This window comes from Lactuca serriola, chromosome 4 (assembly GCF_051521515.1).
Source record: "Lactuca serriola cultivar US96UC23 chromosome 4, Lser_US96UC23_V15, whole genome shotgun sequence".
NCBI lineage: Eukaryota > Viridiplantae > Streptophyta > Magnoliopsida > Asterales > Asteraceae > Lactuca > Lactuca serriola.
In genome coordinates, this window is record NC_136411.1 from 221,934,237 (window position 1) to 222,006,325 (window position 72,089).

At 37.1% G+C, this 72,089-nt stretch overlaps 1 non-coding gene and 1 pseudogene across 1 annotated transcript; both read right to left on the minus strand.

The window, feature by feature from the left end:
* Positions 1 to 7,876: 7,876 nt before the first annotated feature.
* Positions 7,877 to 7,983, minus strand: LOC145103574 (small nucleolar RNA R71). The gene has a single exon (XR_013706658.1). It is a non-coding gene; the product is annotated as a small nucleolar RNA R71 (small nucleolar RNA).
* A 19,175-nt stretch (positions 7,984 to 27,158) lies between these two features.
* Positions 27,159 to 30,791, minus strand: LOC145099195 (uncharacterized; annotated as a pseudogene).
* Between the last annotated feature and the right edge of the window lie 41,298 nt (positions 30,792 to 72,089).

Sequence of the window (72,089 nt, forward strand, 5' to 3'; positions counted from 1 at the left end):
AATCAGTAGCTGGATCATGGAAGCAATCCACATTTGATTCAAGAGGGGATTTACATTATTCTGCCCCTCAATCTGAGAAGGTTGAAATGGTTCGGAATCAAATGGAGGGAGGCTTGGAAGAGGATCGGAAGCATTTTGTAAGACTGGGGCTTCGGAAGTAGGGATTTGAATGAGAGATGGTCTTGATCGAGATTCTGAATCAAGAGCGGTTTCGGAAGGACCAAAGAGAGTTTCAAAGTCAACTTCAAGAATTGTCTGATAGTTCGGATATCCTGGCGGAGGAGCATCAGACTCCATGATGTGAGTTGTAATGTGAGTAGGACCAGAATTCCGAACGAAGTTGTCATAGAAAGTAAAATCAAAGATTTCTTCCAGAACACGAGTTCTCTGGTTATGAACTCTGTAAGCTTTCAATTTGAGGAGTACCTAAGGAAAATGGCTTCATCAGGTTTAGGTTGGAACTTTGTAAGCTGATCATGATTGTTCTTGATGAAGCACCTGCATCCAAAGACATGAAGAAACGAGATTGATGGCTTCCGACCATTCATTGCTTCATATGGTGTCATGTTGAGGCGGTGATTGATGATACTTCGATTCTGAGTGAAGCACACAGTGGATACAACTTCAACCCAAAGATAAAGAGGTAGATTTACAAAGTTCAACATGGATCGAGTAGCTTCAACGAGAGTTCTATTACGTCTTTCGAATACAACATTTTGTTGTGGAGTGTAGGGAGCTGAGAAGTTATGGTCGATTCCTTTTTATGAGGAATTTTTCAATGGTCGAATTTGTGAATTCCGAACCATTATCACTTCAGATTCTCCTAACTGGGAGTTTCCTAAGAACTCCTATTCCTTTGATAAAATTTATGAGCTCTAAAGCAGTTTCAGATTTCAACCTTAGGAAGAAAACACAAGTGAACCTTGTAACATCATCAACAATCACAAGAATGTATTTCTTATGAGGAAGACTTTCTACAGTGGAAGGTCTACAAAGATCAATGTGTAAGTTGTAGAGGTTCCGAAATGGATTTCTCAATAATGACAGGATGACCCTTCTTGGACTACTTACCACACTCACAAGCAACACACAAATGATCATTTTCAAACTTTAGAACAGGTAAACCTCTTACCATTTCTCCTGACACAAGATCATTTATGTACCGAAAATTCAGATGAGCGAGCCTTCGGTGCCATAACCAACTGACGTCAGGAAAAACTTTGGATATAAGGCAGAGTTGCGGTTTGCCAATAATCATGTTGATGTCAAGCGGGTACATGTTCTTGTTGCGGAGTGACTTTATCAAACATTCTTTTTGGTCTTCAGTCATCACATAGCTATATTTCTTGCATAATTCCACACGACGACTTGAGTTAGTGAGCTGAGAAACACTTATCAAGTTATGTTTCAAATCAGCTACATAAGCAACATGTGAAATAGAGAAGTTTCCATTGGTGAGAGTTCCATAACCATGAATTTGTGAATTGGAGTTATTTCCATATGTTACATAATCAACATTTGGAGAGAGCTTTAAGTCTCGCAGAAATTCCTTATGCACCATCATGTGCATGAAGCAAGCACTATCAATATACCATATTGTTTCTTGCTCCGAAGCACAAGGTGCCTGCAAAAATTAGTGAGAAATGGAGTTTTTAGACTCCAAATTAGATTTTGGGACAAAGGCACAGGCTTTGGACTTAGACAGTGATTTCCAAACAGCTTTGTGTTTTTGAGTGGAATTCTGTGAGTATTTCGGAAATAGGCAAAAAACTAATGTCTTCTCATCTATCCAGTAGTCGTATTCAATGAATTGGTGTTTCGAAATGGTCTGCTTTGGAGACTTGACTTCCGGAGTGTTGATAATATTTGTTACCTCCAGAATTGAGTTTTCATCAATGGGAGTCTTGACTTTCCACACAAAATTTTTCTTCAAGGATTTTGAAGAAGAGGTTTTCTTTTTCATTTGAGAATTTGCTTGATCACACATTTGAATTGGTAGATTTTGGTTTAAAAATTGTGCCATCAGATTTTGCAATGAAAACTAATGAGTTTGTCCGAAGAAGTGTGTTTTGAGATTTAGAGACATTCACATGAGATTTAGGCTGAGTAGAACAATCTGCTTTCTTAAGTTCTACATGACTATGAGACATGGAAGGTCGTTTGAGAATCTTAGTGGGAGAAAAGGAGTTCTGACTATGAATGGAATTGGTAATGAACCTGGAATTTTGTCTAGTCATAACTTCCTTCTTAAGTGCATTTCTAGCTTCTACTTTGGGATCTATCATATCCTTTCTATTCAGCATTGGTTTTCTCTTAGTGTAAGATAAGGACTTTGATGTCTGTCCTGCGGAAGGATTGTTAAACTTAGGAGAAATGGGAACCAACTTTGTTTTTGAGACAACTAAAGAGTCCGAATCACAAGAATCAGAGGAGACACTGCTTGATTTTCAAACCTTATCATCTAAGGATGCCCATAAAACCTTAGAGGTGTCAATTTCGGTTGTCATGGTAGGAATTTTTTCAACAACATAATTGTTAGTGTAATTGCTTCTAGGAACATAGTCTACACAATTTGGGAGACTGTAGTGAACTTAGGAATTAGGGAATCAAAATGATTAGTGGTCTCCGGAAGGGCTGACAAGGGAGAAACAGGGGTGTCCGAATGCTTGAGGTTCAGAACTTCTCCCATAAATGTCAGACTTCGCAATTCCTTTAGGGGACTAATAATTGGTTTCAAAAACTCGCTTCCTAGACCAGGTGCTTTAGACCGTGGATGATGAAAATTTTGAGTCATCCGAATGTCCGCTTCATGCATGTCAACAGAATTATGCAAAACATCTATTTTTGCATTAAGACGTTTATTATCAGAAATCAACACATTATGTTCGGAATAGGTGATTTCACATTTATCTTTCAAAATGATACTTTCATCATTTGACATTACAAGTTCATGCTCTAAAGACTCGATTTTCAATTTTTTATCCTCAAAACGTAACCTAAGACGACTTAGTTCACAATCCTTCTTCTCATTGGCTTCTATGGCAGACTCATAGGCTTTATAAATGGTGTTCACATCTGTTTGGATCTGGGTCAGATAAGGTTCACATAAAGTCAAATCGAAATTATTATCGGAGATAATAGATTTTTCCTACTGAACGATGATTCGACCTGGTGGATCGTTAGTGGCCATGTAGCAGTAGTGAGGTTCAACAACTTCATCTTCATCTTCGGATAGAAGACCAATAACCTTCATCACACTCAACCGTTTGTCTTGCCATCAGACACATATTCCTTCCAGATGTCACATCATCATCATCATCCCCGGAGGACCAATATCCTCCAACATCTCTTGAATTTGTAGCTTTCTCACTTTCAACCATTTCTTGTGCTCTTCGGACATAGTAAGCTGAGTCTTTGATTTTTGATTTTTGTAGAGCATCAGCAAGACAATCTTTGGCAAAATGGTTCGCATGACCACATTTATGACACATGATTTTAGGTTTGTCTGATTTTGTACTCTGAGAGGGTTCGGAAGTAGAACTTGTCTTCAGGAGGTTTGGTTTGTATGCAGGTGGATGCTCAGATGGTTTAGGTTCCAGAGTTGAGAATGTTTGAGGATGGTTCTAGTGAGGAGCATGGAATCGGTTTTTGTATGGTTTGTGGGAAGGATTGAAGGGACTTTTGTACTTCATTGAAAGTAATGCGAAATCTTGTTGGAAAAGGAGTTCAAAGTCCATAGCTTCAGAATCAGTAGTTGGATGGGTTTGTGTTGATAGGGAAGGTGTGGATGTTTGAACAGACAGAATAATGGGTTTGAAGGAATCCGAAGTGGATGAGTACGAAATCTTTGATTCGAAAGAGCTGACAAGAGCAAGAGGACCTCCAGAGATTTCCCTTATTGTTTGAGCAACATTGGACTCATGGCCTAGAAGTTCATCAAAGAGTTGATAAAGCTTCAGTTTTTTTTAAGGAGCCATTACTTTGGAGACAAGATTTTACATTTCCCCATCCTTTGCCCAGACTGTTTATGAATTTGAGATTGTACTCCAAAGGAGTTAGAACAATCCCATGAGCAGTCATGTTGTCAACAATGATTCGGTAACGGTTGGAGGCTGAGGCTACAGATTCACCTGGAGCAGTGGTGAAGGTATCAAAGTCATTGACAACAGAGGTAAGGCGTTTGTCCTTTATATTTTTGGAACCTTCAATCAAGTCCTGAAGAGTGTTCCAGATCTCCTTGGCTGATTTGCATAGTTTGATATGCTTAAAGAGTGTTGGAGGAATACTAAACACCATTTCTGAGAAGGCATCTTGGTCAGCATGCAGCTTTTCAATATCATATGCGGTTAGAGGAGCTGGACAAGCTTCATCTTCTCGCATGAGCTGTGCAACTGCATCTCTTACAACTATTGTTATAGGAACATGAGGTCCTTTTTTGACGGATCTCCAAATTTGTTCACCCTTATCTTTGGCCAGTAAAAATCTTTCCATTCTAACTTTCCAATGATCATATTCTTCCACAACTAGCAATGGGGCATGTGTAGGGCCACCCACGCTATTTGCGATTTGCGTAGAAAGCATTTGCTGAGGATTAGAAACAACCATTTAAGTCACGATGTCTTCAAGCTAAAGTGGTATATAGAAGAACTTTTATCCTTATCACAGAAATTGTTGAAATACCAAGGTAAATTCAAGCCAACTATAATCTGATCTGATGGATTCAAAGGACAACCGGTCAAGCTCTGATACCAATTGTGAGAACAAGATTGATGCGCAAGGACAAGGTTTGAAAACTCAAACCTTTAGTGAATGCTTGAGATCAATGTTTGCTTGCTAATCGAAGTTCAAGTCAAAACTGGAAAGACCAATCAAGTCTTAGATAATAAGATCAACAAATGATCAAGACATTAATTTAAGAATGAGAATAAAAGATTAAGGTAAAGTTAATAAATGAAGAACAAGAAGAATGTTTTAAATATGATAGAGTCAATGCCAAAGGTGATTAAAAGATCCGTACTTAACTTGTATTGAATGCTCCTTTATAGAGGACAATATGATACAGTGAATTAACAAAGTAACTTACATAGGACCGGACAATAGAACTATTTCTAACATTCTGATTGTCTAATATAACAAAAGATTGAATCCAATGAAATGTTACATCAATACAAGGATGATAAATGACAAAAGACAAAATAGCATTCTTCCAGATCAACATGCATTTTGGACATTATGATCACTCCGGAATGCGTTCCTCTTCCTCTTCAAAATACTCTTCAGCTCCGGACAGGTTCCGGACCACTCTTTCCTTTGGAACCAACACCCTTCTGAATATGTACTTAGGATTGCTAGAGGTTCACTTTCAGGTTCCAACAGGTTTAGCTATACAAGACAAGTTTTCTATAAATCTCCGGTAATAGCTAGCCAGTCCCAAAAATTAGTGAACCTCTGTTGGGGTCTTGGGTACCTCCCAAGTATTTACCGCTTCGATCTTGAAAGGGCCGACATGAATACCTCTACTGCTTACAACATGCCCAAGAAAGTGTACTTCCCTTATCCAAAATCCACACTTAGAGAATTTTGTGTACAACTTTTCTTTTCTTAAAAGCTCTAGGATGACTCGAAGATGTTTCCCATTGATATGTGCCTAATTAAATATATATTTAATGCATATTTCTATAACTTTTAGCAATAATTTTGTTTAATATGGAAAAAAGATACTATGTTTTAATTTTGTTTTGTAGCTGCAAAGACCTGCTCAGGATAAAAAGGAAGCATACGAGGAGTTGTAAGAAGGAAACAGGAGCAAAGACAAAAGAAAAGAAGAAAAAGTCTGAAGACCACGTCGTGGCACCTTAACTGCGGTGTGGTGATTGGAAGAATCGTGACCCTGATGCTTACATGGTAATTACGGGATTTACTCAAAAACCACGTCGTTGTGGCGGTGAACCACGACCTGGAGGTCATATTTCCACAAATATAAAGTCTTGGTCATGAGGTCGAATTTGGGGGGATGCATTTGGTTCTTTGAGGTTATTTACGACTAACAAACCATTAGAAACCTAGAGGAAGTCGAAATTCAAGTGAAGCTCAAGGATTAAAGAAGACTTAGAAGATATTCAACATTGATCTAGTTGGTTTCCTTATTGAACTTATGTCTAGGTTATTTTACTTAGATCTAATGTATTTTTCTACTATAATGAGAGGCTAATCACCTTTTACTTCTGTTTGGTGAAGATCAGGTTGAAACTTATGTGTTCATTTCAATTATTGGATGATTATTATTAGTTTTACTTGTTTTTTATATAAATAAACCCTAGCATGCTTTGGTTCTAGTTTATATTGCTTATAAATCAGATTTTGTGTGTTGATTGACCATATTAATTGCATGAATATATCTCCTAATTGTTTATGACCATTAAGTAGTTAGAGCTAGGATTAATCACATCTTAGATAAAAGTAATCAAAGCTAATAACTTCAACTATGTTAGAGAGCATAATTAGTATTAATTTGTGCTTGGTTGCTCAACTTGACCATAGAAGAGTAACTATTATCATTCATAGTTCAATTGTGCTATTATCGATTTAGTGTTTAACTTGAGCATGACCATTGCCTTGTCATGCATAAATTGATAGGCCCAGTAATTTAACCATAAGAGCTAGATAATTGGTAATGAATATAATATATCCACTAGAAATCAACCATAGGAGAAAGTGAAATTGGATCTAGACAAAAGTATTCTCTTAATTCATGAAGTTGCTTTGTTTTTGTTGCTTGCTTTTTCTTAGTTGATAGTAAGTTATTCGGATCTTGCAAAATCATTAAAAACCCCCCCAATCATAGTATGTTTAATAGTATAATTAGAAGTAGTTAATTTTACTAATTAAATTTTATTCCCTGTGATTGACACCCGACTTACCTTAGCTATACTATAATCTGACTAGTTACACTTTTGAGTGGTGCGTAGTTAGTAAAAGTTTGTTAGGTTATAAATTTAAAACTAAATAGGTACTTATGTGCACATCAAAGTTTTTTGCACCATTTCCGGGGAACGACATATTTGATTTATATTTTAATTTTTTTGGTTATTCGATCCTTTTTTGTGGGGTAAAAACCACAAAAAGTTACTTTGGTTCCATTTGTTTATTTTAGTTTTTCACTAAAATCCAACCACATCGTGGTCTCGCTTCTGTTAGATATTTAATTAATGATTTTTATTCCTTTTATGCATTCTTGTTTTGCTTTTGTTTTATTTCATTGATTTATGAACAGAGGATCTAAAACTCCTATTGTTCCTCTAATTCAAGACCCAAAATCCGCTTTCCATAAGCAGAAAGACAAGAAAGCCAACGAGTCAACAAGCAATTCTCAATCGAAGAGAGGATTTGAAAGCTTCGAGAGGACGCTTGATAAAAAGGGAATTGGATACGAGCTAGAATCATCTACCGAAGGAAGTTCAGACGAGGAAGAGATAAAGGTTTAGGTTGAAGAGATGGTGGATATTATGAGAATGGCAATAGGAGACTACAAGAAAAGGATAAGTGAAGAACATGGAACAGGTCTAGTTCCACTTGAGATGCCAACCAAGAGAAGTTTTGAGCTCAACGGACACATTCTATCCATGCTCAAGGACATACCTTTCGCATGGAAAGAGTATGAAGATGCTTTTAAGCACACTGATGAGGTCAAAGACATTGCCAACTACTTTCATGTTCCTAATGTGACAAGGAATCCGTTTTACAAAGGAAACATCCGGTCACATTTACTGGTGAGGCTAAGGTATGGTTGAAATCTCTTGCACCTGGATCCATCACTACATGGGCTAATCTTCATGATGCTTTCATTTAGCAATTTAGTCCACCTTTGAAGATCTTAAAGCTCAAAAAGAAGATTGCTAACTTCTAATAAGGGGTGGCAGAGTCACTGTATGAAGCTTGGGAATGATACAAGGGCTTGTTAACAAGTTGACGTCAACATGACTTGAATGTTCAACAAGAAGTTTCCATCTTCTATGATGGAGTGAATGTAACTACTAGACAACTTCTTGACTCACAAGGGCCTATGAAAAAGAAGGAGTCGGTAACTATTAAAGAATTGATTGAAGAGTTTGAAAAGCACTCCTTAGAGTACCAAAATCCACGAGATGATGTTACAAGAGGAAAAGGAGATGGAGGGAACACGAATATTGGTGTAATTATAGCTACGCTAGACTCTATGGAAAGGTAAATGACAAAGTTATATTAATCAATCCATGCCATAAGAGTTGGTTATGACAATTATAGTGGTCCACACTTAACCAAGGATCGTGATTTGGATGAAATGGGAATAAGAAGGTGCAAGTGTTCTATTTAAGTGGTGACAAGTATGATGAATGTTAGAGAAAGCCTAAGAAGGGGTGGTTACCTTGTGAAGAATACAAGAAATAGAAAGATGAGAAGTATAGACAAACAGGGAGAGGATTCTATGAAAAATAGCAACCACCACCTGAAAAGAAGATAGATTTCGAGTCGGTACTCCATAGATTTATGGAAGCATCTGAAAAGATCCATAATATGTCACACCCCAAAACCAGAACGGCAGAAAGGTTCGGGGGTAGATGATGTCATGCACAGTATCATAACAACGAGTATAATAGTGACCAAAGTAAACATAACCATCATAGATATAATTTAAAAGGTTATATTATTTCAAATGAGTTACATGTTTCCAAATAAATTAGAATATGATGACAAAATGATTTTTTAACCGACGCCTTAGCGTCTCGTCCTCAAAATCTGATGGTTACCTATTTTAGTGATTTCTAGAGAATACAAATAGTTTTGAAAGAGTATCAACAATTAAGTTGGTAAGTTCATAAGAGTTTTGTATGATAAAATATACTGTTTTTCCTTGTAAAATGATAGGGTCTATTTTTACAGAAAATATGATATTTTCCTTTAAAATGAATTGTAGTCTTAGTCACCTCAACACCGATATGTATAAGCTTTCTGTGCTTAAAATCTGTATTACGTAGTTTTGCTTTACATAAAACCATTTAAGTATATGTTTTCCTAAAATGCCCATTGTATTGTAAAAATAGCATACTGTAGTTTTATCTAGATAAAATCAGTTAATTGTTTGTTAGCCCCGTAAACTAAATGTATTGTTAATACCCCATGTGAGTTATTATAACCATGCTAGAAACTAGTTGGCCTATGATGACGTTCTTCAGGCGTCAGAATGTTATGATATTTGTCACCCCAGACCTACCAGTGTAACTGTAGCTAACAGTTTAGGTGCGGGATTGTCAGTCCTGTATAGATCTATACACAAGTATCACACTCTCCCTACAAGAGATTCTGGTTTATAATACAGAACATAAGTTACGTACTTAAAAGTACGGTGAAGCCAAATGTCTCACAACATTTGTATCAATAGGTTTACGTATGAAAAATCCCTTTTTCTTGTAAATGTATGTATTACCCTTTCATAGTGCTTATATAATGTAAAAATGATTCTATTTTTATATAATTATTTTATTGTCCGAAAAGAGTAAAATAGCGTGAATATTCCTCAACGTATACTTACTATAGTTTGTAAATGTATGTTCCTTCGAAATGAAAACCTTTGCGTTTTAACAACTTTGCATGTAAAAGTTTATAATTTTGGTAATAACGTTATTTTATGTATTTATCATTTTCACCTAAATGTATATAGAATATAAGAAAACATAAGTAACTGTTTGTATTTTTACACAAGTTTTCTTGTGTCTCACTTGTATCCCCCCTAAAATATACAAAAAGTCATGAAAAATGTAGGGGAATGAACTCACCTTATATGAATTTGCGGTTTGATAACAAGATGATGGTGATGATCTTTAAGTTAGAACATTTGAAGGTAGTCGTATCCTAATCTTTTTTAACACGTAATAATGTGTAAATCTGATGAGCTAACATGAATTTTTTTGTAAGAACACTAGATTAGATGAGAAATACTTACAAGAATCCTGGAATTAGCTTGGAAGATAGTCTTGTTTTTTAGAGAAATCTAGAGTGGGAAGAATGGGTTTGAAGACTTGAAAGAATATGAGGTGAAGTTGCTTGACTATGAATGAAGAATTGTAAATGAGTTTCGAATTGTGGTTTATATATGGGATAAGAGTGAAATGAAGTGACAGTGAGTTGATGTTTACATTGGTATGTGTACTTATCACGTTAGGAAGGTAATTTCAACCAATCAAGTGACACCATTTGACCACCATTTGGTAATTTCGGCCAAAATAGGGGTGATTTCGGTCAAGGCATGACCGAAATCGCCTTGTACACTCTTCAAAATGATGATTTCGGTAATGGCATCATCCAATAAAGGGTTTTCGGTCCATGTGAAGAGATTTCGGTCCTAGTGGGCCTTAAAATAGGTGCTTTCGGTCTTATGGTGTATCCATGAGGGGTGATTTCGGTCCAAGTCTTGGGGTTTTAATCGATAACAACTGAAATTTCATGCCATATGATTTCCAAAACCGAAATCCCTAAAACAGTGTAATTCATTTGACATTTGTTGACTTGAGTTGTCTTGTGTTGTCTTATATTGTCTTATGTGGTCTAATGTTGACTTATATTGACTTTTAAAGGTTTATTACCAAATGGTTTTCAAAGTATATATTTATATATTAACTTATATAAACATGCCCTTTTGCCTTTCAAAGTTCTATTGCATCAAAGTTACATTGCGAAGTCACTTGTACACGGTTATAGTTTAGACCTTGTTTGTTCTAGAAATTTTCCAGTTGTCACATCATCCCCCCTTTAGAAGGAATTTCGTCCCAAAATTAGTTCTAGAGTGGTTACTCATGAGCTATGGAAGAGATGTGGGTAGTTTTGTTTCATCTGGTCTTCTCGTTCCCATGTGAATTCAAGTCCTCGCTTAGCGTTCCAACGAACCTTTACTATTGGTATGCGGTTTTGTTTCGTCCTTTTGATCTCCTTATCCATGATTTCCACAGGTTCTTCTACGAAGCGTATACTCTCGTTTATCTTGATTTCATCGAGTGGAATTACAAGAGTTTCGTCGGACAGACATTTCTTTAGATTGGACACGTGGAAAGTGGGGTGTACGTTACTAAGTTCTTGTGGTAGTCGAAGTTTATAAGCTACCGGACCAATCCTTGCGAGGATCTTAAATGGTATGATATATCTTGGGTTCAGTTTCCCACACTTTCCAAAATGTATCATTCCCTTCCAGGGTGAGACTTTTAACAGTACGCGGTCACCAAGCTGAAATTCTAAGGGTTTGTGTCGCTTATCTGCGTAACTCTTTTATCGATCTCGAGGTACTTTCAGTCTTTCTCGAATTTGGTCTATCTTCTCTGTTGTCACCCTTATGATCTCAGGGCTGGTGAGAGTGCTGTTAGGAACTTGCCCCTTTGCTAGTTGCGTGTCACCCACTTCAGCACCGCGCAGAGGTGATCTGAACTTGCGGCCATAGAGGGCTTCGAATGGAGTAACTCCGACGCTTGTGTGATAGCTATTGTTGTATGAGAACTCGATGAGTGGTAAATGGGTATCCCAAGCATTACCAAAGTCTATCTTGCAAGCTCTCAACGTATCCTCCAATGTTTGGATAGTTCTTTCGCCCTGTCCGTCGGTCTGTGGGTGGTAGGCCGTACTCATGTTGAGTTTAGTTCCTAGGGATTTTTATTGTGATTGCCAGAACCGTGAGGTGAATCTAGTATCACTGTCAAAAATGATGGATATTGGCAGACCATGCAGTCGTATGATCTCTTTAGTGTATGTTCTGGTCAACTTCTTCCTCTTATCCGTCTTTTTATTGGTTGGAAGTGTGTGGATTTGGTCAACCTGTCTACGATCACCCAGATGGTGCAACTCCACCCATCTTCTTGGTTAACTTGGTTATGAAGTCCATGGTTATCCACTCCCACCTCCATTTGGGTATCTATGGTTGTTGCAGCAAACCCGAGGGCTTCTGATATTCTACCTTGACCTTGGCACAAGTCAGACACTTGCCTACATAGGTAGCGATTTCGGCTTTCATGATCGACCACCAATATAGTTTCTTGAGGTGTAGGTACATCTTGTTTGAATTAGGATGAACGGAGTATCGAGTCTTGTGAGCCTCGTTCATGACAAGGTCTCTGTACCCACCAAACTTCGGTGTCCAGATCCGGTTCATGAGATAACGAGATCCGTTACCCTTGATTTCAAGATTTTTATCCATTCCTCTCAAGGATTCACCCATGACATTTTTAGGTTTCAAAGCTTCCATTTGGGCTTCTTTGATCTGTGTGGACATGTGTGAATGGATAGTTATGGTCAACGACTTTACTCGACGGCCCGAGTATTCCTTTCGGCTGAGGGCATTGACTACTACATTGTCCTTCCCTAGATGATAACGAATCTCACATTCATAATCATTTTGTAGCTCTACCCCATCGTCTTTGGCTCATGTTGAGCCCTTTTTGGTTGAGGATGCGCTGGAGACTTTTATGGTCCGTGAAGATTGTGCACTTCGTACCATAAAAGTAGTGCCTCCAGATCTTCAAAGCAAATACTACTGCTCCCAGTTCAAGGTCATGTGTTGTGTAGTTGACCTCGTGAGTCTTTAGCTGCATTGAGGCATAGGAAATGACCTTTCCTCGTTGCATAAGTACACAACCTAGCCCTTGTTGGGATGCATCGCAGTAGACGACAAAATCTTTTGTCCCTTCTTGAAGAGACGTGATTGGTGCACTGCATAGGGCTTGTTTAGCGTTTGGAAAGTAGATTCTTGCTTCTCCTCCCATTTGAAGGTTAAACATTTCCGAGTCATGTTGGTGAGGGGTTTAACAATCTTGAAGAAGTTTTGTATGAACGTTCGGTAGTAGCTAGTGAGGCCTAAGAATTAACGGATTTTTGTAGGTGTTCTTGGTGCTGCCAAACTTTCAATTGCCTTGATCTTGGAGGGATCGAAATGTATCCCTTCCTTGCTGACCACGTGACCAAGGAAGTCTACTTTCTGTATCCATAAATCACATTTCGAGAACTTAGCATATAACTTCTCCGTCCTTAATGTCTCTAATACTTTTCGTAGGTGTTGACTATGCTCTTTTTTCACTTTGTGAATAGACCAAAATGTCGTCAGTGAATACAATCACAAAATTTTCTAAGTAAGGCTGACATACACGATTCATTAAATCCATGAACACCGCGGGTGCATTTGTTAATCCGAAGGGCATTACTACAAACTCCTAGTGACCATAACGAGTTATGAATGCAGTTTTTGGAACATCTTCCTCATGGACTCGTAGTTGGTGGTACACTGACCTTAGATCGATTTTTGAAAAATAGCTTGCTCCCTAAAGTTGGTAGAACAGGTCGTCAATTCGAGGTAAAGGATATCAATTCTTGATGGTAAGTTTATTCAGTTCTCGGTAATCGATACATGTAGAATGATCCATCCTTCTTTTTCACAAATAGGACTGGTGCTCCCCAAGGCGAGAAGCTTGGTCTAAAGAATCCTTTGGTTAGTAATTCGTTCAATTGGCTAGATAATTCTTGCATTTTGGCTGGTGCTAAAAGATATGGGGATTTGGCTACAGGGGTGGCTCCGGGAATTAGGTCGATTCGAAATTCGACTTGTCGCGCAGGTGGTACTCTTGGAAGGTCTTCTAGGAATACATCAGGAAAGTTATAGACTTCGGATATATCTTTGATGTCTTTCACTTCTTGTTTCTTATCCACCACGTGAGCGAGGAAGGCATGGTATTCCTTGCGTAGATATTTTTGTGCATTGACACAAGAGATGATTTGTAGCTTTGCGCCGGGTTTGTTGCCATAAATGACGAGGGTTTCATTACTTGGAAGATTAAGGAAAACAACCTTTTTGTAACACATGATATCGGCACGGTAAAGACTTAACCAATCCATGCCAATAATGACATCAAAGCTTCTTATAGTGATCAACATTAGATTGATTTGGAAGGAATGTTTGTTTAGGGTTAGAGTGCATCCTATGTACATATCGTTAGTGCTTTCAGTTTTACCATTTTCCATTTCTACTGGAACATTTCATTGAGTGATTGTGGTTTTTGATTGAGTATGTGCTTAAATTTGTGGCTTACGAAACTCCTCTCCGCTCCACTATTGAAAAGTATGCATGCATATGAGTTATTGAGTAGAAATGTACCGGTAACCACCGTAGGGTCTTTGACTGCTTCTTCGTGCCTTATGGATAAAACTCTTCCCACATTGCCAATTTTAGTGTTTCCTGCCTTTGGGCACTCTCTTTTGAAATGTCCGGTCTCCGCACAGCTGTTGCAGGCTCGACTTACCTCGACATTGGCAGTCTGGCTGATTTGTTAGGCTAGCCTCTTAGAGAAACGGGTTGTATGCCCCTTTTTGTTGCAATTGTTGCAGTGCATTTCCCGACAAGCGCCTGTGTGGTGAAAGTTGCACTAGTTGCATTTGGTTAAGTTCCCAACATATTGTCTCAATGGCGTTGGAGTGGCAGGGGTAGTGGCAGCGTGAACAACAACAATTTGTTGTTTCTTGGCGGGGTCGTGTGCCGGTTGGTTCTTCTTTTTATTCCAGAACATTCTTTTATTGTCCCCCCATTTCATTTTCTCGGGGACAGGGGCCATTATGCTTTGGTGGACTCCGTGATCAATGAGTCTCTGGGCAAAGAGTTTGGCACTGTCAAAAGTAATTGGTTTTGAAGCTAACACATTCCATTGAATCTAGGTAGATAGTCCCCAGATGTATCTCTCCACCTTTTTACTCTCCGGGGTGACCATCCCGGGACACAATACTGCTAGATCACTAAATCTGGCAGTATAGGCTGCGATGTTAGAGCTTGTCATTTTGAGGTTCCATAGCTCCTGTTCCAGCTTTTTCACTTCGCCCCTTAGGCAATACTTTCCCAACATTAAAATCTTCAAGTCCTCCTAGCTCATCGAATTAGCCACTAGGAGGATCAATGACTTGACATGGCCATTCCACCAGTTAAGGGCCTTATCAGAGAAAGTGCAAGCTGCAAATTTGACTTTGCTTGTTTTGGGGCATGCACAAATTTTGAAGTCTGATTCAGTTTTCTCGAACCATTGCATTAGAGTGATGACACCTCCGCTTCCATTGAAGGATTTGGGTTTGCCATTAGTGAAGTCTTTGTAGGAACATTCGCTTGAGCATCCCTGACTGTCTCCCTAGTTAGAATTTGTTGTGCCATTTCCTGCCCCACTGGTAGCATTGGTGCTGATTTGTGACATGGCGGCCGGTACAACGGCTCTTACAGCAGCCTGGAAAACGACATGGTCAAATTGTGGAGGTGGTGGTGCTGCTATGGTGTTGTTGAAATGCTTGTTAGATTTTCACGGTGGCATTCTTCTACCATAAGGTTAAAGACAAAATGATGGTAAGTCAGTAGTAGTTATAAGTCGGATGTCATTGAACTATATCGGTTCTATATGTATTGTGTTCCGAGTTTAAACTATTTGTAAGCAATTCATAATAGAAGTCTATGTAAAATAAACTTATGGATTTTAATAATGACGCCTCAAATGAAAATCTATGACTTAATCCATAACAGATCCTTCTAGAATCACTTGGTGTATACAAGTTATATATAATTAAGATTGAATAGACCATCGAATAAGTGGTTCTACCCTAAGCCCACAACCAAACAAGGAACAAGATTTAAACTAGAACCATAAGTCCTAAGTCTATAGGATCTCAATTATATATGACTCTGTAACATCCCATTTAAAATATAATAATTAAATAATAAACCCGAAACCTCGAGAAGTAATTATTATTATTATTTAATATTATTATAATCTAAAACCAAATAATCAAATAATAATTAGCTGGGAGTTGGTTTCGGTAAACCTAATGACAAGATTTGAATCTCCAGGGGTTAAAGTGTAATTTTGGGATCTATTTTGAAAAGGATTTTAGAAGTCGGGGTGTGTTTGGTATCATTTGGACTTCTATTGAATAGATTATTGGGGGTAGGGACTAAATGGTAAATTCTGGACTTAAGTTGAAAAGGGTTTTGTTTAGGAGGAGCTGTTTGGTAAGTTTGAGGGTTGAGAGGAAAAGAATTTATGGGGAGGGACTGAATATGGAAATATGGACCAAAGTTGTATGAGGACACGGGATATACCCGGTGACCCCCTCCCGATCGTTTCCTAGAAACAAACCCTAAGCCTCATAGATCAGCCGCCGCTACCCTTGGTACACCTCCAGCCGTCACTGGTCACTGACGATCTCTGCTATCACAGCTCCGCCATCGGAACCGTCGTGTACAACCGGGATGGCCGCCAAAGATTGACAACTGAGCTAAGATTATTGTTACAGGAGTCATATGCGACCAGAAAACTGCTGGTAAGGGTCATCTGCCACCTCTCCCTATCCTCTCCTTCGCCATTCTCGGTGAGTCAACTTCGTGTACGTCAAATCCTGCCATCGGTGGCTCTATTGTAACGACCCCATTTTACAATTTTTTTTTCCATTTTTCAATAATAAAAACATTTGCATAAACCATAAAATCCCAAAATCATTTGTTTTGAAATTCACATTCATTACATCATTATCATATTTTAAAAACATCAGAGTGTCCCAAAAGACACTAGGAAGGTAGAGATAGAGTACACATTACGCCATTACTCCTTGCCATTTCCTTTGGGCTCAGATGTACCTAAAACAAATCCACAAACGGTAAGCTTGAAAGCATAGTGAGTTCCCCAGAGCACACCTACACAAACACGTATAACATAACATGCTAGCTAAACATCTAATCATAACACATAAACCATACATGCCAATCACATAAGGAAGCCCTGGACACCCTCCAGGGTCTTACTCCGGGTGCCATGGGAACCCCCATATGGTCTTAGCCCAATGCCCCGGGAACCCCCCGAGGTCTTTGACCTAGGATGCCACGGAAACCCTCCAAGGTCTTATACCTAAGTGCCTCAGGAACCCCCCTGAGGTCTTCCATACGGACACCATCACTTAACATATCAAATCACATGATGTCTAACACATGTATCATAATCACATAATGGGCCAGCCGTGGTGCCTTATACACATTGGTATGGTGAGGAGACTCACCTTTTTCTGCTAAATACAATAGTTGCTCTTTTAACAGTCCAAAACCTCCCAAGCTGAATGATAATATTAATCGATGTTAGAACTTTGGTTAATCAAGAGAACCCAGCTCGCCAACCCTTCCATAAGGCCTAATGTGCATCCTTTGCTAATGGGCCCAAAGCCCAAGCCCAAAATCCGTAATGGACTTCTTGGCCCAATAAAGGCCCAACACTAATTCCATCGCTCGCAATAATTATATGACTCATAATTCCCAAATTATACCAAGCCCAATAATCAAATGAGGCCCAATTAACCTAAGGGCCCAAAACAGGTGCGACCCATCTGCATTGCGTACGCTCGACGTACCATCTTGTTACGCGCAACGTATTGGGACATGGGACTACGCCTCGTGTACAATGAGTTACGCCTAGCGTATCCTCAGTTTAAGTACTTTCCCCATTAAGTGCTTAATACTCTAGTCCTTTACGTCCAAAAGCCAGATCTAACTCTGTAAAGATGTCCTAAGGCATAAAGTTGGTACCTTTATGCCTTTACATGACTCATACACCCCCAACTTCTCCTTTAAGACCTTTCCAAGGTCTTTAACCCATGCATGAGGCCAAACCTCTCATCAAGCATCCATTTTATGGTACTAGAGGACCAAAGGACCTCAGATATGTTTACTCCTTCTCCTAGAGTTGCTTAACTCACAAGAAGGTACAAAATCATCCAAAAAAAGGACCAAACAAGAAACCCTAGCTAGATCTAGAGATTAAGATGGAAAGGTGCAAGCTTTATACCTCCAGAAGCTTTGCAAGATGACTAAGATGCAGGATCTTGAAGCACCAACTCGTTCCAAGCTTGTGGAACCACCTCTTTTTCTTGGAATGGACACTAAAAGAGTCACAAAGCACTTCTCTAAGCTCAAAATGGTCTCACACAAGTTCTCTGGAGTATAAGGGCATTCTAAGGCAGTGGAGGCTCTCTAGGGCTAAGTCCAAGGGACTTAAGGTTGCTTAAATAGGTCTCAAGTCCTTCAAATAGGGTTTTGACTCCCTGATGTGTACGCCCGGCGTACCCTCATGTATGCCCAACATACGTGAGACTCCTCCGCGATCAATCATGTAGAGTACGCTAAGAGTACCCAAAGGTACGACCAACGTACTCGAGGGACCAACTATGCTCATAAAAAAATCTTAAGGGTCCAAGACATACCAGATATAGGGTGTTACACCTACGGTCGCCGTTTCTGCTGTTCCAGCCTCCTCAGCCACCTAGTCGGTGGTTGGGAGCTGTTATATCATATCTGCAAGAGATGGAGCTGCTATTAGAACCTGGAAAGGTTGTGGGAGCATGTTTGGCTAGAGAAAACTCAAGAAAAACCCACCATGGATGGAAACCATGGTGGCCGCCACCATGTCGTTCTTTTCTGCCGCCACCAGCCACCATGCGAAGGTGGCTGTGTGCATGATTGGTTGTGTCTATGTCCATTTTCGTAACGTTATTGATGTGTAGGTTTTTATTGGCCAGGAACTGAAAGGAAAACTCATCTCCGCCACTTGTTGCCGCTGTTCCGCCGCTTGCTGCCATTTTACCGTCGCCACCAGTCACCGTGGGAGGTGGTTGTGTGTGTGTTGTACATGTATTTAGGTGTGTGTACTGCTGTTGTATTGCGTGGAGCGTATGTGTGTTTATTTTGGTATAAAGCACTGTAATATGTAATTAGAAAGTAGAAGAATGAAAAGAAACTCAAAAGCCACCACCGTAAGGTGGTGGCTGCCACCTCCTGCCGCCACCAGCCGCCGTGTTGGGTGGCGGTGTGCCTCGTTTGCGTTTTGGACTCGTTTGGGATGTTTGGACAAGGCGAATAAAACCCTAATGGGCCTAAAAAATCCTAATGGGTGCAATGAAGCCCTAATTATTCAAAAGACCTAGCTATTGGGCCTATTGGGCTAAAATGGGGTTGTAAATCCTAATTAGGGTTAGAAAACCCTAATATTAGATTTATGGGCCGTGGACTTATTGGGACCCACTTTTGGGCCATTGGAATGGAGTTATGAATTACACCCAATCACATTGTACGCTTATCTAGTAGATTGGATGTTACTATGTTGTTATGATCTGTTAGATCAGTTTGTTTGTCTATAGAATGTTATTAGCTGATATATGTGCACATGTTTAACTAGTGGTTGAGGCTTATCTATTTTGTGCGAGAGCCAACATGCCTGGGCATTCCAACCTGATGGTTATGGGTCGTGAGTATTCCATCCCGAGGATGACTGGACTCGTAGTATGTGGGCATTCCAACCCGATGGTTGTGGGCGAGGGTATTCCATCCCGAGGATGACTGAACCCATTGTATATATACTGGCATTCGAACCTGGGGTATTCCATCCGGATGGACGCCTAGACTCGGAGGTTGATTGGGCATGGGGTATTCCAACCCGATGCTTGATTGGACCCATAGTAAGTGGTTTGTGATTATATGTGTATCGTTGTGTGTATGGGTACTTTGGGGGAACTCACTAAGCTTTGTGCTTACAGTTTTAGTTTATTATTTCAGGTACATCAGATGATCGCGGAAAGACAAAGGTGTGATCATACAGATCCTCACATTTATGTTTATGTTTCTGGGATACACTGTTATTAAACTATTTTGAAAATATTTTGTAATAATTAATGGCTTTTGGACGTTTGAAAAAGTTTTAAATTGGCTTGAATTTTATGGGTGTTACAAGTTGGTAGCAGAGCCTTGGTTTGAGTGAATTGGTGGAACACTCGTGTGATTCCAGTCTCAAATCAAGGAAAAGATTTTCAAATGGTTTTCAAAAATAATAATGGAGGACGCAAGTGTACAATCAGTCGGAGCCAGTAAGTAGACCCAAAAATACCATACAGTTATTTAATATTGTGATATGTTAGAACAACATGCTACTACTAGGTTATGGATCTTCAAAAATTGCATCATAGAATTGCCTGATTACATGATGCCTGCTAGCCTAGGGTGTTCCTTATATGAAATTGAGATCATTACTATAGTTGCCCAGTGTATGCATTGTAAGTTATACATAATTAAGATCTTATTGGCTGAGAATATTTGGTTTATCTCTCTTTCCTATTCCTTGTTTGGTTGTGGACTTATAGTAGGACTGAGTATTCGGATGTCTATGGGGTCTAACGTTATGTATGGCTAGCATACACGAGTGTTGTAGCGTTGGTGGAAGTTTCATGGGTGGGTTGTGTGATGCCAGGAGGCCAGTTACGAGATATTTTTCATTCCTATAGGAGTGAGGATTGAGTGCTCACTATGATTATGTATATTGTTAGGTAGTTGTGATGATACTTGAGACAAATATGGGTAGGTGTGGAAGGTAATATGGGGTCGTACTACTGAGAGCACATGACCCATATGCGTAGCAAGGAAGTCACAACCCCTAGGGTTGGGTTGGGAGTTTGTACCCTATCATTATATGGATTATCAGAGATCTTTCTGGTGTCTTACCAAAAGGGTGGTTAAGAGACGTCTTGAGACCGGATCCAGGTTAGGATCAGAAGCTAGCAGCTAGGACATGCCAACATTGTCAGAGAACCGTGTCAGTGAGATCATCTGATAGGAGGTGATTGGGGATTGTCCGGGGACAGTTTTCGGAGATGTTTGGGTCTATTACGGCCATCATGGTTGAGTATTTCGATGAGCGCTATGCAGCCATTACCGAGATGGCTGCCACATCAGCTACATCAGCTGTAACAACGACAAGGGGAGGAGTTGGTCGAGCTTTCCAATACATGTACTTGTTACTGGGAGATATTCTGACGAGAAGAGGGCTGCAGTTACTTGGGATCAGTGAGATATTTTGTACTCGTTACATTCCGCGGGTTGAATGGGAGAGTCTAGCACATGAGATTATAGATTTGAGGCTTCGAGGGTTTTGCTCGAGGTCGGAATGTGAGTCGCGGGGACTCCAGAAAGGAGTAATGATTATGTTCAGCTGGGGTCTTGCAGCTGGAAGTGGAATGGTTAATGATTGATTGGATTGTCATTTTATAGGGAAAGGATTTTTCCCTTTCAGTTTTCGAGCTCGAAGGATTGAGCAGGCTTGTGACCCAGGATCAGGTTGTATTCCAGCTCAGGGGTCATTTGGTTGTATGGATAGGCAACATTATTTCAGCTCCGGTGAGCGCAGGTGGGTTGACGTAGCATAAGTAATTGTGAGGTCCATTTTGCCTTAGATCTCTTGTATCAGGTGGTAATGATTTATTATGCGACCTATTGCACTTTTAGGATTGTAGACAATGTCTTGGAAGTAGTTGTAGCCCGGTTTAGGGCAGAGGTTACGTTAGCTACTACAATTTAATTATGGACGATTTAGCTGGTGAGTGAGTCAGGGGGCGAACCTTGAATGAAATGATTTCTAGAGCCCGAGAGTGGGAGACTTGTTTGGAGCATCTTGGGAAGAAGGGTATTATGTGGGAGGTCTACGAAAAGGGTCCCACAGGATGGTTATTCAACATTGTCAGGATTCAATGGTTTTAGTAACCGTTATTGATTGGTGGATGAAGGCGCTAAAGGAAGTAGCTCGTTGATGAGGTATTAGTTGGACCATCTACCCTTTGGTTTTAAAGATTGAGTGTGGGATCATTCAGGCATTAGAGACTGTCGGTTTCACTAGTATTCAGGAAGTGTTCATCTAGTTCTTAGAAGTGTGTGATCATTTGGGATTGGCTAGTACCGGAGCACTAGTTGGAAAGAGATGGTTGTCATCGGATCGATCGTCAGAAAGTTAGAAGGATTGGGAATTCTCCAATTTTCATGTATCGTGAAGAATTAGTCGAAGCTAAGTGGGGGAGAATCGTCCCGGAATGCAAAAGCAGGAGCAGTTTTGAAACTGGATAAGTTTCACATCCCGACAGGGAGAGAGGAGGAATAAGTGGTTGTTTGGTTTGATGGTTGTGTGAGTTGGGAGTTCGGTAAAACTCCCTAGCATGGGAATCACATCTTCACGGTACTTGATAGCAGAATTTGGGGAATCAGGTTGGGATTCTAGCCATGAATTAAGTTCAATTGTGTGTTAGGTTGAGTGCGTGTTCGACCAATATGGAAAGTGTTATAAGACTGCGGAGGTAGCCGTAGCATTCACTAGCGATCAGGTAGTATGTAAAGTGTTGTAAGACTGTGGGGGTAGCCGTAGCATTCACTAGTGATCATGTAGTATGGAAAGTGTTGTAAGACTGCGGGGGTAGCCATAAAACTCACTAGCAATCAGGTAGTATGGAAAGTGTTGTAAGACCGCGGGGGTAGCCGTAGCATTCACTAGCCACTACAAGAAAAAGTTGATTTAGCTATGGAAAAATTCCGTAGCTAAAGCATGTAATTCCGTAGGCAAACATGATTAACTACGTAAATTTCTACGACACCATTCTGTAGTAAAATTCTTTGTAGCTAAAGGATCCTTACGGAATCCGTAGGCCCTTTGATGCGGAATTTGCTACACCCCTCTTCCGTAGGAAAATAGCTACAACGATATCCGTAATAAATATGTAGCGAAGTGCCTACAAAATTTTTCGTAGGAATTATATAGCAAAATAGCTACAACAATATCCGTAGTAAATCTGTAGCGTAGTGCCTACAAAATTTTTCGTAGGAATTCTATAGCAAATTAATTACGGAACATGCCATAGCAAATCCGTAGCAAACTCACAACAGACTAACTTCGTAGAAAATATTCTATAGCAAAAGCACTACAAACTAATTTCGTAGCAACTATTTCGTAGTAAGCTCACTACAAACAAATTCCGTAACAAATATTTCATAGCAAATTCCATGACGGGGAAATTCCGTAGCAAATTCACTACTATCTACTTCCATAGCAAACAAAACATGACGGAATAACATTCGTAAAAATTCCATAGTAATTTAACTACAAAATAAATCCGTAGATAAATGAATACAAAAATAACTACAAACTAGTTCCATAGTGAAAAATGGTGACAAGATCAATTCCATAGCAAAATACAAACAAAATTTACTAGAAAATTATCTCTAAACCAACTTTCTAACAACAAACATTAGGAAAATGCAAGATAAAATAAAACAAAATTGCATAAATTCTTCATAAAAATATTGTAGCATCCAATATTTTCTTACTTTGTCCAAAACTTAAGACAAATTAATTAAAAAGTAAAAGGTAGCTACAAATAATAAACGCACAATTAAAGAAAATATCACTAGTTAATCATGTTTCTCATATCATTGATCGTGTTTCTCACTTCATCCAAGTCGACTTTTTGTTGCTCAATAGTTTCCTCTAGTTTCTGGATCTTGGCCTCAAGGTGATGTTTTTCCAAATTTGTATCCGGTGAACTGCATGCTTCAGAAGAATTTCCAGGAAAAATGGATCTTCCATATGATCCAAGCCCATAAACTCTTCTTTTACGGTCATGTCCTCCAACAGCTGTATAAAACAACTCATTTTCATCCACTTCCTCTCCTAATAGTTCCAAATACGCACGTCGAGACTCAATAAAATCCTACAATGTTATCAAGGTATTAATATACAATTTATACAAGATCTTTAATTTAATATCACCGAATTACTTAAATAAACTTACATGAACTTTTTTCGCCTTTTCATCTAGGAATGTCTTTCCGTCATGATCCTTAGTATGAGTAAACAATGTGCCTAATAAGTGAATAAAACCATAAATAATTAACCATTTACCTGAAACTCTTCCCAATAAAATTGTTTTGTCTCTTCACTTAAAGTTGCCCACTTATATCCTTTTGGGTCCACTTTATCTAGGAACGATTTTTTAATTATGTAGGAACATTTACCTGAAGGTGATAACCTACATAACAAAATAAACATCATAATGATTGTAACGTACATTTTTGATAAAAATTATGAAATTAAGCAAACTTGAACAAAATATATGAAAATTAACTACTATTTTAACTTACTCCTTTGCCTGAACTGTAATAGGTAAGCGTCCGTCTATTCGTGTTTCGTTTTGTTCATCAAGCGGTGTCGTCGGAGCTGTTCTGGATGAAGGGGTGGATGATGGAAGTGGTGTTGAAGAAGGGATTAATGATGGAGCTGCTGTGGATAAAGGTGTAGATGATGGAGTTGGTGTTGATGAAGGGGCTGATGATGGAGCTGGTGTGGATGAAGGCATTGATAGAGTACCAAACATTGGTGGGGTAGTTGTTGCCGATGTGAATGTCGTTTTGGATGCAGAGGTAGATGATGGGGCTGTTGTGGATGAAGGTGTGGATCGTGGGGCTGATATAGTACCAACTAGTGGAGGAGTAGAAGTTATCCGTGTGAATGTCTGTGTGGATGTAGTGTTGGACGCAGGCACGGGTACAGTACCAAATTGTGGGACTGTAGATGATGACAATGCAGGTATAGATGCTTCATTAGTAGACCCTTATAACAAGCGATGCATATGTTTGTGTGGCCCTGTTGGAACTCCTTTCAATGGGAATGGAGACATCTTTCCTGCTAGCTGCACCATATACATATAGTAATAGAAGTAGCCATCAAATGGGACCATTTCATTATGTTGATATTATGAGTATGTATGATGTTGGTGGAATAAATGTTCATAGAAGATGACATAGGAGGAAAGGTTGACACATGAACCGCTACTGTAATTTTATTTTAAATAGTGACCATTTTGTTATATAATTTGACTTATATGTTAGTAGATCTGTTCCAGTTATTTTATGTTACAAAAAGATATATGAAAGTAAACATATCAGGTGGATTAGAAAGCAACAATTGGCATAAACTAGTAAACATGATTAAATGTTCTATACATCAGATAACATTTTAAAATACCGAGTATCAAAATTCAACTAGAAAACAATTGTTACTACTTTTCAATAGATTCAAATAAAAAACTATTGTACTAATTATTATCCTGTCATGATCTAACACATGTTTCGTATAATATTGTTATCAAATCGCAACATCTAAATATAATTGTATAAACAAGAGAAGTCGATCAAATTTTTTTTTTATCATAACGTAAATGTCGCATAAAACAGAGAATGAGAAAAGATAAATTCAATTGGAATATACTAAACAGAAGCAACGCTGACGTAAGTAAAACTCCATTATTAATTTTATATTGCTGATAGTTATAAAAGACAGAAGACTAAGAAGAAGAGAGAAGAAACAAAAGAAAACATACCTGGAAGACGGGGGAAACACTTTGATCAGAAACACTGAAAAGACCTAGAAGACGAGAGGAAACCACGAAGAGCACAGACGTACTCTAAATTCTCCTTGACGTGGGCAATTAATGGGGAAACAGTTTTGAAGGGAGTGGATATAGCGAGATTTGTTTTGCCGGGTGTGGGGGGATGAATTTAAAATATTTGAATTGCTATTTTGTTTATAACTATTCTGTATATGGTAAATTGTATATTGTATTATTTAAAAAATAAACTTATGTACTTATATATACAATAAATTAGGAGATAAATCAGGAATAAGGAAAAGGTAATACGAGGTTATATATGGATATGATTTAAAATATAAAGGAATGAGTCAAAAGTCACATATTAATGAATTTTTGTCAAATATATAAGTATTTTACTATTTTTTTAAGAAAAAACATAACCAACTAACGCTTTTATCTATAAGTATTTTACTATATTTTGACATCTTGATGCATTTTATAAACAATAATAGTTTATCCTCCATGGTAAAAGCATGATTCATGAATTATGATGATAAGTATCTTATAGGGTCAATTTGAAAAACTACAATTAGTGTTCTTGATTGTGTGGATCTTGTCTTAAAGCTAACAAAGAGTGGACCCCTTTCTCTCCCTGATTTCACCGATGCAGTAAATCTTTTCCCTATTGTCTCTCTTTCCATCTAAAATTATGAGTAAAAGATATATTAGACATTAGAAAATATAAATTATTGTTAATTACATGTAAATGGGACTATTTCTTTCATGTAGTCATCAGGTAGGTTGTTATATCTTTCAATAATTATAAGCATGTTACAATTTCTTACAAAAAAAATATTTAGCGACCATTACTGTAATTTTATTTTGTAGAGGAACCATAAATATAATTTATGTTAAACAGGGACTAATAAACTAGCAGTCTAAAAAAGTAAAACACTGAAAGGACTATAATACCCCTGCCATGAGGCATGCAACATATTGTAGGGAAAATCACCATGATAGAAAACAAATGTTGATGTAAATCAACATAACATAGTGTAGTGAATTAGGGAAGAATAAGTTGATTGTATTAGATGATTTGATGAAAATAAAATACAAAAAAGACACTAGGGAATATCCATTGATCAAGCAAAAGTTCTGAGCAAAAAATCTGCTGGCACAAACATATCATGACAATCAGAGTAATCTTCCATCATTTTATTCTCCTTTGCTCCCCACCAACTAACTATCCAGTTTCCAAATTTACCCTTTTGGGCGTTTTATAGTACATTTATCCAGTTACAGCATAAATAGTTCTCTTGTAAAGCCTTAAATGCGTGATACACTAATCAATGAGTCCCTCACCATAAACAAGAATGCTTCTGCATAGTTTCGAAAACAAAAACAGAAAAAAATTAAAAAAAATGCTGATATGATTTGATATCTCATAGGAAATAGCAAGGCACAAACACAATCTGCATAGTTTGGTTGATCACATGGAAAGGAATGACGAATCCCTAAAGGAATGTCATTCCTTCAAAATGCGGGTTTTATTCATCCCCCCCTGTTTTTTTCTCATTCCTTCGTTCAAGGAATGAAAAGTACCCATTTTACCCTTGATTAAATATTTCATTCGTTTATCATTTCCTTCCCTCCAACAAAACAGAACCTAAGTTATTAACCCATGAAGTAAAAAAGAAACATTCATCAAGTGTTATCTGAAAAAGGTGTTGTACTGATAAGATAAGTACTGTTAAAAATTCTATTTAAAAATATAATGCTAAAGACTGATAAGAAAAAGTAAGGAAAAAATATTTAGGGGCAAATTTTTCCAAAAGTTAAGAAATGATTAACCAGAACAGTCACCAACCTCTATCTTGACACCATAGTTGGAGGTAATTATTGACATGTTAATCACTATCATAATCAAAATGATCATCTCCTCCAACATCTTCTTCTTCATTTGTCGTTGAACTATACTCAAACTCACCTTCATTGTTATCATTACTTTCATCATCAGAAACGTTGCTTAAGATGTCGCCATACTCAACTGTTTCATCATGTGCACTTGTGGAAGGTTCTTCCGTGCTGCAAATGATTTCATTTGCTTCAACTTCATCTTCTTGAAAAGCAACATCTTTTTGATAATCACTATTTTGCACATCAATCCATCCTCGAGGTTTAACTTTACTTACAGCCAACCAATCAGATATGTTCTGCCTCATGCTGGGGTATGGTATGTAACAAACTTGAGTAGCTTGCATAGCCAAAACAAATGGCTCGAACTTCTTGAACTTTCTTCGTTTTTTTATATCAACCAATTTATATTGATTGTGGACCTTGACTCCTATATCAGGTGTTGGATCATACCAATCACATTTGAACAATATTGTGCTTTTAACCGGCAAACCAGGATATTCAACTTCTAATATTTCCACCAACCTTCCGTAGTAATCACATGATTCGCTACTTATACACACTCCACTATTCATTGTTGATTTATTAGCACCATATGATTCTATATGAAACTTATAACCATTGACAAAATAGACATTATATAATTTCACTGTCCTTAAAGGTTTTCTAGAAAGATCATATATATACTTGTTCTTTATTTGATTTTGGCGTGCCTATATGACAAATAAAGAAGTACATAAGAATATTGAAAAAAAGAATAATAATTTAATAATAACAACTGTGAACTCACATAATTCTCAAACCATGACGCAAAATTTTTATCCACTTCTGCCTGGAGATCATGTTCACTTATATCAGGATATAGATCTTTCAACAACTTTTCATATTCGGTGTAAACATAAGAAATAAAATAATTTGAACTCATGTCTTGACTAAAAAATGAATTGGAATATCGATTAGAAGCTTACTTAAGATACGGTTGCACTTTTTCTTCATTAACTAATATGTAAGAATGTGCAGCATTAAATTCCATATCAGTTAACCTTCTCCTCCTGAGTTTTCCATATGGGCGGCCAGGATGTGAAAATATAGTCAACTTTTCTTCATCATCGTCTTTAGCTCCTCCATCATCATTTCGAGGAACCTTTCGGTTACGTGTATAAACATGAGGCTCGAAATTGTAAGAGCAAAATATTGATGCTTCACGAACCAAGAATGCGTTGCAAATTGAACCTTCCACTCTAGCTTTATTTTTAACATCCTTTTTCAACTGATGGAGTAATCTACAACACAAAATTCAATAAACATATTAATTTATATTCAACAATTATTTGTTAGGAATACTATGTAAAGTACAAAATTAACCTTTCAAATGGATACATCCATCGATATTGGACGGGACCTGCTATCTTCGCTTCATATGGCAAATGTATCGGCAAATGCTCCATTGAGTCAAAAAAGCCGGGGACAAAAATACCTTCCAATTTACAAAGAATTATGGGAATTTCATCTTCAATCCTTTTCATGTCTTCAACAGTAATTACCGATGCAGTTAATCTTTTAAAGAAAAGACTTAACTCGGTAATTGCTTCCCACACCTTTTTTGGCAACATCTCACGAAATGCAATTGGCAACAATCTTTGCATAAAAACATGGCAATCATGACTCTTCATTCCAAAGACTCTACATGTGCTCAAATCTACACACCTCCCTAGATTTGAAACATAACCATCTGGGAATGTCAAACTTTCTACCCATTTACATATGACTTTCTTTTGTTCCTTAGATAATGCATAAGGTGCTCTTGGATACTCGCCTGTAACTTGATTTTTATCAAACCCTTTTCTGCTACATAATAGTTTTAAATCAGCTCTTGCGCCTACATTATCCTTTGTCTTGTTTTTAACATCCATTACGGTGTAAAACAAATTTTCAAAAAAGTTTTTCTCAACATGCATAACTTCAAAATTATGTCTTATAAGATTTGTTTTCCAATATGGCAAATCCCAAAATATGCTTCTCTTTTTCCAACCACACTTAACCTTGCTGCATGATTTATTTACTACATAAGAATTAGCTTCTGTCACTTTTACGAAACCATAATCTTCAATTTCCCTTAAAATTGCTGCACCTGTCATAATTGGAGGAGGATTCCTTCTTTCTACCCGATTCTTGGTGAATTTAGTCTTACTTAGTCTGAATGGGTGATCAGATTTGAGGAATCTTCTATGGCAGTCAAACCAAGAAATCTTCTTACCATTTGGAAGCCTAAATGCTTGTGAAGATTTCCCACAATGTGGACATGCTAACTTCCCTGAAGTTGACCAACCTGAAAGCATTCCATAAGCCGGGAAGTCGCTAATTGTCCACATTAAAGCGGCTCTCATTTGAAAATTTTGTCTTAACGATACATCATATGTTAAGACACCTTCTTCCCATAATTTCTTTAGTTCGTCAATAACAGGTTCAAGGAAAACATCTAACTTATCCTTAGGATTCTTGGGTCCAGGCACAATTGCAGTCAAAAACATGTAAGGCTCTTTCATACACATAGACGGTGGCAAATTATAAGGTGTAATGATAATGGGCTAACACGAATATTGTGATCCTGAGGTTCCATGGGGTTGAAATCCATCTGTACATAGGCCCAACCTAACATTACGCCTTTCAGCTGCAAATGAAGGATGATTGATATCAAATTTCTTCCAAGCTTCGGAATCAGATGGATGACACATAACTCCAGCATCATGACCATGATCCTCAGCATGCCATCGCATGGAAGCGGCTGTTGCTTGAGAAGCATATAATCTTTTCAACCTTGGAGTTAAAGGCAGGTAATGCATTCGGGTGTAAGCTACACGTGAACACTTAGAAGAATTTGTTGAAGATTTATACCTCTACGCTTCACAAAATTTGCATTGATCAAGATCCTTGTTATCCCTCCAATATAACATGCATCCAGACCTACAACAATCAATATGTTCCACAGGTAGACCAAGTGCTTGTATTAACTTCTTTGTCTCATACAAACTATCAACCATGTTATTATCTTCTGGTAACCCATCCTTCATCAATTGACATATTGCATTAAAACATTGCTCAGGGATGCGATATTCTGATTTGATATTCAATAGTCTAGCGGCAATAGAAAATTGAGTTGCTTTTTTACAACCTGACCATAATTCTCTATCAGCAGCCTCTAGCATATCAAAGAACTTCTTATCCTCTGGATTTGGATCCTCATCAAAAGTTCTTTCTATAAAGTCATAACCGGCAGCATCCTTAACCATTTCACTGTAAGAGGGATCATGGTGTTTATTAAAAGGAGAGTGTGTATCATCCATCCCAAATGAAGTACTACCTATTGATGTTTCTCCATGTTTATTCCATAAATAATAGTTCGGAATAAAACCAAACTTAGACAAGTGAAACTTTGCAACTTCAACTTCTTGAAATGCTCTGTTTAGACATTTTTTGCAAGGGCATTTAATTTTATCTCCATCCATAAAACTTTGATTACTACAAGCAAATTCAATGAATGTCTTCAATCCATTTGTGAAAATAGGTGAAATATATCCATCGGCATCTAGTCTATCATACATCCAACTCCTAGCCGTATTGCTCATTCTGCTAAGGTATACCAAAATTGTAAGAAAAAAAATAGCATTCGTGATTAATGGTTGATATATATTTACTAATTACTTTCAACATGTGTTATGGAGACACTAGGAAGTAGTAATAGTTAAATTGAAGATCTAACGTTCCAATGAGAACATACCTTATTATCTAATTAATTAGACAACAACCGGATGATCAGGGGCGATGCAATATCTTTGTTTGATGTTCACTGCATTAATTTTAATCAATCAAATATTAGAGGAACCTGGACCAAATTTACTTTTTCTGACATTTTCCAACTTTCCAATCAAACAAAACACATAAATTAAACAAGGATATATATTGTTATATAACGTGATGGGAAAGTACCAACTTCAGAAATTTGCTTTACACAAAACTTTTTGTGTATATTTTGTAACAGCGTCAGTATTTTGTTTACACAAAAGTTTTTGAAATCAATTAATAAGAAATAGGTCAAAAAGAATACAGAACTAGAAAACTTACCAAGAAAAACATCACTCGCCCATGAATCATGGAGATAGAATCAACAGCCAAGGGTTCGTATTTTCCCTATAATCGACTACTGCACTGGAGGTCAGGAATGCGATATGCCTTGATAGGAACCAGAATTTTAGGGGCTGTCTGTTAAGGTTAACGTTGCTGGTGGTGGTGGCCGAGACAGACATTAACGGTGGTGGTCATTGTAGAGATTATCGGTAATGCTTGTGTTACTCGTGAAATCACAATGAAAGAAATTAGATTTGGTGTTACTCGTGAGATCAAAGGAAAGAAATTAGATTTGGATTTGTTAATTATTTTTATAATATGACTACGTGTCATCCATTAGGTTTTAATAGTTTTAATTTGTTTATTTATTTATTATTATATTATTATTATATATTATATAAATTGAAAAAAATCATATTTGTATAATAATTTTTTTTAATTCAACCTAAATTCAAGTCATCTGGGCACATGTTTTTTTCTTGCGAACAGTACTTATTTAAATTATTATTATTGGACTCTAATTATTTATTAAAATTCATATTTTCAAAATTAGATATTATGTATTGATGTTTCTCCATGTTCTAGTTTTGGGTTTTAATAATAGCCTTATTTGGGTTTTGGCTATTTCGGGCATAGGTCTTTTGGGTCCGGATAAACCGGGTAAAAGTTTAAGCTAATAAAGACTCGAAATTTATAGATTTTTTCTTTTGGTACGTTGAGTAGACCTAGTAGCCATTGGATACGCACAAAAAAAAACAAGCTTCAAGAAACCTTTCTTTTCAATATTTGAACGACGAAGATATGGTTTTTTTTTTGTTCCTAAGGGGTGTGGGCACGGTTTGCCACGATGGGAATGGCGAACACCGTCCCCACCTTGCAGTCATCAATGCGGTTTGACCGCATATGGCTAGATTCCGCCACATCCTCTCTCTCTCTCTCTCTCTACCATTCTCCTATTCCCAAGTTTGAAGAGTCAAATTCTTTTAAATTTGTTTTTTTTACCTACAAATGATAGTCGGTTTCGAATACGTCATTCGGGTTAGTCGGGTTGATGTCATCCAACCAATTGTGGGTCATCGACCATCCGTGATCCTTTAATTGGTCTAAGCTTTGCTTAGGATGCCTCCAAATACTTAAAAAATTTATTGACCAATTTTGTAAAATAATAATTGTAAGCTTTTATCCAATAGAAAATACCTATAGTTTGGTTACGTAGAAAATATTGTAGCAAGTTAGCTACAAACTTTGATTCCGTAGCAAAGACGGTAGAAAAATAACTACATATTTTAATTCCATAGCAAATTTTATAGCAAAATAGCAACAAAATTTGATCTGTAGAAAATGTTCATAGCAAAATAGCTACGAATTCTAATTATGTAGCAAATTCGTAGCAATATAACTACAAACTTCAATTTTGTAGCAAAATAGCTATGGATTATGATTCCGTAGCAACTTCTGTAGCAAAATCGCTACAAACTTTAAATCATAGTAAGTTTTGTAGTGAAATAGCTATGGATTATGATTTTGTAGCAAATTTCGTTACAATCTACCTACGGTTTTACATTTTGTAGCAAAATTCCGTAGTTAGTTTAACTATTAACTATGGAATGCAATTTTGAAGAAAATTTTGTAGTAAAATTGCTACGCCTATCCATTCTGTAGCATATTCCATAGTAAAATAGTTACAGATTCTACTTCCATAAGAAATTTCCGTAGTTATTCAGGCTTTTTCTAGTAGTGAGCGATCAGGTAGTATGGAAAGTGTTGTAAATATGCGGGTGTAGCTGGAGCATTCAACAGGTTGGCAGATTGTGTGAGGAGTGTTGTAAGTCTGCAGGTGTAGTTGTAGCATTCACAAGGTTAGCAGATAAGTGCTAGAGTGATGTAAGTCTATGGGTGTAGACGCAACATTCACTAGGTTGGTAGATAGCATGAGCGCGTTGTTAGGATGTGGAAGGGACAGTAGTACCCACCATTTCAGGTGTAGCAGTGAAGATATGAAAATCCACGGATTGGTTTATGGATTCCCCAGAGAGGATTAGACCTGGTTAAGCCATTGATAAGACTTTAGGAACGTCACTACAATTATGAGATCAAGGAAGCAATGGATTTCTTAAGGTTGCTTGTGATGTAAGGCTACTATTGGTCATGTAGCAATCGCTTTTAGCCGTGGGTTTGGTAACGACGGGATTCGACGCGTGGATTCGATCGGTTGGATCAAGAGGTTGTTAGAGTCGCAATGACATGATAACTAGTGGCAACTAGTTCTAGGGAAGGATTTTGTTCGGAAGTCGAGAGAGGCAATTATGTGGGATTCCTTTAGCTCTGCGACCGGGACAGAACCCTGTATGTCAGATAATTGGTGAACGAATTGAGACCATGGAGGTCTCGGTAGATTTTGGAAAGCAGCCATGTGGGAACATACTACTTCAGGCAGATCAGTGTTAAGATAGTTTACGTGTTTAGGCCGGTATTGACAAATTGAGTCTTCAGGTGTATGAGAATTATCTAAATGTTGGAACCCCCAGATATCAGAATTTGAATAGTTATATGAGAGACAAGCGGACTGGGCTGAACAGTAATGATTTGGTATGAGAGGTCTGTCAGGCAGCCAGTCCATCTCCATACTTTAGGTTTCAGATCGAGTAAATGTGATCATATTGTAAGGGATTCGTTTATTTTCAGGTTTTAGAACCCTGCAAGGGTCAGTTACGGTTGCCTTGGAAAGGCTAGGGTTATGCCCGGGATTGTAGTTCAAGTTGTTTGGCGTGTAAGGAATGAGAAGAAAGGATTTCGAGGACGAAATCAAATTTAAGTGGTGGAGAGTTGTAACATCCCATTTAAAATATAATAATTAAATAATAAACCCAAAACCCCAAGAAATAATAATTATTATTATTTAATATTTTTATGATCCAAAACCAAATAATCAAATAATAATTAGATGGGAGTTGGTTTCGGGAAGCCAAATGACAAGATTTTAATCTCTAGGGGTTAAAGTGTAATTTTGGGATCTATTTTGTAAAGGATTTCAGAGGTCAGGGTGTGTTTGGTATCATTTGGACTTCTATTGAATAGATTCTTGGGGGCAGGGACTAAATGGTAAATTGTTGACTTAAATTGAAAAGGGTTTTGTATAGGAGGGGCTGTTTGGTAAGTTTGAGGGTTGAGATGAAAAAGACTTTATGGGGAGGGACTGAAAATGGAAAAATGGACCAAAGTTGTATGAGGACACAGGATATACCCGGTGACCCCTTCCCCATTGTTTCCTAGAAACAAACCCTATGCCCCACCCATTAGATCAACTGCCGCTACCCTTGGTACACCTCCAGCCGTTGCTGCTCGCTGAGGGTCTCCGCTATCACAACTCCTCCACTGGAACCGTCGTGTACAACCGGGATGGCCACCAAAGATCGACAACTAATTGTTTTTGCGGGAGTCATATGAGACCGAAAGACTGCTAGTAAGGGCCGTCTGCCACCTCTTCCTATCCTCTCCTTCACCATTCTCGGTGAGTCGACTTCCTGTACGTCAATTTCTGCCATCGATGGCCCTATGGTTTCCGTTTCATCTGTTCCAACTTCCTCAGCCACCTAGTCGGTGGTTGGGAGTTGTTATATCGTATCTAGAAGAGATGGAGATGCTATTAGAACCTGGAAATGTTGTGGGAGCATGTTTGGCCAGAGAAAACTCAAGAGAAACCGACCATGGATGGCAACCACGGTGGCCGCCACCATGTCGTTGTTTTCTGCAGCCACCGGCCACCATGCGGAGGTGGCTGTGTGCGCGATTGGTTGTGTGTATGCTTGTTTTTCGTAAGGTTATTGACGTGTAGGTTTTTCTTAGCCAGGAACTAGAAGGAAAACTCACCACCACCGCTTGTTGCCGCTATTCCGCCGCTTGCTGCCATTTTTCCATCGCCACCAGCCACTGTGGGAAGTGGTTGTGTGTGTGTTTTACCATGTGTTTAGGTGTGTGTGCTGCTGTTGTATTGCGTGGAGCGTGTGTGTGTGTTTATTTTGGTATAAAGCACTGTAATATGTAATTAGAAAGCAGAATAATGAAAAGAAACTCAAAAACCACCTCCGTAAGGTGGTGGCTGCCGCCTCCTGCCACCGTGTTGGGTGGCGGTGTGCCTCGTTTGCGTTTTGGACTCGTTTGGGATGTTTGGACAAGGGGACTAAAACTCTAATGGGCCTAATCAATCGTAATGGTCCCAATGAAGCCCTAATTAATCAAAAGACCTAGCTATTGGGCCTATTGGGCTAAGATAGGGTTGGAAACTCTAATTAGGGTTAGAAAACCCTAATATTAGATTTATGGGCCTTGGACTTATTGGGACCCACTTTTGGGCCATTGGAATGTAGTTATGAATTACACCCAATCACACCATATGACTTATCTAGTAGAGTGATGGACTTAATGGATTAAGTCCATAATGGATTAATTCCTTAATGGGTTAAGTGACAAACACTTAACCCTAATTGTCATTTTATATGAAACCCTTTGGACCTTGATGTTTGAGTTATTGGTGGGCCATCCAAGAATAATCATATGGACTAGAATATTTAGATGGGCTTTAGGGTAAGGCCCATATGTGAGGGGTTTGGGCCCAATTTGGAAAATCGGGCCATATGTTGGGCTTTAGTCCATTGGTTGACTATTGGGCCTTTGGAGTGTGAGTTGGACCTTGGGCTTGGAACCCAATTATTAATTGGGTGTTATTTGATGCTGACAGCATGGGAATCTGTCAACCAGCAGCTGGAATTTTATCTGCGGGACTTCAACAGTGTGAGGTGAGTTTTCCTCACTACACCTAAGGGTGTAAGGCACCAAGGCTGACCCTTTTAGATTACTACCTTGATAGGTTATATGCTCGAGTATTGTATGATCTGTTAGATCATTATTCTGGTAGATAGGATGTTATATGCTATTATGATCCGTTAGATCATTATCCTGGTAGATAGGATGTTATATGTTGCTATGATTCGTCAGATCAGTATCTTGGTAGATCGGATGTTACTATGTTGTTATGATCTGTTAGATCGGTTTGTATTGCTATAGACTGTTATTAGCTGATATATGTACACATGTTTACCTAGTGGTTGAGGCTTATCTGTTTTGTGCGAGAGCCAACAGGCCTGGGCATTCCAACCCGATGGTTGTGGGCCGTGAGTATTCCATCCCGAGGATGATTAGAGTCGTAGTATGTGGGCATTCCAACCCGATGGTTGTGGGCGAGGGTATTCCATCACGAGGATGATTGGAATCGTTGTATATATACTGAAATTCCAACCTGGGGTATTTCATCTGAATGGACAACTGGACCCGAAGGTTGATTAGGCCTGGGGTATTCCAACCTAATGGTTGATTGGACCCATAATATGTTGTTTGTGATTATATGTGTATTGTTGTGTGTATGCATACTTTGGGGGAACTCACTAAGCTTTGTGCTTACAGTTTTAGTTTATTGTTTCAGGTACATCAGATGATCAAGGAAAGGATAAGGTTTGATCGTACAACTCCTCACATTTATGTTTATGTTTCTGGGATACTCTGATATTAAACTATTTTGAAATCATTTTGTAATAATTAATGGCTTTTGGATGTTTGAGAAAGTTTTAAATTGGCTTGATTTTTATGGGTATTACAGACTCTGACGTATACACTAAGCAATCATAGATCTACCATGAGTAAACAATTTGTACAAACAAAGTTATGAAACTAGTGGTAACACTATAATGAAATAAAATGCATGCCAATTTCATTGATATATTTTAGTACATAGTGTTTGGAAAATTTGACCTCGATGTAGGTCAACATTACGTCAATGTAAGGGAAAATTTTGACCACATCATGAACCATGGAATAGTGTAGTCACTTAATCGTAGGGTCGAATCTATATGTAGAAAAGAGTAGCACCAATGCCTACTTGTAAACCTAGTCTATATCAAAATGTTAGTAGTGCATGCATTACTAGCGGTGAGTGTTGTTCTGAAGGCCATGAAATGAAGGTATGAAAGTCTACATCACCCTAGCCTCTGCTCTGGCTTCTTCCAGTTGACGCTCTGCTTGAATCACATGTCCCTCGAATACGGCTTGACGTTCTCGAAATTCTCGAATCTCGGCTTAGGTTGCGGTAACTTCTTCCTGAAGAGCATCGGTGTGATCCCGATTCCGATCATGGTCTTCATCCGGACAGAGAAGACAAACCACAGTGACTTCGGTGGTGGCGCCAACTTCCATGATGTGGTTGGTGGATGCCCTTGCTTGCTCACCATGGCGAGCGATGCGATAAACTATGACAGGGAGAGCCCTGTCTGCTGACCCCCCTATATCGAGGTTGTAGAAACCTCATTCCATACCATAGGGAAGGCGCTGGCCCTATACAAGACTCCATCTCTTCAAATCTACCGCCCATTGAAGCATCGGGCCATGGAAGTTTCGTCTGGGAGCGAGGTTTTGGAGATCCTGGGGTGGATTGTAGACCTCTGGTTTCTAGTCGGTGTTGTCCTGATCATTCTCCTCGTCTTCTTCCTCCGAATTGTCATCGGGGTCTTCCTCCATTATTCCCTCATGATCCTCTTCAAGATCCTCTTCTATCTAACCACCATTTCCTTGGTTAGGGAAATAGGGGTCTCCAAGTATATGAAATCCCGCGATTGCGTCTTTGCGACAATAAGGATATGAGAAATATTTGAACAACTTAAGTTCATAATTCTGTAATATTTTTTAGGGATAATAAAATTTTAATAGAAATATCTTTAATGAAATTTTTGTGATGTAACCCATACCCGGTCCTCCTATAATTACTTAGTGTATACACAATGTATATAATCAAGATCAAATAGAACGTCGGATAAATAGCTGCAGTCTAAGCCCGCAACCAAACAAGGAACAAGATTTAAAGCAGAATCACAAATCCTATGTCTATAGAATCTTAATTATATATAACCTTAACGTATACACTTCGCAATTATAGATCGACCAGTAAGGGTCCTTAGTTTTTATGTGAAGGATTTGATTTGTTCTAGTGAGAAGGTTCCTTCCGACTACTAGTTTTAATAAATATCGAGGCCTAAACATTGTTGTTACGGTTCTTATAGTATCATAAAATTCTCCTACAGTACTTTAACCTTTTATGTTAAAGTTTCTCTATATGTCTTGTTGGTAAGTTTTAGACTCGTTATTCACTACGACCATTTCTCGGCATACGTTGGTCACAACCCTGATAAATATAGTTGATCAGGCTAAATTCATCCCCGATCTGATTACGTACTCCGAGGCCTACTCGTAGTGTTCAACTTATCTTAATACTGTTATGATACAAAACTAGTGAGTATGATTGTACTTACTTTTATAAAAATATCAGAATATTTTAAAGTATACTTTTACGAAAATGTTACGTCAGAGATTTTTAGTCCCATTGTATTTATAGTTTGTATATCTTACGTGGTTTGATATACTTAGTTCACTATAAACAATGCTTTGATACCAATCTATCACACCCCCAAACCAGAACGACAGAAACGTTCTGGGGCGGATGACATCATGTACAGTATCATAACAATCAGTATAATAGTGACCAAAGTAAACATAACTGTGACATCCCCAAAATCTCGGCCAGAAAAGACCGGTTTCATTTATACTTTTTAAACATTCTCAGAGTAAATCCTTTTGATTTTAAAAGAGATGCGGAATTTGTTCCGAAAAACAAAACATGATAAAATAGATTTTTATCAAAACATTTCATGAAGAAATATAATTTCATTCCATAATCAAAACCCTGGGATGTCATGTTCCGATACAGACCATAAAGCATAAACGATAACATTACAAGTTATTCAACAAATATATACATATACATACTTGTAAACAAAACAACTTAATGATTATCCATCTTATGCCCTCGCACCACTTCCTGTAATACAAAGAAAACTGAGTGGGTCAGGCTTGGGAGCCAGGTGAGCATATAGGGTTTTCAACCCACAATAAATAATTAAATTAATTTTCATCAACCAACAATAACTCAATTACCCATTCCCCTTATTCTCACTTTATGTCCTTAAAATAACTAACACAAGGGACCTAGTCTAAGAATATTTCATCTGGGCGACAACACATGCATTCGGGGGTTTCCCGGCAATATATGTCAAATAAGGCAACCGTGGGGGGGATGGAGTACAACGAATGAACACCCAAGTTCATTAACACCTACAGGTGGCGAGCCTGCTAGTGTTCCACAGGACTGTCTAGAAAAGTCTATGGTCGTCATCTAAACTCCACTAGATGACAAAATCAAAACAACATCGAGGTCTCTCATCTGTTTATTACACACCAACTATCTACCCATGTTCTACCCAACATATTAGTAGATAAAAATATACATTTTTTTATACATAGTTTAAAACCTGTATAGCATGCTTTAATCAATACATATTCCACATAACAAATGAGGCACACACACATAACACGTATTTCATAGAGATTAAATCAGATCTATGAGATAGAAGAGAGTGGATATACATTTACACATATAACAACAAAATATATACACATAGCACGTATTTTATATAAAATACTTCATAATAATGTGTTGGAAGAAAGTGACTACACACTCACTTGATCAGAAGATGATCAGACAACACTACGACTTGTAGAAGTAGTGTTTCTCTGTAGATCTGAAAGATTTTCTCAAAAACCGGGCTCCTCGCGGGCAGGGCTTCGGCTCGGGAATAACGCTCTTCGGGATCCTCGGGACTTCGGATCTTGCTTCGGGGCTCGAGAATGATACTGGGGCTTTGAGATATGATTAACACGCAAATCGAGGCAAAAACTAGAGAGATGAAAGAGTTTGAACAAGAGAAAATGGCTGATCTCAGTTTCTATTTATAAGTTGGGGGTCTGGGATTATGCTAGGTGTAATTTCAATTTACGCTGGGGGTACTCAGTACGCTGGGTGTAACTTGGTTATGCTGGGCGTACTTTGACGTCACTGCATGCGTCAATCGGTGGCACTCGAGTATTGGTCAGGCAACTTGCACCCTTCTAAGTACGTTGGGCGTACTCAAATTACACTCGGCGTAATTTGACTCGTCAAACTTCAAAATTGCGTAACTCTCGCATACCAGCTCCGTTTTCGACGTTCTTTATATCCACGCGTAGGTGAGACTACGTTCTACAACTTTCGTTTAGCCTCCGTCAGCTAATTTTGAATTTATTTTTATTATTTACTTTTAGTAGGCCCGGACATGAAAACTTTGTTATAAATTCATAACTTCTTCGTCCGACGTCCATTCTCGCCTAACTTTTCATCGTTTCACTACTAACAACGAGATCGTCGATTCCCGTTTAGATTGTTTCAGCTATAAACCGATCGATCTCAAATCGAGGATTCGGGCTGCATACTGCCAAGTCGAAACTTCAGAAAATTATAACTTCCTCATACGAAGTTAGATTTGGGCGTTCTTTATATATAATCGGAAACCTCGTTTCGACCACTACATCTTTATGCAAAGATATCGGGCTTATTTCATACTTTAATTCTGATGCTTATTTTATTCTTAATTCATTAAATTATAATAATTAAGAAAATAAATACATAATTCACATCATTCACATAATACTCAAATATTTCATCATTAATACTTCAAAAGAGTTACAAGGGTTAACCTGGACTATTACATCAACGAAAATGCGTAGCCTGGAAACGCGGGCGTTACAATTCTCTCCCCCTTAGGATGATTCCGTCCCCAGAATCACACATCGACAAACAAATGCGGATAGCGAGTCAACATGTCACTCTCCGTTTCCCAAGTGAGATTTGGCCCATTCGAATGTTTCCAATGGACAAGCACTAATTCAACATCCTGCGTCGAAGCTTCTTAGTCTTCCGGTCAACAATTGCCTCCGGTTCAATTAACCTCTTGTTTGCATCAATTCTCAATTCAGAAATTGGAATTATATCAGGAACTTCTCCCATGAACTTCCTCAAATAACACACATGGAAAGTGTTATGAATACCACTCAGTTCTTCTAGTAGTTCTAGCTTGAAGCTTAGTTCCCAATGCTCTGAAGAACTTTAAACGGTCCAAATCTTATAAGTCCCTTCCACGGCGAGACTTTAAGTAAAACCGAATCCCCAACTTCAAGAGTCATCGGTCTTCGCTTCTTGTCAGCATAGCTCTTTTGACGATCCTGAGCTGCTAACATTCTTTCTCTAATTATTTTCAACTTTTCAGCGGTTTGATGCACCATCTCGGGACCCATAAACTGCTTTTCCCAGCCTCAAGCCAACAAGACGACGTACGACACTTCTGTCCGTACAAAGCTTGATAAGGTGCCATCTTTATGCTCGAGTGGAAACTATTATTATAGGAAAATTGTACCAAAGGTAAATGTTCATCCCAGTTACCTAGGAATTCTAAGGTACATGCTCTCAGCATACCTTCAAGTGTTTGTATCGTTCTTTCACTCTGACCATCAGTCTGTGGATGGTAAGCTGTACTTAAACACAAATTGGTACCCATTTCCTCTTGTAGACTTTTCCAAAACCTTGAGGGGAAACGGCTGTCACGATCCGACACAATCGTTAATGGAACACCATGAAGCCTCACAATTTCCTTCACGTAAGAATTTGCAAGCTTTTCCATAGACCATTTCTCTTTGGCTGCTATGAAATGAGCACTCTTAGTGAATCGATCAACGACCACCCAAATCATGTCGTGACCACTTTTTGTTCTAGGTAGTTTAGTGACAAAATCCATCGCAGTGTCATCCCATTTACCCATAGGCACAGGTAAAGGCTCTAAACTCCCATATGGTTTCTGATGTTGTGTCTTGACTCTCGCACAAGTCACACACTCGGCCACATACTTTGTAACATCAAGCTTCATCATCTACCACCAATAGTAGGGTTTCAGGTCCCTATACATTTTAGTGCTACCAAGATGAATCGAGTACATGGTTTTGTGAGCTTCTTCCATCAGAAGATTTCTTATTCCTCCTGACTTAGGTACCCAAATACGATATTGGAATACCTTCAGTCCATGACCGTTTGTACCAAACACCAACGTTTTGCCCAAACGTTCCTCCTTTCGGTCATTCTTCTCAGAAGCTTCCTCTTGAGCTTTCTTTATACTTTCCACAATTGTTAAGACAATTTCTATTCTCAACGCTCTTGGCCTTTTTCCTTCAAGATTGACTTTCCAACTGAGAGCATCAACAACAACATTAGCTTTACCGGGGTGGTAACGTATCTCACAGTCGTAGTCCTTGAGTAATTCTAGCCAGCGTTGTTGCCTCATATTCAATTCTTTCTTACTAAAGAGATATTGGAGACTCTTATGATCAGTGAAAAGTTTGCACTTCGTGCCATAGAGGTAATGCCTCCGTATTTTTAGAGTGAAAACTACCGCTGCCAACTCCAAATAATGAGTCGGGTAATTCTTTTCATGCTCCTTCAACTGTCGAGACGCATATGCTATCACCTTTTCTCTTTGGGTCAAAACACAAGCCAATCCAACCCCAGACGCATCGCTATAAACAGCGAAGTCTTCAACTCCATCGGGTAGAGATAGAATCGATGCCTCACATAGCCTCTTCTTTAGCTTCTCGAATGCTTCTTTATGCTTATCACTCCAAGCAGAAGTAGCTCCTTTGTGGGTCAAAGCTGTTAATGGACTAGCGATCGAAGAAAAGCCTTGGATAAACCTTCGGTAATATCCAGCTAATCCTAAAAAGCTTCGGATCTCCGTGGGAATTTTCGGTTGTTCCCACTTCATCACAACTTTAATCTTTGCTGGATCAACCATTATCCCTTCTTGGTTGACCACGTGACCCAAGAATTGGACTTCACGAATCCAAAAATCACATTTGGAGAATTTCGCATACAGCTTCTCCTTTTTCAAGACTTCTAACACTTCTCGCAAGTGTCTTCCATGATCCTCTTGGCTTTTCGAGTAAATAAGAATGTCATCTATGAACACTATCACGGATTTATCAAGGAACGGATTAGAAACCCTATTCATTAAATCCATGAATGCTGCTGGAGCATTGGTTAGTCCAAACGACATAACCAAGAACTCATAGTGTCCATATGTAGTTCTGAATGCAGTCTTCTCGATATCTTGCTCTCTTACTTTTAGCTGATGATATCTTGACCTTAGATCGATCTTCGAGAAATAGCTCGAACCTTGCAATTGATCAAACATGTCATCAACCCTTGGCAACGGGTATCTATTCTTTATGGTTGCCTTGTTCAGCTCTCTGTAATCGATGCACATTCTCATACTTCCATCTTTCTTCTTCACGAATAACACCGGAGCTCCCCCAGGGTGATGAACTAGGTCTAATGAAACCTTTGTCCAATAACTCCTGAAGTTGCATCATTAGCTCCTTCATCTCCATCGGTGCTAGTCGATACGGTGCTTTTGCTATTGGCGTGGTTCCTGGTAACAAGTCTATTTTGAACTCCACTTGTCTATCAGGTGGTAATCCAGGAAGATCTTCGGGAAATACCTCCGGATAATCACACACCACTGGAATACTCTGCATCACCTTCTTTTCCTTCTTAGCATCAATCACGAATGCTAAATATGATGTACATCCCTTGGTCAAACACTTTCTGGCTTTCATTAGAGAAATGATTCCAGAATTTACTCTGCGTTTGTCCCCATACACCATAAACGAATCTTTCCCAGGCGGGTTTACTTTAACTATCTTCTTCTTGCTTAAAATTTCGGCATCATTGGCGCTAAGCCAATCCATTCCCAAAACGATGTTGAAACCATTAAGTTCGATAGGCAATAATTCCTCGTGAAACTTATTCCTATTCAGGTCGATTAAGATGTTTTTCATACGATGGCTAACAGGTACAAACTTTCCACTAGCTACTTCGACTAATAAGGCATTATCTAGTCTATCAACAGTCAAGGCTAGTTTTCTACCAAACTCATGCGAAATAAAGGAGTAGTTGGATCCAGAAACAAACAAAATTTGAGCAGATAGTTCGTTAACAAGAAAGGTACCTGAAGCGACATCAGCTTCATCTTTTGCAGCCTCAAGTGTCATCTGGAAGGCTCTCGCCTTCGGCTTCGGTGGAATGTTGGGCTTTGTTGCCTCCTTCTTCTTCGGACAGTCTTTCAAAATGTGCCCCTCTTCATTACAACTAAAACACATCCTTTTGTTGGACGGACACTCATTAGCAAAATTTCCAACTTTTCCACACTTGTAGCAGGTTACTTCCTCACTACATTTTCCAAAATGCTTTTTCTTGCACTTCTCACACCATTTCGCTTCGCCTCCTTTTCCTCCAAATTTATTCGAATTTGACTTCGAAAATTTACTTTTCTTATTGGAACTTGAAGTTCCTTAAATTTTTCTCTTTTCGCCAACTTCAACCTTGTCGGCGGTCCTTCCCTTGATCATGTCCTCAACAAACTTGGCAGCCCAAATAACTGCCTCTAGAGTAGGTGCCTGACGCACTGGCACTGCATACTCCCATGGAAGTCCTTTTGCGTATCGGTCAACCTTTGTCAGCTCATCTAGCATGATGTGCAAAGCAAACTCCATCTTATCGGTGAAAGCGTTTGTGTATTCATTAATTGACATGCTGCCTTTCGTCAATGTCAGAAACTTGTTCTCTAACTCCAACAGATTTTGGGCCGAATAGAACTTGCGCTTGAACTGCACCAAGAATTCTGCCCATGAAAACTGTAGTGGCTCATTAGGGCTTAAAGTCTTTCCTAGAGTGTTCCACCATCAAACGGCTCCACCTCGGAACTGACGCACTGCATAGATAGTCTGCAACTTGCCTTAGCAGCCACAAGTCATGAAGGCTAACTCCATTTCTGAGATCCAATCCATAACTCCAATTGGATCCTCCTTTCCATTGAAGGTCGATGGTTTGCAAGTTAGAAAGTCCTTGTACTTGCATCCCATTCCATCATTCCTTCCATCATGGTTGTTTTGCCTAACTATCGGTGGGTTGGCTTGACCAACAGATCCACTGAAGTTTCCGCGTTCCGAGTTCCCTTCATTTAATTCGGGCTCTTCCACTTGAATTGACAGTTCTTCACGATTCTGTTGAAGCAACCACCTAGTCTCCTCCATTTGACGATCCAACATTGTTTGAATCATCATTTGTACACCAGCCATTGTTATCGGCTCTGGTGCTGCTGCTACGACAGCTATTTGCTCAATCACTGGTGGTGGATTCATGTTTTCATCAGCATTCCCAACTCCACTTCTTGTTCTCACCATTTTTGATCTATACACCGAATAAGGTGAAATTAGATCCTTATTCATGATAGATATTCAAATCTTCCTTATCACTCTGAAACGTTTACATGCTAGTTCTAATATCGTAGACGTACGCTTAGAATCCTACACACATAAGGTTTCCAGATCCGGTTGGCAACAGACCATAGATCCGAACAAATAAAATCATATATGGCAAACATATAACATTTAGCACATAAAAGCATTTTAGGCAATTTTCCTAAAATAAACTACTGCTCGTGTCTAAAATATCACAGACACACATCTCAAAATTTCACTTAGCATTTTAAGTTTAATTCTAGAAATCATACAAATTCCTAGTTCGCTTAAACTAATGTTTGAAACCTACTGTGACATCCCCAAAATCTCGGCCAGAAAAGACCGGTTTTATTTATGCTTTTTAAACATTTTCAGAGTAAATCCTTTTGATTTTAAAAGAGATTCGGAATTTGTTCCCAAAAACAAAACATGATAAAATAGATTTTTATCAAAACATTTCATCAAGAAATATAATTTCATTCCATAATCAAAAACCCGGGATGTCATGTTCCGATACAGACCATAAAGCGTAAACGATAACATTACAAGTCATTCAATAAATATATACATATATACAGACTTGTAAACAAAACAACTTGATGATTATCCATCTTATGCCCTCGCGCCACTTCCTGTAATACAAAGAAAGCTGAGTGGGTCAGGCTTGGGTGCCTGGTGAGCATATAGGGTTTTCAACCCACAATAAATAATTAAATTAATTTTCATCAACCAACAATAACCTAATTACCCATTCCCGTTATTCTCACTTTATGTCCCTAAAATAACTAACACAAGGGACCTAGTCTAAGAATATTTCATCGGGGCGACAACACATGCATTCATGGGTTTCCCGACAATATATATCAAATAAGGCAACCATGGGGGGGATGGAGTACAACGAATGAACACCCAAGTTCATTAACACCTACAGGTGGCGAGCCTGCTAGTGTTCCATAGGACTGTCTAGAAAAGTCTGTGGTCGTCATCTAAACTCCGCTAGATGACTAAATCAAAACAACATCGAGGCCTCTCATCTGTTTATTACACACCAACTATCTACCCATGTTCTACCCAACATATTAGTAGATAAAAATATACATTTTTTTATACATAGTTTAAAACCTGTATAGCATGCTTTAATCAATACATATTCCACATAACAGATGAGGCACACACACATAACACATATTTCATAGAGCATAAATCAGATCTATGAGATAGAAGAGAGTAGATATACATTCACACATATAACAACAAAATATATACACATAGCACGTATTTTATATAAAATACTTCATAATAATGTGTTGGAAGAAAGTGACTACACACTCACTTGATCAGAAGATGACCAGACAGCCCTACGACTTGCAAAAGTAGTGTTTCTCCGTAGATCTGGAAGATTTTCACAAAAACCGGGCTCCTCGCAGGCAAGGCTTCGGCTCGGGAATAACGCTCTTCGGGATCCTCGGGACTTCGGATCTTGCTTCGGGGCTCGGGAATGATACTGGGGCTTCGGGATATGATTGGCACGCAAATCGAGGCAAAAACTAGAGAGAAGAAAGAGTTTGAACAAGAGAAAATGGTTGATCTCGGTTTCTATTTATAAGTTGGGGGTCTGGGATTACGCTGGGCGTAATTTCAATTTACGCTGGGCGTACTCAGTACACTGGGCGTAACTTGGTTACACTGGGCGTACTTTGACGTCACTGCATGCGTCAATCGGTGGCACTCGAGTATTGGTCAGGTAACTTGCACCCTTCTGAGTACGCCGGGCGTACTCAAATTACGCTCGGTGTAATTTGACTCGTCAAACTTCTAAATTGCGTAACTTTCTCATACCATCTCTGTTTTCGACGTTCTTTATATCCACGCGTAGGTGAGACTACGCTCTACAACTTTCGTTTAGACTCCGTCGGCTAATTTTAAATTTATTTTTATTATTTACTTTTAGTAGGCCCAGACAGGAAAACTTCGTTATAAATTCATAACTTCTTCGTCCGATGTCTGTTCTCGCCTAACTTTTCATCGTTTTGCTACTAACAACGAGATCTTCGATTCCTATTTAGATTGTTTAGGCTATAAACTGCTCGATCTCAAATCGAGGATTCGGGCTGCATACTGTCAAGTCGAAACTTTAGAAAATCATAACTTCCTCATACGTAGTCAGATTTGGGCGTTCTTTATATATATTTTGAAACCTCGTTTCGACCACTACATCTTTATGCAAAGATATCGGGCTAATTTCATACTTTAATTTTGACGCTTATTTTATTCTTAATTCATTAAATGATAATAATTAAGAAAATAAACACATAATTCACATCATTCACATAATACTCAAATATTTCATCATTAATACTTCAAAAGAGTTAAAAGGGTTAACCTAGACTATTACATCAACGAAAATGCCTAGCCTGGAAATGCGGGCGTTACAATAACAATCATAGATATAATTTAAAAGGTTACATTGTTTCATGTGTTACATGTATCCAAATAAATTACAATATGATGAGAAAATGAGTTTTTAACTAATGCATTAGCGTCCCATCCTCAAAAGCTGATGATTACTTGTTTTAGTGATTTCCTAAGAATACAATTAGTTTTGAAAGAGTGTCAACAATTAAGTTGGTGAGTTCATAAGAGTTTTGTATGATAAAATATACCGTTTTCCTTGTAAAATGTAAAAGAGTGTATTTTTCTAGAAAATTTGATATTTCCTTTAAAACGAATTGTAGTCTTAGAAAACTCAATACTTATATGTATAAGTTTTTTGTGTTAAAATCTGTATTATGTAGTTTTGCTTTACATAAAACCATTTAAGAATATGTTTTCCTGAAACGCACGTTGTATTGTAAAAATAAAATAATGTAGTTTTATCTATATAAAATTAGTTAATTGTCTGTTAGCCCCGTAAACCAAATGTATTCTTAGTACCCCCATGTGAGTTATTATAACCATGCTAGCGACTAAGTTGCTTGTGACGACCTTTTTCAGGCGTCAGAATGTTATGACATTTGTCACCCAAGACATGACGGTCTAATTGTAGCTAACAATTTAGGTGCGGGATTGTCAGTCTCATATAGATCTATACAAAAGTATCACACTCTCCCTATAAGAGATTTTGGTTTATAATACAGGACTTAAGTTAGGTACTTAAAAGTAATGTGAAGCCAAATGTTTCACAAAGTTTGTATCAACAGGTTTACGTATGAAAATTCCCTTTTTCTTGTAAATGTATGTATTACCCTTTTTTAGTGCTTATATAACATAAAAATAATTATATTTTTATATAATTATTTCTTTGTCCCAAAAAGGCTAAAATATTGTGAATATTCCACAAACTATACCTATTATAGTTTGTAAATATATGTTCTGTCGAAATGAAAACCTTTGCGCTTTAACAACTTTGCATGTAAACGTTTATAATTTTGGTAGTGTTATTTTACATATTTAACATTTTCACGTAAAATGTATATAAAATATAAGAAAACATAATTAACGTTTTGTATTTTTACACAAGTTTTCTTGTGTCTCACTTGTATCCCCCCCTGCCCCTAAACTATAGAAAAAGTCATGAAAAATTTAGGGGTATGAACTTACCTTATATGAATTTGTGGTTTGATAACTAGGTGATGGTGATGATCTTTAAGTTAGAACACTTGAGGGTAGTCATATCCTAATCGTTTTTAACAAATAATAATGTGTAAATTAGATGAAATACCATTAAATCTATTTGTAAGAACACTAGATTATATGAGAAATACTTACAACAATCCTTGAATTACCTTGGAAGATTGTCTTGTTTTTGGTAGAAAACTAGAATGGGAAGAATGGGTTTGAAGACTTGATAGAATATGAGGTGAAGTTGTTTAACTGTGAATGAAGTGTTGGGTTTTGATCATTCTAACACTCCTAAGTGTACATGCAACCCTAAATACCTTGGATCTATGTTTTCTCTTTTATACATGCAATTATGCACATCCAAGTTATTATCCTATTCTAGCATACAAAGTAATGAATATAACAAGATACAATACATACCTCTTTGATGTAGAATATCTTCATGAAGCTTGAGTGCATAGTGCCTCAAGTGTGACACCTCAAATGGCTCACACTACACCAAATACACTTGGAATAACTTGATAGAAACTTGAACATTCCTAAAATCGGCTAGCCCTTTCTTATTCTTCATAGTGGCCGATTTTTCCCAAAGAATATGATCCTATATAGTTGTTACAATTAGGGTAAACCCTAATCGTCATGGCCTTCCATTTCCTTGGATCCGTACACCATGAGGCATCAATGGACCATCCTATGGGTTTTAGCCCAACTTGATTATCCATGGAGCATTAGCCCACTATACAAGTATGGATGATTTACACAATCAGCCCATATATTTAATTAGTCTTCTTTTGATCATTTAATTAATTCCTGATCAATACTAATTAAATAATCCTATTAATATATTAGAACTTATAATATATTAATCAACCTTAAGTGTTATTTCTCTCATTATAGTCTATCCAAGTGCATGATGCCATGCAACCCAAATGGACCATGCCGAGTCGGGTCAAGTCTTACCAATTATAGTTATGGACTTAGACATTAATCCAACAGTCTCCCACTTGGATAAGTCTAAAACTATTATTGCAAGTATGACTTCAAGAACCGACTGGCAATCGTAGCTCTCAAAAGCTTCCGTTGAACTCTGACCTTGCCGATGAACTCTGACCTTTGTCAATGACTTGTCCATTAGATAAGTGATCATATATTCCTCCATTCTGGATATCGAATGGACTGAGACATGGATTATCAATCATTCTCTCAGTCCATTTGTTGTTTCCCGATTTCCGATTCATGATGACTGACTGGTTGAACAAATCAAATCAGTCTTGGCTTGGCCAAGCACTCACATGTGTCATCATTAAATCATCAAGGGGCCAACAGATATCGCTTTTATCCCGAAGGTAAATGGAATGGATAAACTTCGACTCATGTGGCTTGTTCTGCTACTTGTTGAATCATACACAAAGGCACGTTTTATAACATTGAGTTACCAATGCGTTTTCGTGCAATCAATGTACTATCAACTCATAGTAACAACTCATATCTCTAGGTTTGAAGAATATAAGATATTATCGTCTCATGATCACTCGTGATAAAATCCATGAAGTGATTCAAATGAGCGCGGGTTGAATCCAATACTCAGAACTTATGAGCACTCATGAGTGCTGTAACACAACGTTGTCCACCAACTTAGACCTATACAAGCCAACCCATGACTGTTTTGATTCATATCTACTTCTAACATATGACCGACTGTGGATGGTTTGAATAACTTAGTCATTCCGGAAGAATAACCTAGTTTGTTCTGGAAGTCAAAACATGCAAAATGAAACACAAGAATAATTGAATCTAATATGGTATCAAAACCTATGAACATAAATAAAACACCTTTTTTTATCACCATATGATTACACATTATTCATTGCATACTGTTTCAGCTATCAACTTTATTCTTGAATTAAAACAATAGTTTTCCCATGCTCCGACCGTGTACACTACGTTTTTCTAAACAATAGCTTTGCCATACACCAAGTATGCACTCTATGTTTGTCTATGATCCTTACTTTGTGAAATAAACCAATTGACCAAACTTTCAATGATTCTAATTTCACACTCCCGAATTCTTATGGCAAATGCAGGAATTCCAAATTCATGCCATTTTACCTAAATCTGTTAGATTCTCAACTTATATGCAATGATTCTCTTGTAATGATTATGCACAAAGTCACAAAGATTTAACAACAAACATTACAGAGCATTCCAAAGGAGATCAACTCCTTGGAAACATCCTTCTTGCATTAAGTTTCTTAATCTTATACAGACTTATTTAACAACTTCCACCAATGGGATCATTTCTACATTCCCTTTTTGACTATCACTTCTAAACAAGAGTTGCCTTTTTTCAGAATTTGTCAATATGGTCATACCAACAATTAACACTATACTTCCAACTGTCCCTGAGTAACCAATCTTTGGTAAACCTTAGATTGTCCTCAACAGTTGGTTAATCCTTTTAGTCATATCCAATTCTAGACCTTTTCCCTTCTTAATGCCCCAGGCATTTGGAAAATTTTAGAAAGGATGAATATTGCACATGTAACCAATCCTATATTTGAAGCATATGGAACACGATTCATGATGTCTCACATAAAGACTAAACTAGTCTATTGCTCTAATATTTCCATTTCAATTTTCCAAGTTCTCATAATTCAGATTATAAAAAGGGATGTCGTAGTCATAATCGAATTTTAGAACGCAAATAATGAACGCATTTATATAATTTCCTTATGTTGAGCCATTCCAACATGAAATTCATATATATTCTTGACTAAATTGGATTAAAATCTCAATCTAAGCTTTTAGAATTGAAACGAAGTATAATTTCCTCTCCCTTAATTATAGCAAAACAACTTTTTCAACCACTGCAGCCTCACGAATTGAAACTTTTGTTTTCTATAATTAACATTGCTAACTTGCAAACTTTATCATAATTATCATGTCCCACTAACATGATGATTATTAGAATAACACTTATACTCCCACTAGCTTTGACATGTTCTCAGAAATCAGCTGGACTTCTAGAAATCAATACTTTATTGACTTTCTTACCAAAGTTCAGATTTTTTATAGTAGATTGCTTTGATAAAACTTTATTAAAATCATACACCTTATCTTAGATAGCTCACAAGTGTGTCTAAACAATTTTAAGAACTATGAAAAGGGATGTTGTAATCATAGTCTTAATTGTTTAGACCTTTGCCACTTCTCACAAGTCCATGTTAGTATGCCGGTTAACCACACAGCTCCACTGATGACTTTGAGAATGCAAATATCACAATTGCTATCTAGCTAAAATCTACTTAGTGAAAGTATTTCCTCACCATCATTTTTATGTCTACTTAGTGAAAGTATTTCCTCACCATCATTTTTATGAGTCGGAGAGAAACCTTATGACACTTAGATTTAATGGTGTATGTGTTCTTATCCATGTGAATTGTCAAAACCATAGTCACAAGAAAAGGATAATGACAAATCCAAACTCATATGGACTGAACGCAATCTTAATTTCTTGCCATCTGGTAGCTCAAGGGCTTGCCATTGCTTCCAAGTTGTTGTGCAACCAATTGAGAACTCTAAGAACTCAAATGCAAAGTCGACTTTAAGTGGAATGGGCACAAAATATGTCAACACGATAGGTTATAAACCTCAAGTCGTGTGCTAGTGAAGAACTTCAGGTTTTATTCTTGATTTGTTCTTGAGACTTTCAAGACCTTTAAGACTCCCACTGTCCTCTTGACATATAAGAATTTCTTTTTAGATATTCAAGAGATAGTGCGGATTCTAATCAAGACAAACACTTCACACAATTGGCCTTAGTTGGTCTTTGTTTTGTCCGAAACATCACAACTTACCAATTTCAAATGTACAAGAGTAAAAAACTTTTATTCTTACATTTGACAAGTGTTTTAAAACTTCTTTAAGACATGTCACTCAAGTTACAATCTCGGAGTATGACTCTAAGAATTGTTTCAGAATGAAATATGACTCATCTTCTTGATTTAACCACTTCAACAATTCATAGATTCCTCTTCTTAGTCATAAGAATGCACTAAGATTTCCTTAGAGTACTAATTGTGATAAGGTTTGTTAATCATTAAGATGATCACAAAAACTGATACTAAAGTACTTTCCCATCTTTTCAGATTTGAGAAACTTTTTATCTTTCTGCCTAATTTGATCCTTCTTATTTGCTCTACCATACATTGAATCTTTTCCAATGTTTCAGAACTTATACATAAGCTTGTAAGTATAACCGTATTTACTAAACCTTAGTAAATAATGACGAATAGTCTTATCGATCTTTTGTGGTGGACTTGACCAGTGCACAAGAATCTATACTTGATCCCTTAGTCCGTTACTTGAATCACACTTCCATGTGAACAAGTAGTTAGTCTTAATTTTCAAATGCTTGAAAGTTCTCATTCATCATGCTATATAACTTGCATGATTCCAAATCCCGGTCCAATTGAAACTTTGGTGATGAGGATCTTTCCTTATTTGGTAAATTTAGACATTACCACAAATGAAAGAATCAATTTCATATTTCCACTCTTGCTATTAATGGAATCATATAAGCAACAATTTTTTTCCACAAATGCCATTGTAAGGATATTTTAAAATAAATAAAATTAAAAATTTTTCTTTTATTTTAAAACTTTGCGAAAAACTACCCTTACAATAAAAAGAGCATGAAAACTTTGTTGTTATATATTCCTAAGCAATATATAATAACTCCTAAGAAGTAGCTCAAGAGTCCAATCTTCAAACTATGCGATAGAAATCCATCTACGCGATCAGATTCAGCATATTCTTTCTTTAAGTTTCTTCACTTTTCTTTGATTCTTAAAACATCAATATGTGACCCAGTCACATCATGTATCAAGAAATTCAGAATAGAAACTTAGCAGAGTTAGATAGTGGACTTTACCTAAAGAAGAGTCAAAGTTATTGACTTTAAGATCCTTAGGTAAATTGGCAGCTTCGCAACCAATGCCCCTTCCTTTGGCAATTTAACATATGGACGCTTTGGTAATGGAACATGGGACTATCACAGACTTGGCCTTTCTCTTTACCATTTGGTCAACCGAGTTGACCATGGCCGATCCGTTTCCATTGGGAAGAGAGAGCTTTACTGGCTCTCCAATGTCATTATTGTCAATGTCCACAAGTTTTCGGAAGTTGATCTTAAAAAATAGATAAGATCATTAAGGGTTTTGTCATAGTCTGTTTCATAGGAGTCCCAAAGTAACTCACTATGTGACTTAGAAAGTAGTTGAGCCACTAACTTTCTCAAGACTTTGACACCCAACTCTGTTGGCTTTTCAATATGTGACTACATCTCCAAGATGTGACCACACATAGACCTTTACTTGCCAATAGGGCTTGAGTGACCTTAAACTTTTCAAGAACTTGTGGGTTAGGGAGAATAATTGGAGGAGGTGAAAGAAGTATGATTTCCATGGGGTATCATCTTCATTTAGGAAAGCTTGTTTCAAGAGATTTGGGAAGATCATAAATGTCGAAACCAGACATCTTTTGGGAGATATTCAATATAGTTGATTTAAACTCCTTAATATGAAACCCAATATGAAATATTAAGGCTAGGACCCAACAAACAATTTTATAACTTAGAAGAGGGATGCCGTAATCCAAGCTATAAAATATTTGAAGGTAGGTGAATGACGATTCACCAATTTCCACCAAGATAAATGAAATGTATTATTAGGTTTTAATTAGATTTGAAACTCCTAGATCTTTTGAGATTCATTGAACTTTTCAATGGCATGTTTCAATCTCGAGTGTGCCCTTCAGGTTTTGTGACTGGGATGCCGAGGATCACAACACAAGGTGTGAATAACCATGCAAATATACTTGGTACCCTTAAGTGTTTACCCCTCAATCGATGTGCCAGTTAACCAAACACGCTCCATCGATACTATGATAAACATTAAGTTACCCTTTGCCTACCTTGTTAAATACGAGTTAGTGTGCCGGTTAACCACACACGCTCCACTAACCGACTTAAACAAAGTGCAAAGTGTAATTTCATGGATTAGCACCTTATTCACATTTTCCTAAGTAACTAAGATTGGGTATTTATAAATTGTTTAGTTACTTAGTATTTATCATTAATACTTCTAATGAAGGGAGAATTCTAGTCCTTGTCTTACCCGTTCGGCTAACGACCCTCCACCGGTCAAGGAAGCGGTGGGTGAGAGTGGACACCCATTAAACTGCCATTTTATAGGCAGTAACCTTATACCCCCTTATAGACCGGCTTCGTGAATGAGGCCTACTAACGGTAAGACTAACTTGCTCTTATACATATATAAATATTATTAACTTGTAATATTATAAAGTATAAGGGTTAAATTTTAACTCTTTAAAATTCTAAAGGCTTACCTTGGAATTAAAGTATTCATAAGAGAAAACTTTTTCAAATTCGAAAACCTGAGGGCAAGTTTTGAAACTATTCATAACTAATTAATTCCATAACTTATGAGTTTAAAGTAGTTTTAATTAAAAACTCTTCGAGTTCCATAACTTGAGGACAAGTTATGGAAGACTTTAAACTAATTAAAAAAAAATACCTTTTTTTTTATTATAACTTATGGAACTAATTAAGGTTACACTTTTTTAGTTACTTATTATTTAATGAAGAGACTCTTGAACCTCCATAACTTGAGGACAAGTTATGGAGTCATAAAACCATTTAATTAGAACTAGACTCTTCATTTTGTAACCTTTGCCAACTTTTATGAGTTGTATGATTCTTAAATGTGACTTTTCATATAACTTGAGGACAAGTTACAAAAACACACTTTGGAATCATCTCTTAGATTAAAATGGATTGAAATCAACTATTTCACACAATTTTTCTATTAATCGAAGAACAAGATAATTCAAACCATCAATCTTCAAGAAATTAGCATGAACATACAAACTAATACAAATCTTGAAATTATGACAATTATCTTAGAAATTGGATTAGCATGAACATTACCACATCAAAAACAAGTTTATAAGTCCAAAAACATCTTAGGGTAATGTTCCTAGTCCAATTCCGGCCAAAACAATAAAATATATGCTATCAGGGGGTCCAACTCGTCGAGTGCACGAACCAACTCGGCGAGGTGGATGCATTTTTCCTTGGACTCAGCGAGTCCATTCATGGACTCGGCAAGTCTGTTGTGCAGACATCATCAAGACTCAATTTTTTCAGCTACTTTTGCAAGTATAACAAGAAAACAAGCCTAGTCTCTGATACCACTGTTGGGTTTTGAGCATTCTAACACTCCTAAATGTACATGCAACCCTAAATACCTTGGATCTATGTTTTCTCTATTATACATGCAATTATGAACATCCAAGGTATTATCCTATTCTAGCATACCAAATAATGAATATAACAAGATATAATACATACCTCTTTGATGTAGAATGTCTTCATGAAGCTTGAGTGCCTAGTGTCTCAAGTGTGATACCTCAAATGGTTCACACAACACCAAATACACTTGGAATAATTTGAGAGAAACTTGAACACTCCTAAAATCGGCTAGCCCTTTGTTATTCTTCATAGTGGCTGATTTATCCCAAAGAATATGATCTTATATAGTTGTTACAATTAGGGGAAACCCTAATTGTCATGGCCTTCCATTTCCTTGGATCCATGGGTTCAAATACACCATGGAGCATCCATGGACCATCTTATGGGTTTTAGCCCAACTTGATTATCCATGGAGCATTAGCCCACTATACAAGTATGGATGATTTACATAATCAACCCATATATTTAATTAGTCTTCTTTTGATCACTTAATTAATTCTAGATTAATTCTTGATCAATACTAATTAAATAATCCTATTAATATATTAGAACTTATAATATATTAATCAACCTTAAGTGTTATTTCTCTCATTATAGTCTATCCAAGTGCATGATGCCATGCAACCCAAATGGACCATGCCGGGTCGGGTCAAGTCTTACCAATTATAGTTATGGACTTTGACATTAATCCAACATGAAGAATGGTGAAATAGTTCCCTATTGTGGTTTATATAGGATAAGAGTGAAATAAAGTGATAGTGAGTTGATGTTTACATTGGTATGTGTACTTGTCACGTTGGCAAGGTAATTTCAACCAATTAAGTGGCACCATTTGACAACCATTTGGTGATTTTGGCCAAAATGGGGGTGATTTCAGTCAAGGCATGACCGTAATCCCCTTGTACACTCATCAAAATGTTGATTTCGGTCATGGGATCATTGAAGAAATGGTTTTCGGTACATGTGAAGGCATTTCGATCCTAGAGGGCCTTATAATAGGTGCTTTCGGTCTTTTTGTGTTTCCATGAGGGGTGATTTCGGTCCAAGGCCTGGGATTTTAATCCATAACAATCGAAATTTCATGCCATTTGATTCCCAAACCCGAAATCCCTAAAGCATTGTAATTCATTTGACTTTTGTTGACTTCAGTTGTCTTGCGTTGTCTTATATTGTCTTATGTGGTCTTATATTGACTTATATTGACTTTCAAAGTTTTATTAACACATGGTTTTCAAAGTATATATCTCTATATTTACTTATATCAACATGCCCTTTTGGATTTCAAAGTTCTATTGGATCAAAGTGTGACAACCTAAAATTTATCCCGTCATAATAAACCCTTTTCCGCTAATAAAGCTCGTTTTATTAAATTGTTCCGTTAACCTTTTTAGATTAGGTTAATTAAATTAGGACTTTTATTATGACTTCATAAGAGTCGGAAAAAATTAGAAACACATGAAACACCCTCAATATTCCCTTGAAAATTTTTAGTTACAATCAAGTCAAATTACGACCATTTAATCGGGTATGACCATAAGCCCCGTTTAACGTCAGTATCGGGTAGATTTCCACTGGGCCACAAACTCAAACCTCTATATAAGGGTGAGTAAACCTCATTTACACCCTTTCCACTCTCTCTGTACCCTCTCTGTCTCTCTACAAAGCCGATTTTGATCCAAAAACGCCTCTTTCGAGCTCCATAATCGTAAGTAATCTATCCTAACTTGTTGTTTAGCTTGATATACATGCAAATTCGTGTTTAAATCATCCAAAAGCCTCAAAGTTATGTGTTTATGGCCCAAAAACACTCTTGGACCGCAAACACCCATAAATGGGGTTTTGAAGCCCCAAAACCCTCCCAAATCACTCCTAGTGCTTAGCTATAACTTAAGGACTTGCATGTATGAGCGTAGAACCCCAAAATCATATCATATGGAGAGTAAACATGAGTTTACGGCCCAAGAATACTCTTGGACCGTAAACCCCTCTTCATGGGCCGTGTGCACCTTTTAAGGTGTTAAATTTGCCCTTAAACACCTCCTATGGCTTGAGATAATGTCTAGAACCAACCACCATCAAAGTAGGAACCTTAAACACCAAAGAAACCATACCTTCATAGAATTTACGGCCGTAACCCCTAAGGAAATGGTCCTTGGGCCGTAAACTCCATAAAATGATCATATGATGCCCCTAACACCCTTATGACTTGTATAATTGACTAGAAACAAGTATGCTTAATCTAGAACAATCAAAACACAAAAGGAAGGGACTAGTAAGAGTTTACGGCCGTAAACTATTTGTTTACAGCCATAAACTCCCATAAATGGTCCATTTGAGGACTTAGTCACTTCCTATGCCCTAGATTTGAACCTAGCCTAATTCCACAAGTGATATAAGACCTTTGAGCATCCAAGAACACACCACCCATGATTTTATGGCCGTAAACTCATGGGGATATGGTCTTTGGGCCGAAATCTCCATAAAAAGTTTACTCTTGAAGAGTAAACTCCCTAACTAGGCCATACACTCCCTTATTGCAACCCAATAGCCTCCTAGCACTTGGCCAAAGTGTTTTTTCGCAAATTAGGATGCTTATACGTGTTTAATTAGTGTTATAGTCACTAATTATATGCAAACATATGTCTTCATATGTTACTAGGTCATTAAGTTGTGTTCAAGTCTTTACTTGACACCGAGCACTCAACCGACACCTCCAACCGATTCACTTGCAGCAGGTGAGTTCATACCCCTGAAATAACCTTTTAAATGATTTTAACTACTTTTATAGGTGGGGGGGGGGGGAATACAAGTTGAACTGTACAGATATTAGATAAACAACATGTGATTAATAACTGTAAAGAAAAATAGATTTTTGCATGTTAACTGTTTTATCCAGCTTAAGATGTTCCAATCTCGCTTTCAACTCTTGTTAAAGTATGAATTTCTCTTTTAGATTATCATAAGTATTCGAAAGGTTTTCCAAAGGTTTTTCATTCTTGGTTACTAAAGAGACATCAAGTCGTAATTTCTTGTTAAAGGTTTTCTTCACTTAAACTGTTTTATCAAATCGTTTTCAAAGCTTGTTTTACAAAAATGACATCAAGTCGTAAATTCTTATTTGTAATGGTTTTCCAAAGTTTTTACCAAACTTTTGTTCTATGCTTCTATTTCGTTAAATGCATGCCTATATTTGTATAATTATATAAATAATGTTTAGAGGACATAGGAAGGCTAGTTCTCCCTATTTCATTTTCCTCGTTGGGATGTGGTCTGGTGGGTTTCGGTTATCCGTCCGAAGGTGGTTTAAACATTAGTTATATATCATGTATACATGTATGGACATAAAAGCTCTCTCTCTCTCTCTCTCTCTCAGCCAATTCATCGCCTTGAGTAGTACATGAATCCTTCTATTATTCATGTTTCTGGAACCCTAGTAACTATTATAGTAATAGTTAGGAGACTCTATCTCTATCTCTATCTCTATCTCTCTATCTCTATCTCTATCTCTATCTCTATCTCTCTCTCTCTCTCTCTCTCTCTCTCTTTTACTTTAGAATGTGACACACTATTTCCCTCTACGATGCTTCATTGCGCCAACGCCCTGTAACCAGAGTCTCCGGGAAAAACTTAGAAAGAGTGAATATAGCACATGTAATCGATCCTATATCCGAAGCATATGGGACAACCTCTACGACGCTTCATGCCCCAAGCATTTGGAAAAACTTAGAAAGAGTGAATATAGCACATGTAATCGATCCTATATCCGAAGCATATGGGACACTATTCATGATGTCTCACATAAAGACTAAACCAGTCTTTTGCTATAATATTTCCATTTCTATTTGCCAAGTTCTCATAATTCAGATCATGAAAAGGGATGTCGTAATCATAATCGAATTTTAGAACGCAAATAATGAACCCATATATTGAATTTCCTTATGTTGAGTCATCCCAACATGAAATTCATATATATTCTTGACTAAATACGATTAAGACCTCAATCTAAGCTTTTAGATTTGAGATGAAGTATAATTTTCTCTCCCATAATTATAGCAAAACAACTTCTTCAACTCCTGCAACCTCACGAATTGAAACTTTTGTTTTCTATAATTAACATTGCTAACTTGCAATACTTATCATAATTATCATGCTCCCACTAACATGATGATTATTAGCATAACACTTATGCTCCTACTAGCTTTGACATGTACCCATAAATCAACTGAACTTCTAGAAATCAATACTTTATTGAGTTTCTTACCAAAGTTCAGATTTCGGATACTAGATTGCCTTGATAAGACTTTATCAATATCATACACCTCTCTTAGATAGCTCACATGTGTGTCTAAACAATTATGAAGAGGGATGCCGTAATCATAATGTTTAGACCTTTTGTCATTCCCATAATTTCTATCTACTCAAAATCTACTTAGTGAAAGAGTTTCCTTACCATCATTTTCATCAATCGAAGAGAAACCTTATGACACTTAGATTTAATGGTGTATGTGTTCTTATCCATGTGAATTGTCAAAACCATAGTCACAAGACAAGGATAATGACAAATCCAAACTCATATGGATTGAACTTGTGCAATCTTAACTTCTTGCCACCTGGCAGCTCAAGGGCTTGCCATTGTTTCCAAGCAGTTATGCAAACAATTGAGAACATGTAGAACTCAAATGTATAGCCAGCTTAACTGGAATGGGCACAGAAATGCAGCACAATAGGTTATAAACCTCTACTTGTGTGCTAGCGATGAAATACATGTTTTATTCTTGATTACTTCTTGAAACCTTTTTCAGGATCTTTTAGACTCCCATTGTCTCCTTGACCTATACGATTTTCTTGCCAAATATTCAAGAGATAGTGTGGATTCTAATCAAGATAGACACTTAACACAATTAGCCTTAGTTGGTCTTTGTTTTATCCAAAACATCACAACTTACCAATTTCAAATGTACAAGAGTAGAAAACTTTTACTCTTACATTTGACAAGTGTTTTAAACCTTCTTTAAGAGATGTCACTCAAGTTACAATCTTATAGTATAACTCTATGAATTGTTTTGGAATGAAGTATGAATCGTCTTCTTGATTTAACCACTTCAACAATTCCTAACTCCTCTTCTTAACTATCAGAATGTACTTAGAGGATGAATTGTGATAAGGTCTCAAAATCATTAAGATGACCTTAAAACATGATACTAAAGTACTCTCCCATCTTTTCAGATTTGAGAAACTTCTATCCTTCTGCCTAATTTGATTCTTCTTATTTGTTCTGTCATACATTGAAAATTTTCCAATGTTTCAGAATTATACTTAAGCTTGTAAGTATAATCATATTTACTAAACCTTAGTAAATCATGACGAATAGTCTTATCCATCTTTTGTGGTGGACTTTGACAAGTGCACAAGAAAGTGTAATTGATCCCTTAGTCCTTCTCTTGACTCACACATCCATGTGAACAAGTAGTTAGTCTTAATTTTTCCAATGCTTGAAAGTTCTCATTCATCATACTATACAACTTGCATGATTCCAAGTTTCGGTCCAATTGAAACTTGGGTGATGAGAATCTTTCCTTATTTGGTAAAGTTAGACACTACCACAAATGAACAAATCAAATTCATATTTCCAATATTGCTATAAACATACAAACATCAAATTTTCATGAATGCCATTGTAAGGAGATAAAAATAAAGTAAAACAAACTTGTATTTATTTTAATATGCAGAAAAAACTTTTTCCTTACAATGTAACTTGAAATGAAAACTATTTTATTACTTGTTTCCTAACAATCAATCATAGCTCCTAAGAGTAGCTCAAGAATCCAATCTTCAATCAAGCGATAGAAATACATCTTTGCGATCAGATTCAACATACTCTTTCTTTAAGTTTCCTTCACTTGTCCTTTGATTCTTAAACATCAACATGTGACCCAATCACATCTTGTAATAAGTATCTTAGAATAGGAACTTAACCGAGTTAGATAGTGGACCTTACCTGAAATAGAGTCAAACTTATTGACTTTACTAGCCTTATGATCTTTCAGGTAAAATTGACAGCTTCGCAACCAATGCCATTTCCTTTTGGAAATAGGACCATATGGACCCTTAGGTAATAGTACATGGGACTATCTCAGACTTAGTCTTTCTCTTTACCATTTGGTTAACCGAGTTGACTATGGCCAATCCCTTTCCATTGGGAAGAGAATGCTTTTGTCCCTGTCCATAAAGTTTTGGGAAGTTGATCTCCTAATCAATTTGCTTTACTAGTACACTAAATCATTTCTGATTTAGCAGCACCAAGCAAATAGATAAGATCATTAAGGGTCTTTTCATAGTCTGTTTCATAGGAGTCCTAAAGAACTCACTATGTGACTTAGAAAGTGATTGAACCACTAACTTTCTTAAGACTTTGAGACCCAACTCTCCCGGCTTGTCAGTATGTGACTTCATCTTCAAGATGTGATCACACCTAGACCTTGCCTTGCCAATAGGGATTGAGTGACCTTGAACTTGTGGGTTAGGGAGAATAATTGGAGGACGTGGAGGAAGTGAAGCTCCAAGATATTTGGGAAGATCATAGATGTCTAAACTAGACATCTTTTGGGAGATATTCAATATAGTTGATTTAAAGTCCTTAATATAACACCCAATATGAAATGTTAAGGCTAGGACCCAACAAACTATTTTATAACTTGGAAGAGGGATGCCGTAATCCAAGCTATAGAATATTTGAAGGTAGGTGAATTACGATTCACTAATTTCCACCATGTAAAACAAAATAATTTATTAGGTTTTAATTGGATTTGAAACTCCTAGATCTTTTGAGATTCATTGAACTGTTCAATGACATGTTTCAATCTCAAGTGTGCCCTTCAGGTTTTGTGACTGGGATGCGGAGGATCACAAAACAAGGTGTGACGTAACCATGCAAATTACTTGGTACCCTTAAGTGTTTACCCCTCAATCGATGTGCCGGTTAACCACACATGCTCCATCGATACTATGATAAACATTAAGTTACCCTTTGCCTACCTTGTTAAATATGATTTAGTGTGCCGGTTAACCACACACGCTCCACTAACCGACTTAAACAAAGTGCAAAGTGTAATTTCATGGATTAGCACCTTATTCACATTTTCCTAAGTAACTAAGATTGGGTATTTATAAAAGGTTTAGTTACTTAGTATTTATCATTAATACTTTTAATGAAGGGAGAATTATAGTCCTTGTCCTACCCGTTCGGCTAACGACCCTCCACCAGTCAAGGAAGCGGTGGGTAAGAGTGGACACCCATTAAACTGCCATTTTATAGGCAGTAACCTTATACCCCCTTATAGACCGGCTTCGTGAATGAGGCCTACTAACGGTAAGACTGACTTTACTCTTATACATATATATAAATATTATTAACTTATAATATTATAAAGTATAAGGGTTGAATTTTGAACTTTTAAAATTCTAAGGTCTAGTTTGGAATTAAAGTATACATGGGGGGTAACTTTACAAATTCTAAAACTTGAGGACAAGTTTCGAAACCATTCAAAACTCTTGGGTTTTTTATAACTTATGAGTTTAATTAAGGTTTAATGAAAAAAAATTCAAGTTCCATAACTTGAGGACAAGTTATGGATGACATTAAATCATTTAATGATGACATTAAAAATAGAGACTCTTCTATTTTCATAACCTATGAGACTTAATGAAACTTTAAAAAGAAAAAACTCTTCACTTTCCATAACTTGAGGACAAGTTATGGAGTTCATAAAAACCATTAAGATCAAATATTCCAATTAACACAATAATCAAATAATTTTTCTTTGATCTAGATTAAACTCATAAGTAAAGATAATTCACATCAACAATTTTCAAGAAATTAGATAATCATATAAAGTAATACAAATCTTGAAACTTTGACAATTATCCTTTGAAGACTCTTGGACTTCATAACCTAAAGAGTTAAGAAATGAGACATTTCACATCCATAACTTATGGAAGTTTCAAAACTCTTAAGATCATTACTTTAAAAATAACTTTTGAGTTCCAAAATTTTATGACAAAATTTGTAACTCCTTAAAACCACTTAGATGAAACTTTTAAAACAAATAAAATAATCATATCATTCTATCTTTTAATAAATTTACCTAATTCAACTCTTGTAGTAAGGTGACTCAAATTTTACAAATAATTAGTTTTTCATAAAATCAAGTAATTATCATAAAAAAAATACAGTTGCATCAAATATAGTAGAAAACAACCCATGGCTCTGATACCACTGTTGGGTTTTGGTATAATACAACATCATATGGTGCACATACAACCCTAAATACCTTGGATCTATGTTTTCACTAATTATACATGCAAATGGTTTCCAAGGCATTAAACCTATAACGAGCATGCATTTGACATAAACCATATAATATACTAGTTAGGAAAACATACCTTTTATGTGGCTTGAAGTCTTGATGTATTTGGACTTAAGAGCTTAGCACCACTAGTATGAAATGCCTAAAATGGAATCACAATACACCTAGGACAAAGGTGGCTCTTGAGAGAGAATTCCATGCACCAAAACACCTCTATATTTCTCTAAGAAAAGAAGTGGTGATTTTGGCTATGGAGTAACCTATTTATATATAGGATTCCAAGGGTCATGGGTATAACCCATAATCCATACCCATGGGTTTTATGATCCATGGTTCATGTGGCCCAACTCTTTATGTACCCATACATAAACTTGGTCCAACATGGATCATAAGCCCAACATATATAAATATAACTACTTATCATAATTAGTCCCCATAGATTTAATTAGTCTCTTTTGATCACTAAATTAGTTCCAAATTAATTCTTGATCGATACTAATTAAAACATATGATTTCATATTAATATATAATAACTTATAATATATTAATAAACCATAAATACCCTTCTCTCATAAGTCCATCCTAACAAATTGTCCTGATGATCTGCAACCTAAATGGACCATGCTACTCTCGGGTCAAGTACATACCAATAATAGTCATGGGCTTAGACATCTAATCCAACATAGGTATCTATCCGAAGAAAACCAACGCCGGTCCTAGTCAAGGATAAGAGGTAGACAGAGGGAGCCAATACATGGAACCCGAGAAGTGACTTTTCCTCGTTATTGTCGCACTAATACAACCATAAAATAATAAAATTTAGTGAGTCAGTGATTACACTACTCACACTATGTGTTAGGTAATCCGCCTTTTCTCGTTGCAAGTAATACGATTAGATCGGATCTCAAAACCTCGATTGAGAGTGTTTAGCCATAAGTCTTCATGAGCCTTTCTTTCCGCAGTCTTCGTTCCGAACTGTCCTCAGATATTTCCAAAGCCGGAGAGTGAATCTCTCCAGTATAAAGATAACTTGGTAGGAACGAATCACATCTTATGGCTTTCCGATACTTTTACTCCTACCTTGAATACCCGGACTACATCATAGGGACGTTGGTCGCACTCAGATAACCAATATCCGAGGAAAACCATGCCTCCGAAGAAACATAACCAATCCGCTGGCAAGAAACCGACTCTCCTATTCGATGAAGCTACGTTCCAAGTTGCAGTCTCGGCATCCGTAGCAGCTGTCATGACTTAACTGAATGATAACAGCGCCAACATTAGTAGGAGCCCTATCGGGAATCCCGATCAGAGCAATGGACAGCAGCAACCAACACCTGCATACCCAGCCACCCAAGAACCTCAAGTAGATCCACCCAAAAGGAAATTCAAGAGCGAAGAGGGAAGTACCTCGACTCAAGGACCTTCCAAAAGGCAACAAGCTGAGGTAGTCAATACCCCTGCCAACCCTTCCATCCCGACATCAAGAAGACCATACCTATGAAACCTTCCCCACTGCAGCAAATGTAGCTACCATCATCATGGTATATGTCGAGAATTCTTTTTGCGCTAGCTGCAACAAGAAGGGGCATACCGCTCGTACTTGCAGAACCTCGGTTGAGTTCATCACATCAACCACCAATGTGGCGACCAGTCCAGTATGCCCTCTATGTGGTGAGATTGGACACTTCAAGAAGGACTGCCCAACTGAAGGAAACGACAAGGGCACAGGAGGGGTGTAACGCTAATGCCTAGGGAGAAGCATCAAGGAAGCCAGTAGAAATTTTGGTACGTCTCTCAATCTCAGATAACTAACCAAAAACATTAAAAGGCTAATTCTAAATGTAATTACTCTCCTGTTAAGGCAAAAGTCACAGCACTGTTGTAAGATTAAAAATTTTCATCAGGTAAAGCTATATGGCTCAATATACACGTTAAAGCCATGTATAATTAAGATGGATAGACCTCGAGTGAGTGATGCTGCCTTACTTCTTGTTCCTCGTTTGGTTGTGGATTTAGGGCGGAGTTGCTCAGTCAACAGTCCTTCCCACCTTAACTATACATGAATAGTGTATGTTAGGCGATTATAGAAAGGACTCGTGAGAATCCATTCATGAAAAGCACCCTATTCTGAAACACTCAGGATCCTCTATGGTTTCGCGTCGACTCTATCGGTCCAAGTATCCGCGACAGTGATACATTGGATGAAACCCGAGACGCCAAGAACTTGTGTGCCCGTTCAGCACATGGCCCTATCAACCCTCATTCTATTTCATGTTGATGTATGCCAACTTCTATGCCTCTATTAATCATGGTTCAACTTAGTGCAACCATGTGAAAATTCCTCGTGTTGTATAAAAGGAACTTTCACCGTAGCCATTTTGGCAAATAAAGGTTCTTCTGAACCTAATATTAAAACCTAATGTGATCTGTCAGTCATCTCACTTACCTAAAACCTTCCGAAGTACCCAGGAGAAGAGTACCGCACGCTGTTAACCAACCCTTTCTTAGATAGATAGAACCCGAAGTGAAAGACACTACAGGTATTTCAGAAGACGATAACCACCCGAAGCTTACTCCGTAGATCCCCCAGAAAGACGCTTAGCACCTCACAATCAGGTTCGTGAATCCAGAGGAGAGAACTCATGGGACTGACTACTATAACTGAGTATATGCATAAGGGTGGTATATAATTGAGATAAAAAAGATTTAAGATGTGTGCTTCCTCCCTACTCCCTGTTCCTCGTTGGGTTGTGGGTCTGGAGTGGAGTCACACAACTGAACATCCTGTCGACCTCAATTATATATGGCTTGCATACATCAAGTATTAGTGGTTAAGCCAAGTATGAGCTCTACCACGAACCTCATAATAAAACCCTTCATCCTATCCCATAGAATAGGAACTAGACTTAAGAGAACCACTGCGGGTTGAGCTACTAAAATGACCACAAATCCGAAATTTTTTTTGTCATCCCGGTTAAGCCAACATAGTAGCTAACACCCTTAGTTGGTAAAGAAATATGAGTCGTAAGTGTCAAGGAAATTGACTACGACCATCCATCCACGCTTAATCCCACGAATTAAGCGTCTGAAAAGAGATCCCAGGAACCTGGAAGTGATGACATGTTAAACTCTGAGAAGAGTGGATGAGGAAATTAGAAGTTCCGGGTAACGGAACCCTATACTCTTTAGATTTGATCTAGATCGAGAAAGCTCTGAAACACTAGAAGAGTAGTTGCAAAAGATAATCCCACTACTCGGGCGCTTAGTCCACCTCGCTACCGACGAGTAGTGCCTAGGACACTCCGCCTCCTCACGTGGAAGAAGTCATCGTCGCCCTGTAGACAATAGACTACATTCTCTGAAGTGAATACTAGAATGCCAAGAACCACATGATAACCTCCACAGACAAGAATACTTGAATAAAGTACGAAAGTAGGTTGCATTAAGCCTTATAACCTAGATCCCGAAGAGATTATAGACTCAACACCAGTCTAGCTGTTAGTCGATGGGTTATACAAGAGCACGTGCTTTCTGCAACTGGAATAAACCGACACCTTAGAGATTAGGGAATGTCTTAGAAATTAATTGGACTACTAGATAGTCCAACACTTCAGAAAATCTCTAAAGACTGAGTCATCCCCGAGCAGAGATTGTTATTCATGAAACAACAAAGTAATTAATAGCATGATTCTTTCTTGTTAGAAATCATATCGTGAAAGCGTCAACTACACGATGATGAGAAGTTTAAAAACTTTCTAAACAATCGTCTAGTAAATCCCTATCTCACCCACCCCGAGAGCTTCCGTTAGAAACATCTCAAGAATCAGAAGTGTAGGTTCATTTTAGACTAGGTTGAGATAGACACCCTGCAGCAAATGGATACCCGTAGACATCCAATTCATCTAATGATCCAGAAAACTTCTGAAAGCCAATCAGCCGGAAACACGAATCCGAGGATGAATCAAGCCTTCTAAGGACCAAACCGAAGAACTACACACCAGTATGAGAGGACGTCTGGAACTTCAAAATGGCAATCACACCAGTGATTATCTCGCCATAGAAGTACATTATGTTCTAAGTACTGAAAAGCTCTATCTTTCCGAGAGCTTAGGACCATTCGAGATTCTTTACAAAAATTTGTCCAACCCTCGTCAGACCACGACTACTTTCGGAATTCCATAAGTTTCACCCCGAATCAATCCACATCTTAGATTTGAAAGAGTGCTTGCCCGATGTAACTCTCTAAATCACACCTGTCTTGATAAAAATCATTGGGAACCTTAGTGTGACAACCGTCAAAATTCAAGTTAGTTCTAGATTTGAATAAACTTAGTTACACATATAGGCACTACACATATTAGACCTAGTAACTAGAAGCTAAGTTATAACCTAGTAGAATCTTGGAAATAGATAAAGACAATGGATAATGTGCTTGGATTTCACATTGGCATGTGAATTCTACAACTACTTAACTGTAGTGACTATCCATATTCGGGTTACTCTTTGACTCGAACAACATTTCATGAATCATATACACACATAATGCACTTGACCTAGAAGTAGAAGTTAGTTCAAAGTCTCATAGAAACTTAAGTCAAAGTTGAAAACTAGGACTAGTATACTTGATCCCTCAATTTCGCTTGAATCTCGAAACCACTACATAGAATGCCAATAAACCGATAAAATAAGTTACAAATATTATTTATAAGTATAAAAGAGTTATAATACCATAAGATAAATTGAAGTCTCAAAGATTCTATTGATTTTGATATCTAAAGATTTATTAAATCTCAAAACCCTAAAAGCCCTAAACCCTAAATTTTAAAAAAATTGACATCAAGAATTCTATAAAAATAATTATGAAACTTATAATATTACCTTAAAACAATTAAATTCAGGGAAATATAATCAAGGAAAATAAAAATTTAAGTCATTAACATTCATCCTTAATTTATAAGTCAAAAATCAAGGTTTCATGAATAAAAAGTTGATTTTAGTGCACATTTTATATAAAATTTAGATATTTTATAAAATAACTTAAATTTTATAAAACAAAATGAATGAGAAAGGGTTATTATACTCAAAATTTCGGACCCCTCTCTTCCCATATCTCTCTCTCACACTCTCATTCTCCAACACACACACACACACATCTCTCTTCTTTCTCTCTCTACCTTCTCTCTAAATTTTTCTCCAAACACCACTCCATTCTCTCTTCCTCCCTCTAAGAACCACGAAATTTTCCAGAAAACAAACCCAAGAACACTCCTCAATCTCGAAATTTTCATCATCTTATGGTGTTCTTGAAGGTAAAATCGAATTCTACTTCACTTTTCCTTCAAGTTTTGCTATTTTTCTTACACTTCTACTTCTTCATCTTCTTCAAACTTGTTTTCTTTTTGTTAAAATGGTTTTTAGAATATCATGGATGTGTTCTAACACCATGCATGTATGATAAACAAGGTTGCATGTTCATGATCTTAGTGCAAAAATCGATTTTAAGGACTAAAACATCAAACTCAAGTTAAGAGTTTTTGAGAAACAAAATTTTGTTCATAAATGCATGTATACATTTTGATAAGTTTTAATCTTTTGATCTGTGGAAACATGACTAAAATATGAGTTTATCATGATATATTTAAATTATTTCAAAAGATTTACTCAAGGAAATGATGAAAACTCACTTTTCTAACCAAAATTCGTGATTCTTTTTCTGAAATATAATATTTTGAGTTAGCTTTCAAACCCATCTGACCTCACTGGAAAATTCCAATATTTCGATTTTTAACAATTTTTATAAAACTGTTGCTCAAACAACACTTTCCTTATGAACATTTGTTTTGTGTTGCATGTTCAAAGGACGTATTCATCACTAAAAATCATTCAAAAATTATTTTGAACTCTTAACAGCATGTATTAAGAGGTACATAAAGATCTTGATTTAAAAGTCTTTGTAACATGTTGCAAAAATTCTCAAAGTAACATCAATAATCTTTACCAAAATCACAAGAACCAAGTTTTCTCTATAATTTATTGAGCCTTTAGGCATGTTTTTCGACATCAAAAATAAGAGAACAATTTTTCAATGTTACTAAATTCTATGAAGATGTGTTCTGAAAATGTTCAGCTCAATATATATTTTCTTTATTTTTACATGAAAATAATAAGAAAATAGAGTGTTAAATCATATAAAATACTTAAACTAGCAAATAAATTCTGGAAAAATCGTTGGATGATCCTCTAAGTTAATAAACATCTCCCATTAAGTTTGATCCATTTTTTTTACTGTTTAATATGGTTTTGAATTTTCTTTTTGTTTAGCTCTAATAAATAAAAAAACCACATTAGGGAATATAAAAATGGTATCTAATAATTTTCGCAGATTATACGATCTGTGGAAGACTTAGAAAAACATTTCCAGAATTTTTCATAATGTATTCCTATTTTTCTCCGATTTTTGTATTTAAAATGGACTAAAACAGGAAAAATAGTTTTTCTCATCCAAAAATTATGAAAATTTACTAGAACACCTTGTAGTACATTAGGAGGCTACATAAAAATGTTTATGATTTTTCTACTCTGTATACTATTTTTCTCCTATTTTCTAAGATTAAATACACTTAAATACACAAAATCGGATTTCATATATAAAAACCACATTTCGTATTTTTCCCAGATTATCTACTCTGTAAATGAAGTGTAAATTTTTTTTTAATTTACTTTAACTGTTTAATAATTATTATTCAATTAATGATTATTTAAGAGGATTAAACAAGGAAAAATAGCAACACTAATTGAAAAATATCTATTATATTTTTCAAAGCTTCTATATATGTAATAACATTGTTACAAAAATTTTGGACAATTTTGGAAACTGTTTTCTATCTATCTCCATTTTTATTAGAATAAATGCATAAAAATCATAAAATTGGGTTAAACAGTTTAGAAACCCATTTTTATATTGTTCACAGGTTAAGTATGTGTAATAACACTTGTAAAAAAACGTTTGGTGAATTTTTGAAACTGTTACCTATTTATTTCTATTTTTATAGAATAAATACAAAACAATTAGAAAAATTGTATTAAACTTTTTGAAAACACATATTAATATTTTCCTAGATTATGTACACTGTAAAATAGTTACAAAAAATTATAAG